The following is a 72089-nucleotide window of genomic DNA, read 5'->3' on the forward strand; positions in this document are numbered from 1 at the left end:
GTTATATTTTAGATTAGGGTTACTCTTATAACTGTAAAGGCTATTTATGGTATAATCTTATTAGGTTTAGCAATTTTAGGTTTATCAACCACATGCTCCACAAACACTTCAACTGTCTCTCCATTATTTACCCCTTCAGTCCAATCTAAGGTATCTCTATCAATATTTAAATTCCTAAAATCCTCTTCATTGTTATACTTTATATGAAATCTTACCGTTGTAGTATAATCCAACTCTCTTGTAAGACCTAAAAATTAAGATAAACTAAATCTATCTATATCATAATTGAGGTCAGTGTTAACAAGTCCATCACTCTAAGTCCAATTATTCATGAAACTACCTCTCGTGATTCCATATAATATTTACAAGTTTGTCCATTCTATCAATAATGCCAATAACAAAACATGTAGCATAATACAAAGCATTATTATACATTTTTACTGCAAATATTATCTTAATCAAAATTTCTATTTCTTTAATAAATACTTCAAACAGTAAAGCTATTAACTAAAATGTCAATAAAAAAGTTTATTTAAAAAGATAACAATTGCAACTAATACAAATAGATAAAGAAAAGCTCTAAATAAAACACAACTATTGCAAGTAAAGAAAACAATTGAAACTAAAACTAAAGACAACCACTAATATATACCTTTCTTTGAAACCTCGCTTTCGGTTTTTGCAAGACTAAATGTGTGAACACGAACATAAACAAATGTGCAAACACAAATAGTAACAAATATTGGAACAAGAACAATTTGCTTAGCTTTTTAGAGATTTATGCTTAATCGATTTAGAAAATTAAAGATTTAGGGATTTAAGCATTGAAAATTGATTAGAAATTCAGTAGAAGCGTTTTATTTTCTCAAATGATGCATTTTGATAACTTATTCCTTCGAGTATAAGTTGTCTAATATGTGTCTAATTTTTTTCCATATCAACATGCTTATGTAACACACGCTGTACATGTAAGCAAAACATGATTTAAGTGGTTAAAAAAAGAGTTCATGCGACAATTGAGACAAAAAAAAAGTTCAAACAGCCAAATAACTAATTATAAAAAGTTCAAAGGCCAAAAATGCATTAAGCCATATTTTCTTTAGATGATTACTATTTATCTCCTCATTTTTATTATATTATATTGATAAAATTTTATTTCTTAGAATTATACGAAGTTATCCGTCTATATTTTATTGTGTTAATATTCCATTTAGATGAAATTGCATAAAAAATAAAAAAAATGTGGGACTATTTAGGCAAGCCAATATCAAATTTAGTTATATTTTTATAGTTGTTAAGTACATTTTAATGACTTATTTTAAGCTTATTGTAATAACATTCTGGCTTTTTATTTTTCCTTTTAGGAGATATGATATTAGTTTATATAAATAAAAAGAATAAAAGTGATATTTATTTTTTGCTCAGAAGGTCTAAATCTCAAGTTTTTTTTAAAAGAATTTGGATGCTACTTGAAGAATTAATAATCATCTTGTATTCTGATAATGTAAAATAGTATATTAGCATATAAGAAGTAAGAACAAAATTTTGTGTAATTCTTTTGATTAAAAGGATTATATTATTTGTTAAAAACTATGTTATACTACATATATTTTAATTTAGATTATATTTTATTAGCAAGTATTTTAATGAATATAATTTTAATTTTTATAAATATTTTTTATAATCGAAAAGAAAAAATAAAAAAGAAAACACTTATTTCCATTTAGTTAAGAAAAAAACTCATTTTGACCCTTACTATTGGAGTCGAGAAACAACTATCCCCTTACAAAAATAAGGAAAAACTATCTCATCTACCATGATTTGTTGTTATTTTCATAAATATACCCTCACCTTCAAATTTTAGCATTTTGGTCTATTATTTTTGTATTCTTTTACTAAATTTACCAAAACTCATTTAGGCATGTGCCTTATTTTATACCAATATAAAATTCAGCCCTGACAATAATTATTTCATTTATTCTGATCTTTGACCATTGTTTACAAATTTAGCATCGTCAAGCTAAAACACATTATTTTCTAATTAAATATATAAAAGAAAAGAAGAAAGATAGAAATGCCACCATTCTATCTTTTCTTTTTTTGTTCTTTATCAAAATTTTCTAGATCAAGCGGTGGGTTTATAGAGAAATAGATTTTAGAGAGAGAAAGCAATAGGGATTTGTATTTATAAGGAAATAAAATTACAGAGTAAAATACAAATTCAATAAAAATATCTATATGATCATAGAAAATTAACAAGAAATAAATACCTTAAATTAATCTATATCACAAAAAAAAAAACAACAATAAACCTCACATTATTATAAATCATACCAATCAAACAATTAAAGAAAATCCAAGAAAAAATAATTACTATAAGATTAGTAGAATCCAAGAAAAACAATCAAAGGAAAATAAATTCCCAAACAACATTAAAGAAATCGATGAAAAATTAAAATATCAAGACATTAAAAGTACATGATTGTTTATTATATTTCTAAATTGTTGACGAGAAATAACAACTTTTTAATGCCATTTGATATTCATGGTTTTCTTATCCTTATTCTTATATTTTAGTAAATAGTATTGAGAAAAACTCTTGGAGAAGACCGCTTTATGTCTTTTCTTCTTCTGTATTTATAGTAGTCGCCATCCTCTTCCTTTCCCCTTTTCTCTTTATAAACACAACTATCCCTTTGATTTTTCTCTCTAAAATCTCTCTATCAAAAGAAGAACGATATCATTTCCACCTTTTTTTTATGAGGATATAGTTACAAAAATGGCCAAAGATTAGGATAGATGGGATAGTCTTGGTTAGGGTTGGATTCCAAATTGGCAAAAAATAATACACGTATGTATGTTACAACCATCAAATGCATACACCTAAATGAGCTTGGGTGGATTTGGTAAAAAACGTAAATGTATTGGACCAAAATGCTAAAATTTAAAAATGAGGTTTGTCTGCAAATATGGTCAAAGTTCAAAATAGATGAGATGGTTTTGCCAAAAAATAAAAAGATATTTAATTGTCAAATTCATATTTATCTATAATGTTGCTCCCTTACTAAATGTAGCTAAATTTTGGATTAAAAAGTAATTACCAAAATGATGATGTGGCATAATTTTTATGACAACTGCCCCTACTTAATGACATCATAATGGATATACTTGAGTTAGACATAAACTTTACATCCAAAATTTTTAAAATTTGTATCATCCTTTTACCTGTAGTGACAACTCTAATAGAATAGAAAAGAGAATAAAATTCCAAATAGATTTCAATCTTTCTAATCCTAATTTGAGATAAAGTTACAATTGAAACCACTTATGGAGATTGATATTTGTGCTAAATCGGATGCTATTTGTGATATTGAACTGAAAAAGGCATAACAAATGAGTAGTTTCGACAATGAAAGAGTTTTTCTGTCACTCTTGGGTTTGCTATATTAAACAATTGTTTTCTTATTACCATTTAAAGTAACCACAACTATTTACTTGAAATTATGACCAAATTGATTGAGATTATAAAATTTAGTGGCCAATTTCAAATATGCATTTAACCTAAAACACAACTTACTTCGTAATTAGAGCATGCATAAAATCTAAATCTAGGATTTTTGACAGTCCAAGAAGTCTATCTTGTAGCCTTTACCTTCACCTTCATCAAATGACATTTTCAATACTTAGTAGGTCATTCATGGTTAAATTCCACGTTGTTTCTTTTGACCGAGCTAGTTGTTGAAATTGATGCCATGTCGAAATAGTAGTAGGAGATGATAGTATATTCTTAATTTTAGAGATCTTGTCTTTTCCTTACAAATTTCTAATTTCAATTTTTAAAATAGTTAACTACATATTATAAAGAGGGAAAGATAGAGAAGAAAGAAAACAATATATTTAATTTCTTATTGTTAGAAAGGACCTACTATATTTTAAGCCAGCTAACTCTATCGGAGAAATGTATTGATATTTAACCTCCGCTCAGTGAGGGGCAGTATTGTTAGAAAACATGAATTTGATAGGTAAAATGTCCTTCATTTTTCTTTAGGGATATACTTGTTCCTTGACTCTAACATTAGGGGCCAAAATGAGCCTTTAATTAATTTTTAACGTCTTCCAATACGGTTTAAGAGCCGGGTTACCCATTTTAATAAAAGGAAGGAGGACAAGTTCGGATCCTGTAATAAGAGGCGGGGGAGTGAAGAAGGAAAAGAAAAAAAGAATTGAAAGGAGAATGAGTATAGTTCCGAAGGAAACAATAGAGGTAATAGCACAAAGCATCGGTATCACCAATTTAAGCGAAGATGCAGCTCTCTCTCTCGCTCCCGACGTTGAATATCGAATGCGTGAAATCATGCAAGAAGCAATTAAATGTATGCGCCATTCTAAAAGGACTACCTTAACTTGTTATGATGTTGATGGTGCTCTTAACCTAAGAAACATCGAGGTAAATCTCAAATTTACAATTTTTTCTTAAATTATTTTTTCATGCTTGTTCTTCCATTTTAAGGTAATGAATTGCCTAATTACTGTTTTGTTTTGTTTTGTTTTTGTTTTTGTTGAATTTGCAGCCAGTGTACGGCGTCGCATCAGGAGGTGCATTGCAGTTTAAAAGAGCTATTGGTCATAGGGATTTATTTTACATTGATGACAAGGATATTGATTTTAAGGATGTAATATTTCTAAGTTTTTTAATTTTTTTTATTATTAAAAGAATTGGAATCATGCTAAAGATTATACAAGAATTTTGATGGTTATATATGTATACAGGTGATTGAAGCTCCTCTACCAAAAGCACCGCTTGATACTTCTATTGTTTGTCATTGGCTGGCTATTGAAGGTGTACAACCTGCTATCCCTGAAAATGCTCCTTTGGAAGGTCAATCAATCTTTATCCTTTAGTTCTTATTTATCAGCTTCCCTTTCTTTTTCTTCTTTCTTTTTTCTGCATTATAGTCTTAAACTTGTGTAGTCATATCATGAATTGTGGCTATTCTTCTTCTACAAAATGCTCTCTTTGTTCATTTCGTTGGCTTTAATACTGGGAATGGACTGCAATTCTTGGAATTGGGATTTCAATTGTTTTGTTTAGTTGACAAAGAATCCACAAAATAGTTTATATTTTATTCGTACGTTTTAGGAATATAATCAATTTTATTTAGTTATTCCAAAAATATTTTAAGTTCCACTTTCAAGGCTTACTGATTTTGGCCTTGGGATTATGAGGCAGTTGATGAATATTATTTTCAGTTTTCCTCTCAATCTTAGCTGGAATATTTGGAGCTAACAATGGATTGATCATGTTTTGTCTATAGTTATTGCACCTCCTCCTGATGGCAAAAACAATGAACTAAAGGATGGACTACCAGTTGATATCAAACTGCCAGTTAGGCATGTATTATCTAGGGAGCTACAGGTATATGATATGTTATCAGTAGTTTAGTATTATTATTATTATTATTATTTTTAATGAGGCTTGTATAATTTCCTGTCTCCCTTTTGGTTTTCTTCTGGCCTTCGCAGCTGTACTTTGATAAAATCACAGAGCTTACAATGAGGAGATCAGATTTACCCCTTTTCAAAGAAGCATTAGTTAGTTTGGCTACTGACCCAGGACTTCATCCATTGGTTCCTTATTTCACATGCTTCATTGCTGATGAGGTTATAATGTACTGACAATGTTCTAGATTTATGGGAAGTTAGATGGTATTTTTGGTTTATTCTAAATTCTGCTTTTCCAATCATGCAGGTTTCTCGTAGTTTAAGTGATTTTCAACTTCTCTTTGCTTTGATGCGTGTTGTTCGGAGTCTTCTACAGAATCCTCACATACATATTGAACCTTATGTAAGTTTTCCAACCATGTACAAACTTGTTACCGCCAAATAATTTCCAGCTCGAGTTTTAGTAACTGAACAGTTGAACCTTCCATGTTGCACCTATAATACATGTCCTGAATATGCCAGTACTGAGGCCTTTTAAATGGTTGGTGTCAATCCATTTGGTAGAGATTAGCTGCTAGCCAGTTGACCCATTATTCAAAGCCTAATGAAAATTGTTGTTTAAAAAACTTTTCATTGCTGGCAAAAGTTGGATTATAAGTTCATTTGAAAGATCTTTGTTCTAAAAGAAACATGCTGCTATGAAAAATTAATTTCCCAGGAAAAAAATGGAAAATGTATAAGGATGAGTTGAAAAAGGAACAAGGTTCTAAATAATGATATTGCAAACCATTTCTATGTCAAATTTTTATAACAGTATTGGACTGTCAGACTGTATCTTTAGCCACTATCATGAATTTTGGAAAACGATTAATAAAAGGATCCAATTTAACAAGAGAATCATGATTAGTATAACATTTTAAACCTAATGTTCCTTATCATTAATTCATTCCACATCTTAACTTATTTAAATTACCTCTAATGAAATTACTTATAGAGATTATATTAGTTGAATCACTGTATTAAAAAATTTAAATTTTCTCAAGGACGTTAAATCAAAAACCTTGAATAAATGACTTAAATTTAACAAGATGGTCAAGACACATCAGGCTATCACTAATTTTAGAAAAATAACTTCTAAATGTAATTAATTGTTTTCTTTATATTGTATGAGTTTAACAAAGTCATTGTTGGCTCCTTAGCTCCATCTTGTGCTATCTGATATAATACAAAGCAGACAATTATGCCTTCCGTACTGTGCCTGTTTACATCTTGTTTGGACTTTGTCTTCCCCTTTGCTTACTTTTGTTCTAAACATCACTAACTGAAGCGTTCAAGCAAATGTGTTGCATGTCAAAACAATATTTAATGTCCTTTATTGTAACTATCGAACTAATGGATATACTCTATAGTTTGTATGAAGAATATGCTATCTTTGAATTTGAGAGATATTTGGATTTCTTCTCAGCTACATCAGCTGATGCCATCTGTGGTCACCTGCCTTGTTGCAAAAAGGTTGGGGAATAGATTTGCAGATAACCACTGGGAGCTCAGAGACTTCACAGCTAACTTGGTTGCCTCAATATGCAAAAGGTAAGAGTAAGACTTACTTGATTTGGCTTCCATTCTGCATGCAACTGAAATAATTTGTTAGTATTTAGCAACATCCTGCATATTTACTGATCTCCTATGTATGTTAATTAATCTCAACCGAGGCTCAAGCATCCAGCTAATCATCTATTTGACCCCTTCATATTTATCTATAGTTATCAGGTGGAATTATTTTTCCTTTCCATTTCCTTCTTTTTGTTTGTCCTCGCAAGTAACAAATGTGGCCCATTATTATCAATTCAATGTGATTACTTGCAAAAGAAAATAAAAATTGAAAGTATTAAATGCTGGATTAAATCTAAATGTTTATTCCACATTCTAAATAATGTTTGGAAACTGAGATATCTATTTCACAGTTCAAGTGTTTTGCCTACCTAATTGATCTTACTAGAAATGTCCATATAAAATAGTAGTCTACTTGGTATCTCATGTTTGGAATTCAAGTTTCAAAATCTGTTGCAGATTTGGTCATGTTTACAGCAGTCTTCAGACGCGTTTGACAAAAACTTTGCTTAATGCACTTTTTGACCCAAAACGGTCACTTACTCAACACTATGGTGCAATTCAAGGGTTGGCAGCCCTAGGACCCAATGTGGTATTATTTCTTCTCTCGCATTTCTTGTAGTTGAAATGTTTATGTGTTTGTTAAATGGTTATTGGAGATTTAAGCTCTTATATCGCTAATTGCATGTAACCTATAAAAAAATATCAATGCATATTATAAAGGTTTGATATATAGATATGGTGGAAGCTATAAAGCACAGAGACTCATAGGAGGTTGCCGTATACATGTCAGACATTCCAAGGATACGGACATGCTAGGGACACGTATGGGACATGCTCGAAAATGTGCTTTTTCTTTTACAGGTGCGGGGACTTGCTTGGGACATGGGAAGTGATAAAGTTTGCAAAATTTTGGGGGCAAATTTGAAAGACATGGGGTGCTTTCTAAAATAACTTAAAAGTTAATTGATCTAATTATAAAAGCATAAAACATAAATCTTTCAAGAAAACCCTAGCCACACTTAATCTCTTTACTCTTCATATTATTTAATGGACAGAAACCTTGCTTTCTACTTCTATCTCTTCGATTTGTTCCTAACTTTTCGTCCTCAAAATTTTTTCTACAACTTGTTTTTTCTCAAATACTGTTGTTTGTAGATGAAGTGGGTGAAAATTAAGAGATTGAAAAAAAATTAGACTTCTAGTTCAAGTTTAATGAATGTTATTTATGTAATTTTGTATTATATATATATATATATATATAGAAAAAGGAATGATCCATCAGGTTTAGGACCGATCTCTAATAATAGGGTAAATCACTAATATTAATCCATTTTATCCCATCTGTTTCAAGACAAGGATTCAATAATCACATAAACAAAATCAAGGAACTATTAGTACATTGTTGAATAGAAATAAGGAATGTCAATCTTTGATCATTTTGTCATCATTTAATTGTTTTTGAATGGATCCTTTCAACAATGTAATAAAAGAATCAATTAAAAGAGATCCTATATTTCCAATTAGAAATTCGTTGGGCCCTTTAGGAAAAATCCTTCAAATTGCAAAATTTTATGTATTTTAACATTTAAATTTAAATATTAACAACTCATAATCGGATCTCAGTAACTAAATATTTGAAAATTGATAATTTAAAACAAACTTTTTGAATACTTAAATATTATTTAATGGATGAAATCGGGAGAGTTGTTAATCCCGATCCATGTAGTAACAGTGTTTTGAATCCATTCAATTTGAATTAGTATTTTCTCCTATATTTATCATCATAATTATTTTGAAGAAAGCTTCACAATAATTAGTCTACGACAATTTATTTGCAAACAAATGGGATCTTATCAACTTGTTCCGACCTAGAATGATAAGCTTATGAGCTTGGTCTTACTTCACCGTTGAGAAAGAAGACTTTCATTGACAAGTTTAACTCATATGTAGCTCCATTTTTTTGGAGTGTGAAGTAGTGTCAAATCAAAATACTCAACAAGCATTACCTCTCCCTAAAAAGGAGGTGATTTAGCCGCACCTTCTAGTACGGCTACCTTGTTATGACTTTACTCCAGTCACTAGCTCTGCCTTCGGCATCCCCCTCCTTATGATTAAGGTAATGAATTTAGGTGGGGCTAGCTCCCACAGTGTGACGGGCGGTTTATACAAGGCTCGGGAACGAATTCACCGCCATATGGCTTAACAACGATTATTAGCAATTTTGGCTTCATGTAGGCAAGTTGCAGCCTGCGATTGGAACCGAGGACGGGTTTCTGGAGTTACCTCACCCTTTCAGGATCGCAGCCCTTTGTCCCAACCATTAAAGCACGTGTGTCACCCAGGGCATAAGAGGCATGATGACTTGACGTCATCTTTACCTTGCTTCGGCTTATCATCGACAGTCTGCTTAAGGTTCCAAACTCAATAGTGGCAACTAAACATGAGGGTTGCGCTTGTTGCGGGACTTAACCCAACACCTTATGGAACGAGTCAACGACAGCCATGCACCACCTGTGTCTGAGTTCCCGAAGGCACCTTTCTCTTTCAAGAGGATTCGCACCCCTTTTCCTAAAGTAACAGGCTATTTTGCCTATTTCCTTAGAGAGAGTTGTCTTCCACCCCTAGGTATTCTCTACCTACTTACCTGTTTCATTTTCGGGTGAAGGTACCTTTTTGTTAAAGGTCGTTCGAGCTTTTCCTACAGCATGTCAAGCCCTGGTAAGGTTCTTTGCTTTGCATTGAATTAAACCACATGCTCCACCGCTTGTGCAGGCCTCTGTCAATTCCTTTGAGTTTCATTCTTGCGAACGTACTCCCCAGGCGGGATACTTAAGGTGGGATGCTTAATGCGTTAACTACAACACTACATCGGTCGATATGCACAACACCTAGTATCTATCGTTTACGGCTAAGGCTACTAGGGTATCTAATCCCATTCGCTCCCTTAGCTTTTGTTTCTCAGTGTTAGTGTTGGCCCAGTGGAGTGCTTTCGCTGTTGGTATTCTTTCCGATCTCTATGCATTTCATGGCTCCATCAAAAATTCCCTCTGCTCCTACTATATCCCAGCTTGGCAGTTTCCACCGCCTGTCTGGGTTTGAGCTTTGAGAATTCAAGACGGACTTAAAAAGCCACCGATAGACGCTTTACGGCCAATCATTTCAGATAACGCTCGCATCTTCTGTATTACACCGCAGATGCTGCTACAGAGTTAGCCGATGTATATACATATATATTAAATTATTTGTGCCCTCACCATATCCGTGCCTCACTTTCTTAGAAATTATTGTCCCGTACCCATATTCATATCTGTGTCTGTATCCATGCTTCATAGGGTGAAAGGATAGAAGAAACAATGAAGAGAGCATGGGAAGGTATGATTTGGTTTTCAAGTTGATGTATGGTGTTTAATGGTCAGCCTCTTTTTGCTTTTGGTAAAGGTGCAAAGGCTACCTACCTTCTATCCAATGATACGGACAATGGCTTTGAGAGGACTTATTGTGGGTTATTGGCATGAGCACAAAAAATCATATTGAAGTAGATATTTATGGTTGTTGAAGTTATTTGATAACTTCACCTTGACTGAGTAATGGTGGAAGGTGTGGTTATTTGGACAGAAGAAGTTAGAATGTGAGAGAGAAACAAAGAGACGAGCAAGAGAGAGAAGAAATAAGAATATATTCATTATTCACAACCGATTGTTTGCTACAGATACAAGAATGCATGTGTACCATCAGTTCAGTATTGCTGATCTGTTACAACTAGTAACAATTCTGTTACAGATCTCATTTAGCTAGCTAATTCATAAACTTCCTTTCCTCATCGGTCCATTTGTCATTTGCAACAACTGTTATTTCTTGATAAATTGAGACTTAATCTTATGCTGCAATTCTTCTTAACATCTCTTGAGCTTAGAACTACTTCACTGCTTGATTTACCCCCTTTGATCATTATTAATGTAACATTTGCCAAAGGAATGATGTGGAGAAGGAAAACATAAAGAAAAACAAAGAATCAAGAGATTTAGAATTTTGGTATAAAATTGACAATCTCAATACCTAAAATGTATTTTTGTAATTTCTAGCTTTGCTGAAACAATAGTTAAAATGTTATTTTAAGTCTGATTTAGGAGCTTTAGTTGGTTTAATATTTCCTAGTTAGTATTAGTTTGTAATTTTCCTAGTTTAGGATTCCTAATCCAGGTAGTGTTAGGATTAGGTTAGTTTATAAATATCTAGGCTTATAATAATTGTTATTCAGTTTTCAAATTCAATCAACAAAGATTTCCTATGAATTGCTGCTCTAGAATTGTTTGTGTCCATTCTCTTTAGGTGACTCCTAAACCTTCCAAGTGTTGACTCTTAAAAGTTTTCTTATCTTTTCTTTCCTATTCCTCTATTTTAGATCTGAAAATCTCTGTCAAATCTGACTTTTAATTTTAAAACCTTTATTTTCCACGAAAACAAACATAGAACAGAAATCTGTCCTACATCAAGGAGTGAATCTGCATGTTAAAGAAATAGCCAAGCAGCAGATTTTAAGTCTTTTCTTAGTTTATCTGGTGCACAATGATCTCAAACACAATTATTTAATACAAAATGAAAATTCCTGTATGATTCTATTATATGTTACATCCAGTTAGAGGTTATAGGACCTAATTTCTCATGCTTCAAAGAATGAAGAAGAGGTTTCTGTTTTGAGATGTGCTCTTCAGATAATTGATGGCTGAAATGAAGCTTAATAAATGAAATTTTAGGCTGCTTTTACTGCTCCTGTTCAGTCTCGATTGCTTTTATCTGAATTTGTTGGGTCATACTTTTCAAAGATCTTTGCCGGATTCTTAGTCTCTTCTTTTATCATGCAACCAAAGCACAGAGTGTAGGAAGTAGCATACTGCAACACCAAGAAAAGGTGGTTTAATGGCTGGCATCAAGCAATTATTTCTACTAAACCATTTATGCGCGGTTGTTTGCGGATGTGATCTGTTCTCTTAACTAATTGAGTTTTTCCTCCAGAGTTTTGGGATGCAATTCTGTATCACATATGCACGATTAACTCTGCTATTTGAGTTTGTTATGTAAGTTTTCCTGGTTCAGGAAGTTAATACTCATTAATTTTCTACCAAACATTTTCACTATTATTCTAACTCTCCTTTTCTTGTTTAGCAAATGGGATTTGGAAATTGACCTGTAATCTCTGCTTTTAATTAAAAAAACTTCGTATTGTGTTTCCTTTAGACTCCGGTATTCAACTAGTCATTGAACTAGTTAAGGATGTCATCATGAGTTCTGCATTTACTTTAACCCTTCATCAAGGAACTTGAATCATTAATGGTTATCACTTTGCAAGTAGGTTCGTTTTCTTGTGCTTCCAAACCTCAAGCCTTATCTCCAAGTTCTTGAACCAGAGATGCTGCTTGAAAAGCAAAAGAACGAGATGAAGAGGCATGAAGCTTGGCTCGTTTATGGAGCACTGTTGGTAAGTAGTTCTTACTTCTTATATGGAGATATAATGTTCGTCCAGTGAGACTTAAGAGATGTCTTATGATTGCTCTATAAAGGTGTAACTTACACAACAAGGTATTTTTCAGAATGCAGCAGGTCAGTGCTTATATGACCGCCTCAAGCTTTTCCCACTTTTCCCATCACCTCCAGCACATGCTGTGTGGAGGACCAATGGAAAAATCATTACTGCACAATTAAGTAAGTTTAATGGACTTTGCTTTCCAATTGAAACTATATACCATATGAACTTTTGCATCTTTTTCCATAGATCCTTAACTCATACTCATGTTCCGGCAGTGATCAGTGATCACAATGTTTCAAAATAAATGGACCGTTCTTTGTCTTTTCTATGTTTTTCTTTTGTACGATCCCCCTTCCATGGTGGGGGAGAAAGGAATTTGCTTTTTTTTTTTTTTTTTTTTTCTTTTGTTTCTTTTCCAGTAATCTCTCAGCATAAAATGGGATGAGCATCTGGTGTCAATTCATCTTGTCTAATATCAAATGAATTGGGGATGCCCATTCAAGAAAGAAGATGGATCATAGAAATAATTATACCTAAACAACGAACTTCCCATCATGTATTTCTAAAATTTTTTGTTACTTGGAGCAAAGTCTAGGATTTGTTTGTTGTCAATAAATGTTATCAGGAAATTGCTTATTGAGAAGTGACACTTTTGGTTCACATGCTGTTCTCATAAAGGGCACTAGTTTTATATCTTAAAATCTAATGATATCCCTACTTTCTCGATTGTTATTCTAGAGAACTATTTGAATAACATATTAGGTACCTTTGTCTCACTACCATTTGAGAAAAACTGACCAACCCAACTAATAAATAAGTTAGTGCTTTAGGATCAAGGAGGTTGAGAAGTCAAAACAAATGCCCAACTTAACTTTGACTTGGTAGATCTTTACCAACTTGTCACAATTCTTTTGTCTGTTTTTTGTAAAAATTTTACTTTTTTAGCCTACATCCCTTGAAATAAACAGACTCTAATTTCCTTTTTATAATTATTTTTTTCCTTCAAAAATCATCAAAGATAAACGGAAGGCAAGCATGCAGCCTGCAGAACAACCACTCCCGAAGAGGATAGCAACTGATGATCCAGTCAATGCATTGTCCACTGACTCATCACCTTCTCGTATGCAATGGGAAGCAACCACACCAGTTCCTTCAAGTGATACTAATGCGAGTGCATCCACATCTTCTGAACAGATGCCAACCAATCATGAATCAGACTGCAAAACTGAAAGAGTCAAGGGAGATGGTGGAGTTATGAAGACATCAGCTATTCTCAATCAAGTATGGAAGGATGACTTGAAATCTGGTCAGTTGCTGGCATCACTGTTTGAGCTATTTGGGGAAGGTATTCTGTCCTTCATTCCATCTCCTGAGATGTCATTATTCTTATGACCAATTGTAAAGATTTGTTACAGATTAGATATAAATCTAGATGTAATGATGTATATCCAAAGGAGGAAATTATGGCTCAATCCTTATAAACGATTTTAGTTATGTAGAGTTTCTCTAGCTTCTTGTGATTGTTACCTCTTTGCTCTTCATCTAAAACTCATGAGTTGTTTCCTCTCTTCGATGATCCTATTATACCTATTTCAGACTTAACATGATCTCCATTTCTCAGTATAGGTTGAATGCTCTCCTGTCTACTTTTGGACATGGCAACTAGAATCAGGTGTCTGGTTTTACTTTTAACCAAAATTTTAGCTATTAATTGATGAGCAGTGAGATTAGCTTGTGTGCTGCAATTTACATTATGGTTCTCAAAGTTATAACTGAGTTGACATCTTCAGCCTTCAATTAGTAATAACAAATAGAAAACTCATTTATTTTCATTGTTAATGATCCAATTTGGCATACACTGGGGAAGTTCAGAAAACGAGAAAGAACTGGAAAGCATAGAAAAAAGAGGAAAAAGAAAATTAAGGTTTGTTGTAATAGATGCATAGCAGAATGTATACGAAATTGGCCAATTAAATTACGCAGCTACAAAAGTTGCAGACTCCTTCTCCACAGCTTTCTTTAGGAGGCTATCTTCTTCCAGGACCATCTGAATCGGCAAGAGACCTATTCCGTTAGCCATAGCAAGCAGCATCTTCTTGGTCTCTGTCATGTACTCTTCCAGGTCTACTGTCCCATTCAAGTCATGATCAAACTGCAAGAAAAGAGAATCATAAACTCGAGCAAGCTCCATTGGGTCCGTCTTCACATCTATACCAAAGTGAGTCTCGAAAACCCTCAAACTCTGAAGCTCCTTCAGCATTTCTGCAAAGGAAAGAAGACCATCTTGGTCCGTATCAAGACAGGAAAAATGATGTCGTATTGAGACACTGAATGCTTCTTCGTCTTCCACAAAGTTGATGATGGTACCACTGTCCAAAACTTCAACACTCATTTTGGTCTTACTGCTTTACTAACAACTAGCACTAGCAAGGTTATGGCTATTGAATGATCTTTTTTGGTTTTGATTTTTGATGAACAAGATGTTGGTTTTGTGCTTTGTATTTATAGTTGTAGCTGCTACAGGCATAAACACGTTGAATCATTATGCCTTGTGGAAAATGTGTACCCAGGCGTGTACTCAGTTTCCAACGCACAACTTTGCTTTTGGGCGTGTTGTTTCTCTCTTACTACTACCTACCTGCGAACCCACCAAATATGATCCACTACCCACCACAATAATAAAGTATGACGAAGTTTTCTTTCACATGTCTACTATATAAAGTGATTTTTCCTTTTTACTAATAACAATGAATAAAAGAAACTCCAAATTTATAGATATTTCTGCCATTGTTAACCCATTTAGATCCCGACACCTATTTATATTTTTGCATTTCAAGTCATTAATTCAGCTAGATTTATATTTTATTACCGTCCCTAAAAAGATTGAAATTTTTTTATCTAGATTTAGTATATACACCACAACTAATAAGAGAGTGACATCTATGTATGAGTATATTACATTTTAGTATTAGATGATTGACATATACTTTATCATTTAAAACTAACAAATATGTATCAATTATATATCAATTTGGCGTATAGGTGGGGACAATATACTAAGCTTAGACAAAATTTTTAAAAAAATATCATGTCTTTCGTTACAAACTCTTACACATACTTCTAATATTACTCTATTAGCAACGGCACTGTGTGCATTTATATTATACAATTATCTCATAAATAAATTTCAGTTAAAGTAGATATACAAAACATGAATGCGCCTTGAATGAGAAACAATTTTTAAGCGTTTTCCAAATTAATATTCAAATTTATTTCATAGCTAAAGTAACTGGCTTGAACCAGGGCATAAATGATCGGTCATGATCTAATGGCGAGCATCTATATTTAAAGCAATTAAATGGACTTTTAGAGTCAGTGGGTCTAACTTTCAATGGGCTAATGGTGCTTTTCAAATTAAAAAGGAAAAAGTCAAAGACTTCAATAAGAGTTAAAAGCAAGCAGTAACGGTATCAACTGCTACTTGCTTTCAAAAACAACAAGACCCACAGAGATGTGAATTCTTCGTCGGGAGACCAATTCTTTTTCTTTTTTCCTTATGGGACTTACAGTCAAAATCAGGCAAATTTATATTTTTGGTCGAAAGAAAAAAGGAATTAAACTGCTCAATAAGTGTAACTAGCAAAGAGCATATACCCCCTCAAAACATAATTCTGAAAACAGATATAAAAAAAGTTCTTTACAAAAAGATCCCTTTTCTTTAAAAAAATTACATTTTTTACTTTAAGAAAAAAATTTATAAAAATATTCTTTTATGGAAAACATAAGTCAAATATCATAAAAAATCAACTAAACATCAATCATATCGAAATTCTTTTTTTCTTTTAAGAAAAGCACACATCAATTAAAATCAACAAAATCATCCTGTTACAAAAGAATATTAATAAATAAAAGACAAGTATAAACCAATAAATTAAATTAAATTTAAACAAATATGCATTAAACAAAAAATAAAAAGTCAATCAAACATTAACAAAATATAACTTTATTCCTCTTACATCAACCAAACGTCAACTAAACGTCAACAAGAAAACATCCAAAGTAGCTATGCAGTATCTAAATTTTTTCAACTTACTATATTTGATAGGGCTTGATTCTCGAAATAAATAAATAATAATTCAAGGTAGAATAACTTAGTAATGGAACCATTTTCAATTACATAACTTCTCATATATAATGATTAAACAATAAAAATTTATTAGTATTTTAAGTCTATTAAATCGAGTGTTATAAAACTCATGCTTGGCTCGTTAAACTCTTCACTTAATTAAAATCAAGTTAATCTTAACTATTTTCTTAAATCATTTCTTACTAGGTTGTAATACTCTGAATTTTTTAGAATATATTTCTTCATTATTATTAATGAGTCTAGAATAGTGTTAATTAGTTTTAATTGTAATTTTTTTATTTTTCTAAAAAAGAAATGAAAAAAATGAAAAAAATATTAAAAACTGGATTTATTATAGCATTAATTTCCATTTAGGGACCTAAAACGATTTTTCCATTACGGCAAATTTCCAGGTACCTTCCTCTATCTCTCTCTCCCCGCACATATCAGCGTAACATCACCGTTCACCGCCGATCTTGCCACCGCTATTACAGAAAATATTATATGGACCAGTAGGATCAATCGCAGCCTTGAGCTTGTCAGTCTCTAGATATGGCCTAAGCTTTTCCAGGTTTTCCCCTGAAACTGTCAAAGCTGAATAAACACCAATGGATTTGAGGGCGACCAGGTTATGTCGATAATTGGCGCATCATCCTTGGCTACCACAAAGGAATTCTTGGAGTCACCTGAAGATTTAATCATGAATTAAAACAGAGAGTTTAAGAAAAGAGCAGAAAAAGAAATGCTTAGCAGCATAAAATGAGGAGACATAAAGCAAGAACTGCTGGTTAACGTTTCTCAATATTAACTAGGTGAAGTAGAATCAGTACGAATTGTATAAACAAAATCATATTTCTCCTCAATATCATTGTATCCCGTATTTGTCAGCTCCCAAACTTTGGAAGAATTCCACCTTGGGTGTCCTAGTTGTTGCAACAACATATGAAGCTCCATAGAAATGCTTGGCAAGCTGAACAACTAGATTGCCAACACCACCTGCTCCACCAACTACAAAAATATTTTGCCCCTTCTTAAAATCGGCATTCATAAAACCTTCCTGTGCAGTTTGAACACCTAAAGACAAGCTGGCAGCTTCTTCAAATGAGAGGTTTTTTTTGGCTTCTCTGCGACCAATCTTTCCTCCGCAACTGTGAACTCTGCCAGTGTCCCAAGCTGTACTTCCATTTGTTCAAATTTTTGTATTAATTTTCTTGATTTACCTTCAAGGCTTTATACCTGCACAAATGGTAAACCTATGGAAGATTTATGTCAAGCTTTCCGCCGTTCTTATGGATTCTCATGGACTCATGAAATGGTCTTTAGCTTTTCTTAATAATTCTACACAAATCATGTTTAAATCCACCAAGGTAGTGCAGGTTCTGCTAGTAATGGTAATGGGTGCTTTTATTCCATGAATGAGAAGGAGATACCCAGCTCTTCGGCAAAGATTCTACAATGGCTACAATCTCTTTCGCTGCCGTAAACGAATTTCCAGCACAAAAAGAGACAAAGAAAAGCCACAAAATTTTGTGATGGTATTGCTAAGGTAGATCTGAAATGAAGGGAAAGAGCAAAAAAATAAAAAAATAAAAAGAGTTTCTCGGTTAGAAAGAAAGAGAAATAGAGTAAGAAGCAAAGTTATGAATTTTATTCCCTTGTAATTTCGGACTATTTCGGACTATTCCGATATATATATATATATATATATATATATACTGGCAAAATATAACACTATAAAATTAATACCCACAATGTAATTAGATAAAATTAGCAAGCAACAAGCTGATAATAATACAATCTTCATTATTATAGAATTACAATAGTAAAATATCTTTCTATAACACAGCTGAACAAAATATAAAATAGTATCTTATAAATGTCAAAGCTGTGAATCAAATTATATAAGTCTTAAATTGTTATTAGTAAACAATATATATTAAAACATAAAAGAATTCAAAAATTAAGTAAAAAGAATACCTAAGTAAACTATAGTATACAAATAAAATAATAAATAAAGATAAAAAGATGATTTTACGGGATTTTTGGATTTTTAGTTTTGAGGTTTTGAATTTTAATTCGTTTTATTGATAGAAAAAAAAAAGAATTTTATTGAGTTAGAATTAATTATTACTGAGCTATTTAACTCATTTCAATGATAAAATAATATATTTTTTATAAAACTATCTCATATTGATCTATCTCGTTAATCTCGGACGGAATGACCATTTCAGTCTAATTTTATTTTTTTTCAGTTCAAGATGGCTGAGATTTTGACTGATATAAAACAAAAAGTATTTCGTTCTGTTTATCTTAATAAAATAAGATATTTCGATCATTCCGAGCAGAACAAAATGCAATCAATAATCTTGCTAAGAAATTTCTCTATAAAAAAATAGGAAAAAAAATATAAAAAAGAAAAAAAAATTGGTAAAAAAGTAAGCATATAAAAACTGATATATTTTTATAATTACTTCTAAAAAAAGTGTATAAGATGTAACTTTTTCTATAAAAAATTACCCTTTGTACAAACAGGCTTAAAGTCCCGAAGAAACATGGTCCAATGGCCTACAAATCTAATTACTAAAAAGCCCCTGAAGTAAGCAAATTTAGCAATAGAGCCCTCTTCTAAATCTCAACTCATTACCAGTTTTCCAACAGCATAACTAGGAGTGAGCAAAACTGAACCGAAATTAAAAAATCAAATCAAACCAACTAGTTTACTTCGGTATGGTTATTTTCAAAATTTAATTCGGTTCGAATTAATAACAGATAAATCAAATAATATTTAGTTTGGTTTAATTTTTACTTAAAAAATTTAATTATAACCAAATCGACTAAAATTTCTAATATATTATTTATTTTAAATATTTCTTAATCATTATTGAGGTTCAACAAATATCATATATATTAATAGTTTAAATTACAAAAAGAACAAAGAAATTTTAAAAAACTCAAACCGATCAATTGAATTGAATCAAATTTTTGTGATTCGCTTCGGTTGAATTATATTTAATATTTCAATTAATTTGATTAATAAAATCAGAAAATTTCGTTTTTTTTTTTGGTCAAAATCAAACCTGAACGATCGTTGGTCACCTCTAAGCCTAGCTACTTTAATTTGGAGCAAAATAACTAGACCAGTCTAGAAACCCTAGAACAATGATGTCATCCTCTTTCACCTGAACTCAAGGTATACCAAATTGAAGATCGATTAAGAAGAGGTATTTGCATATTTGCCGTAACGAGTACATTGCTTTCACTAGCTGAATAAATCCCAATCCCCATAAGTGAAGAAAACCCAGGTGATGAAGCAAAATAAGCATCGACTCTAATAAAAAACCCAGTTGTCTCTGCTCATCCCTTCCTACCGCTATCCAAGAACAGCCTTCTACATGAGAAACGCAGAGAGGTCCTATGGAGAAAACCAGCACAGACGAAGACCAACCACTAGTAGTCATCGAACCAACCTGCAAAGGCACATAAAAAACCAGCAAAGCAAGATCTAAAAGAACGCAACTAAGATTTAGAAAATCCTATAAACTAGCAAAAAACACAAGAATGGCAAGTTTCCGGTGTCAAAAGCCACCAAAAACTGCCTCTGACGGAAATTCCCCACTGTGTACTAACTAGTGAGAGAGAGAGATTTTTATTTTTATAAATCAGGGGAATTTAAGGTCACCATTTTCTTCTTGCACTTCATTCAGCAAGGCAGGAATCGTACAAAATTGTTTATCGTAATATTTGTTTTTACGTAATTAAATTTGTATAAAATTAATTATAACTAAATTAAATTTTAACAAAATAGATAGAATTTTTAAATAAATTTGAATAAGTAAATACATTCTATAACACTAAAATATATTTTTCAGTTTTATTATTTTTATTTTATTTTTTTATATTTTTTTTAAAATAAAATAAATTTTTTTATAGGTTTCAAGCAAACAAAGCATTAGAGTTTTTTTCCTTTTCCAAAGTGGGTCCTGTTATTCACCTCATTTGGAACAATTGATGCTAAATCGATAGCCAAATAAGTCATAAGAGTTGAGAAGGATGAAACTTATAATGAACAAAATATAGCCCTAAATATAGTCAAAATTATCACGATTATTATTAAGATGGATGAAAAAATCATATAATTATTCTAAAATAATTAAAAAGTTTATCAATTCATAAAAATATAAAAAAAAATAAAATAACTAATAGAATCAAATTGCTATAAGTTTCTTTATTCATTAAAATGCTAACAAACCATGAATTACACAACAAGGGGTAATAATCTCTTTTAACTCACCATAAAAGTGAAAATTCATTTAGTGTAAAGGAGAGAATTCGAACTCGAAACTTCTCACTTCCAAGAGCAAACGTTCATGTCATTTTAATTAGATTTTAAGTATAAATTAAGTATAATATAGCTCTTTAAATTCATCTAAAATAATAGATTAACTGAAACACATAAAAAAAATTTTCTTTAAATAAAAAAACACACGGATACATTGAGCAAAACCAAATCCAGTATGAGGAATGTGAGGAATGATATGTCTTATTCATATCCAATTTAAAAACCAAATTTTCTCTTCAATCCTTATTCTTATTCTTTTTCTTTATGTGATGAAACACTCATAGGCCACTAGAATATAATTAGAAATTAATCTTTTATGAATAAAAGCACTTTGGTTTTGTGAGTCAACAATTTCGATACAATCTCGTAAAGCACATTATACAAACTAATCGGTCTAAAGTCTTTCATGAAATTCGGTTGATTACTTTTGGCATGAAGACAATGTGTGTGATTTAGAAAACTAGGAAAAGGGGCCCTTTTAAGATATTAAGTACAGCATTAGATACATTAGAATTAACAATATGGTAAAACTTTTGATAAAACAAAAGGGACATACCATCAGAATCATCAACTTTATTTGGATAAGGGCTTTATGAACTTCCTCCATAGTGTAAGGTCTCTATAAATTTCATCATTGATCTTGAGACAAAAATGTTCCAACACCCTCTAAAACTTTAAAAATTTAATATGAATTCGACCAAATAAAACAATATTTTAAAATAATCTATTGCAATACCTCACGCTCCGCCTCTAAACACCGTTCTCACCACAAATACCGTTAACAATAAATAATGATTATAATTAATATACAAATTTTATGAAAATTCAAAAATATGTGTAGTATTTAAGCAAATATATAAAAGAAGGAAAAAGAACTTTTTACATTGAATAGATTTTTTTCTTAAAGATGTTTAATAATCAATTTATGTGCCATTACCATATATTACGTAGTTTATCATATTTATTTATGGTTATTGTAGAGAAAAATATTTCTTTTATCAATATTATTTTAAAATACTTCGTTAAGAATTTAAAAGACTGTTGCAATGACAAAACATTAAAATAATCAATGAATTTATAGTCTTTTTAGTAAATAAAATACATTATTTTTTATAAAAGTATATAGTGAATAATAGAAATTTATTTTGAATTCCCTTTTACTCAACAAGGATCTAAGTTCATAGCCATTAGTGGAAAAAAAGTATAATTTCATATTTTATTTTACTATTATTGGATAAGAATTTCATGTTTATTAAATTAATAAATAATAAGTGGTGTTCATAAATATTTAAAATAATGATAATAAATATTTTTATTTAATCATTTCTTATATCTTACTATATTTAAAAAATTACTAGATTTCAAAGCAAAATAAAATTTTAAACACTTAATTTGTATGTAGCAGTTGCAAAAGCGTATCAAATTAAAAAAATTAGTCGTGCACTCATACATTACGCGATTATTATTATTATTTCGATTATAAAATTAAGTTAATAGATACAATTTAATAATTTTTAATATTTAATATTAATCTATAATATCTTAAAAAGATAATAGCAAACTAACTATATTTAAATATCTCCTTTTAAAAGAAAAATTATTAGTAAAATAATATAAAAATTATGTTAAAATATCTATTAATTAATTTTAATATTATATAAATTAATATTATCAATATAATTGATATTATTATTTTTTAAAAATAAAAATTTATTATAAAATTAAAAAATTAATTTATTATTAATATAATACTAAGGATATTCTTTTATAGAATTAAAATTATTATTTAATTAGAAAACTAATGTATTAATTAATATAATATTAAAATATAATTAATATATTATTTTTTAGAATAGAATTAGTATCATTATCTTATTAGTAAATAATTTATTAATTAATATAATATTAAAATATAATTAATATTTTATTTCTTAGAATTAGAATTAGTGTTTAATTAGGAATGTAACTTATTAATAATAAATTAATAGAAACAATTATAAGATTATACATAAGTTTGAATTCCATTTGTCAAAATAGTATACATGCCAAAACAAAAGTCATATGTATCAAAAATTAAGCACACGTGTCAAAAAAATTTATAATTATATAGATTATATATAGAATAAAAAGTTATAATTAAATTATAAGAATCGCTAAAATTTGTACTTTTTTTATAATTTAGCAAATGGGTGGCATCTATATGGATTAGCTTTGCCGATATTTCTCACATCAATAAAAGTATACTTACTTTTTAGTGTATAATTATAAAAAAAGTTCAGTGTATTAAATTATAAAAATAAAAAAATTCACGCCTGATATTACTAAAATTAAAAAGTCTTGATTAAATAATGAAAAGTAATAAATTTTATAATTTCTTTTCAATCTAGCAAAATTACTATAAAAAAGACGGTATTGTGTCATTGCTAAGTTAAGGACTACATAGATAAAACTATCTACTAATGGACTAGCCACAAACAATCGTCGTCGTTAACCTGCTTGTTGTAATAGTTCTAACAATTAGTATAGTATTAAATGTATTTCATTTCAAATTCTTGTTTGTTCCTCTCACTGACTTTTACTCACCCCTATTTTTTTCTAGTGGTGTTATGCATAATGTTTAAGAGTCGGTTCAAGATTGAAGCAATAGCAGTTAGAGCTTCGAGTTGCTAGAGTCCATAGTCCGTAAAAATGAAAAATACAAAACTGGATTTTTAGGCCCAGTTCCAGCTAAGGCGTTACATAAACAATCTGTCGAAAACCAATAGAGATGAGACTTTTACTTCATATCAAACTTGAACATCATAGCCCGCTTTTTTCTGCACCTGGCAACCATCAATTACCAGCTTGGAATGCTCATGAAGAAAAAATAGAATAGTGACATTCAAAGAACAATAACCTAAAAAAAAAAAAAAGAAGAAAAGAATATAAAGAAATGATTTACCTTTTCAAGTAGCTCTCTTCTTTAGTCATTTCCTAACCTTTTGTCATATTAGCGTAAGTGATACTGAGTATGAATATTCTACAAAGAATATGCTTTCTGAACCTAAGGCTGGTCGAGAAATAAAAAGGGGAGGTTGGGATCCATTTGTGTTGATTAGGATTAGGCAATGATCCGAGTATACCCTCTGTAGGTGTCTCACATATGCTTTTATTTACAAGTGATGCTATTAAGCATTAACGAAGGCTCTATCTAATCGCACTTTCATATATGGCTTTCCACCAACTTCCTTCCACCTTGTGGATTTTGGGCCTATTAATCCATATCCAAGCAGAATTCTTCATCAAATCAGACTTCTAAATCATATCAAACCTAAACATCACAATACTTGTGGAACAGGTCAGACTTGCACGCTAGATCAAACTTGAACTTCAGATATAACCTATACATTAGAGATCATACTTCAAACAAAATCATACCTTTACATTTGGATCAGACTCTATTAAGACTCTAGCATAATCGGACTATACTTTGTCACTATGTTATGTTTCAAAATCCGCAAGCGCACAGATCGTAAATGTAGTATAAAGAGTTATTCTTCCCTTAAGAATTGTATATTGAGTACTAATATTTCTACTTATAATCTTAGCTAGCAAATCAAATAAAGGCAATTAAGCAAATAAAATCTAAATCTAAATAATTAAACCTATAAGAAAATTAAATAATTAAAGTTTAGAGCTTAGGGTCAGTTTTACTATTCGAATATATTCATGAACACCTAGATTATTAAACACTATGATTTCAATTAAGGGTAATTGTTTTAAAATACCTAAAGACTCTCTCGAGCTTAATTAAGCATGTTAAGATTAAAGTTTAATATACTCTCGTGATTAAAAATTTAATCAAAACTCATTAAGCTCTTTAACAATTATTTTCTCGCGAAGAGCTAATCTTAGTCCTATGAATCTTAAGCTAGTAAGTTTCCTTAACTTTCGTTGGTTAATTTATCCGTAAACATGCAGTCAAGCTGGCCAAGTATAAAATCATAAATTAAGCACGACTCATAGAATTAACTGAATATCAAATTAATAAAAGAAACATGTTTAATCACATCATGGAATAACTACTCCTATCATAAACTCTAAAAGAAATTTAGCCACTTCTAATTGTGGTAATATAAACAAATATAATTAAATAATTAAATATGAAAAAAATAAAACTCTTGGATCTTGTGCGGTCTCTCCTTCAATCTCAGTTTAATACTTATTTTCTCATCAAGCTCGCATCCTTAGAATGATTATTTAAATCCCCTTATACACGAAAGATTTGAATAAACCTATTTCTTTTTGAATTCCAAAATCTATTTTGAATAGAAAATCTTTTATTGTTCCAAACGGCTATGTCATGCCTGTGTCGTTAACTTCTTTTCCAGTATGGCTTTAGCATGGCCATGTTTCTGAAATCTCTTCTTCCAACGGATGGCACGGGCACCGGCATGCCCATGTCACGGCCATGTCACTCTAATCCATTAAACAAAAATAACTACAATAAGGAAAACACTAATTAGCACTTGAATAGAACTCCTAGTTAAACTAAAATTGAACTAGAAACAATAAAATCCTAATTAAAACTCTAAACTAAAACATTCTTAATTAAACTAAAATTCTACACAACTAATAATAAAAGTCAACTCAAATATATGTAATAATTAGATACATCACACTATCATTAAATAGATTTCACGTAAACATATTTGATGCTGGGGCATCTGTGGATACCTGAATTTCACGTCCCTAAAAATCACTTTGAAAGATGAATAGTTTTTGAAGATACAATAATCTCAAATGGACTCAAGTATAGTGATATTGGAAGAGCTCTTAGAAATGTACTTATAGGCTCCATAATTCCTCTAGGATCAAAAATTATGGTCGAAAGAAGTTGAGTAGGTGGACTCACAATGCTAAACGGCAAAAATGGTTTGGGGTGCTACAAGCTGATTAGCGGCAGCCTCATGGTGCCACAAGCACTTTTCAGCAACCCTACAACAGTCGTGCAACAGGACTGTGGCAAGCGTGCAACAGACATGGCAAGGTCGCAGCATGCTTCAATCTTTGCACTTTTTTCAATATTGCTTTGTTGTGAAGAGTTGCACACTTCTCTAAGGTATAAAAGGTAATGCTTGGGAGGTACCAAAACTAAAGAAAGTCCACCAAAGTAGGCAACTAGACGATTTTTAACAACAAATTTATCAATATTTTTAATATAAATTTTTTTTCTTATGCAAGTCTAAGAGGCTTATATTCTAAAAATTTTAAAAGATAATGTCCTGCACTTGCCAATAATTTTGGATATTGTGCATCAGAAAATCTAATTTCTCCAAGTATAACTTTAAAAGACTATCTCATTTTCTTTCTTTCTTATAGAATTAGCAATAATGGAAACTAGGTCGGGCGAGTTTTTCACTTTGTTTTGCAAAAAGGTATCCATTGACGTAAATCATTTCTTTAATTTTTATAATCTTTTTCTTTAAATAAATAAAGTATGACACTCATATTTTCTTTAAGTTTGTTATTTAGTTTACGTAATTTTTCTTTTAATTTCATGTTATTTTTTTTCTTAATTTCATATTTATTTTGAAATTCTTTAATTTTTATGTTTATATTGAATTATTTTTATCTCTTTTATAATTTCATATCATGTCAATTTTGTTAATCTAATATGCAACTCAATATAATTTAGTTAGTTTATTTAATTTTATGCTATGTTTGTTATTATCAAAATATTTCTATATGATAAATTTATTTCATTTCTTTTTTAAATTATTTTCGTGTCACGTTAATTAGACTAAATATACAGTTTCCATGTTTATGTCGTTTTTATTTAGATATTTTGTACATTAATCCTGTCAATTTTAAATATGTGAGTTAATAGTTTTTTGTTGAATTGAATTATGCTTTTTTATTCTATTTTAGACATTTTTCTTTTTTTGAAATATGTGTTAAATTATTATAGATTTCATTTAATTTAGAAAATACAATTTTACTATTTACGGGGCAAGTACCACAGTAGAACCTTTCGTCTCTCTTATTCCAATAAGATTGGCGCCCAAAGAGCAAAACTCGACTAAGGTCATTAAATCAAATCTGGTCACTTAATTACCAATACAGCCTTCATCTAGAGAGCAATGCTCGACCAGGGACCTTTAATTCGATAATTCAAAATTTTCATAAACCCAGAGAGCTATGCTCGACCAGGGCACACCACATAAATATTTTTCTATTATCTGTCTTTGATTCATACCGGTGTACATGCGGTCCTGATGCAACTTGTCAGGGGGCGTGTTCTACAGCTGCCTCATATCGAAGTTACAACCATAACATCAATAATATTTAAAAATGGCATAAATCACAAGCAAACATAATATATTCAATAACATATTAAGCATTAAAATTAAATAGCCACGAGTATAGCAGATATGAAACTATATTAATAATAACAATTATAAGTATGATGGCGATAATAATAATAATAATGATATCGATATTAATGAAAATTAATATAATATTTAATTAGTTTGATTAAATAGAAAATTAGATAAATGATTTATATAAAGGGTAAATTATTTTTTTGTAAATGTCAGACTCAAATTTTCTCTTAATATGAATATATGAATTAAATATTATATTTGGAAGCTATAAAAATATTCTTATAAAAGAAACTATTTGGAAAATGACAAATATTAATTAGCAAATGGTATTGGATTTAATTGAAAAATAGTCAACAAATTAATTAATTAAGTTAATTTAGTGTTAGAATTAAATTAAAATTATATTTGAAAAAGAGGTTAAAAGTATAGTTGAATTTAAATGAAAAATATATTGGTTGATATTTTTATAAATAATGGTGTCGTAGGGGCATAAGGATACTTCTTAATTTAATATTGAGGTCAAAATAATAATCTTGTATTTTTCTCGAATTTATAATTTAACTCAAAATTAAAGGATTAGGGATTAAATTGAAAGGATAATATCAAGTTTGAGGGTTTAGTTGATATTTCCAGGGGGTAGTGGTTGATAAGTAAAAATTGAAGGATTTAATGTTGTTATTGTAAGAAAAAGAAGGAAAAGAAAGAAGAGAGAGGAAGGAGACGAAGGAGAGAGAGGAAGAGCTTGGAGCAGCCTATAATGGCAGTTCAGGGAGGAGTCTCGTCTCAGGTGCGATTGATGTGGACAGCGATGGAGCAGACACCGGTGAGTGCAGCAGCTGCTCCGGCGACGTCAGGTAGCAGAGAGTGACAAGAATAGGCAGCATCACTTCTTGACACCTTTCATGGTGTTCTCGATGACCATTGATGGTGTTCTTGGGCTCAAAATGCTCAGCAGGTCCTAGGCTTTTATTTACACCCATCATCCCCCCTTAAGGCTGCCGGATTATCGAGATTCGACGAGAAGAGATCATGTAAGGTAGTTCAGTTTTTCTCATTTTTCAGCTAATGTCGTCCTTCTGGTGATCGGAGGATATATTAGGAGCGTATTCATCAGAAGCTTTTCAATGGCACCAATTTTGCTTCGATCAGACTAAGTTGGAAAATCAACGGTTAGAAACTGTTCGTGATGTTTCAAAATGATTGGGGGCTGGATCAAAAAAATCAGATGTTGGATTCTTTCTTTGCATATTATTTTGAGTACATAGATGCGTTCGGATGGTCAATCGGACTCCGGTGGCCGGAGGCGAGTCGACTGACTTATCAAGCGTCTAGATAAATTCTTTAACATGTTAATGTTCGAAATTGTTAATTAAACACTATATTGGTATTAATTGGAGAAAAATGAATTAATGCAAGTATTTTTAGAGAAATTTAAGTGTGTTATTATAATTAAGTAAAAAATCGAGCAATATGTTAAATTTTAAAAAAGTTTTATTATTAGTTGTTTTATAATATTAGAAATGTGAAGCTAATTAATTAAAATAAATAAATTAGTGGATCCTAAAGCGATAGTCAAAAATTCCAATAATTAATTAAATATATGAAATTAAAGTTTTAATTAAGTAATCAGTCTATAATTAAATTTGATTGTATTATTAGTAAATAAATGATAAATGATAGAATAATATTATATTTTGGATAGAATGAATAAATAGAGTAAAAAGTTTATATATAAATGATTAGAGAAAATAAGTAAGATTAATATTAGCTATATGATAAATAATGTTGATTGGTGTAAGTAATTAGTTTAGGTATGATGTATAATTTGTGAGGTAGATTGGTTATAAATTTTAATTATTCAAGGTTAATTATAATGACCAGTAAATAAATATTTATATTGGAAAATAAATTAATAGAAATAATTATTATTATAAATCTATTGATCAGTATAGAGGGAAATAATTATAATGAAAATTTATATGATAGACAATACTTAGACAGGATAAAAATAATTATCAACGGTTATCATGATAAATTTCTTTGAGTATAGAGAGATTTAATTTAATAAAATTAATTTATGGAGATCTGGGATGGAAATTTTTGTAGATTGTGTCGTGTAAATTTTCTTGCAAGACTTGGACCCATTTTAACGATGGGGATTAGTCCGTTTTATAGGGAAAGTGCTGTCGAATTTTCGGTAGAATTAATTAATTGAAGTAGATAGATAATGTCATATGATCTGATCTGTGGACCCGTGACCAGCACTAGGAATTGGTAGGCTTAAGGCCACCAAATCCCGTAGTAAGCATGACTATTCACTAACTCAATCAAATTGAAATCCGAACTCAATCTAAAACACTTTTTCCACAATTAATCTTAAATCAACGGGTACTATAAATTAAATTTGGTTCGCCAGTATAATTAGACGAAACTTGAATTCATATAAAATTATAAACTGGTAAGTCTAAAATTTCTATTACGGAAAATCTAAAATTTTATAAGTCAAACATACCAAAATCAATTACATCAATCCGATGATGAAGGAATCTGGCTACTAGATAAAAACTGCGGGAAGACTAAAAATCACCTGAAAAACAGTGAAATTGAGATTGTCATATATCCCAAAAATGAATATAAACACTACAATAAAATATTTGCTTAATTTAAAATAAAAATACATGTCATGCTATGGTTCTGCAAAATAAAATAAAATAAATCTTTATTTCATACCACGAGATGGAGTACCTCAGTAGAACCCTAATCCCAACACTAACATCTCAACTCTCTCATTCCAACAGAACTGGCGCCCAGAGAGTGAAGCTCGACCGGAGTCCTTAACTCCAGTCCGGTCACTTAATTATCACTATTAGTCTTAGCCTTTTGGCTCTCTTACTCCAATAAGACTGGTGCCTAGTGAGCGAAGCTCGACTAGGGTCCCTTAAGTCCAGTCTGGTCACTTAGGTTTCTAAATAAGCTAGCGCCCATAGAGCAATGCTCGACTAGGGACCTTTACTCCGGCAAACTCATTTTACACAGCCCAGAGAGCAATGCTCGACCAGTGCAAGTCCTAAATTTACCTTTTTAAATTTACCCTTTTTACTATCTGTCTCAGATTCTTACCGGTACGCAGCGGTTCTGATGCAACCCATCAAGTGATATGTTCTACTACCGCCCCATCCCGAGTCAATTCGTAATCAATAAAATCAGAAAATGAAACATATATAAATAGTGATTAAATAAATAATTAAAATATTAAATCATGTAATCAGAATTATTTCATAAAATTCCAGCATTGACACATGTATACAGATATATGACTTTAACTCACAGCTTTGACGACCTCCTAGCTCTGCTCCGATGCCTCGCGTGGAGCGAGTCGAACTGACAGATTTATCTAATCATAGGAACAATTAAATCAGAAAAAGTAAAACATTTGATAATTAACCCTGGGCCTAGATTCCTAGGAGTGACTGTCTAAAAGATTTTGACTCGGGTAAATTCTACCGAAAATCCGATAGAACCTCCCCTAAATACGGACGTCTACCCCCCATATTACTGGTCCAAGATCTACCAAAAAAACACTTCAATTATTCCAACAATTTATTTAACGGGAATCGGGCCACTATACTACATTATTTTTCTCGACTCCGCCACACAACACAAATCACGATTATTAGTAGACGGTCAGATAAACTATTTATTTTAACTAATAAACCTAACATAATTTTTACAATATTCAACAAAATAATTAAATACATAACTTTTTATCAATGAACTCTAAAATCTACAGGCTAGAAATTTACCGAGACGCTTGATCACTCGGTCGACTCGCCTCTACCCGTCAGAGTCCGATCGACGATCCGAGCGCACCTACAGACTCGAGATGACACGCTGATGATGATCCCAGCTTCTGATCTTCCGATCCAATCCCCGATCATTCGAAGAAATTTACGAACGATCTAAGTCGTTGATTTTCAAATGGAGTTTGATCGTCACAAAACTGGTGCCATTGGAAAGCTTGAGCTGAGGGGAGTCCGGATATGTCCTCTGATCAGCCAAAGCTAGTCGGAGCTCGCCGAAAAAGCCTGAATACTCGGCTGCCATCACCTTGCCAGAACTTCTTCCTCCGGCCACCAAAGCCGACGCCGCTACTCCTAAAAGGAAGCCCTCAACTCACCGGCCTTTTGAGACCAAAATCGCCATCGTTGGCCGCCAGGAACGCCCGAAATGCCGCCAGAAAGTCGTTGCCTTCCTTCTCGTGATTTCCACCATCGCCGCCTGTTGGAGCCGCTATCGTCGCACTCGCCGGCCTCCACGATGCTTTCAGCCAGCTTTGCGCGCCTCGACGGTCAGCCACCACCGACTGGACGATGCAGCCGACGCCACCTCTCCTTCCTCTCCCTCTTCCCCGACGCTCTTCTCTTTTTCTTTTTCTCCACATCGATTTTTAGTCCGTGAACGTTTTTTGTTTACCATTTAGTCCCTCAACTTTTTTAATTACTAACAAATTCGCCCTGTAAATTTTCTGATTAACCCTTAAAATTTTCTTTAGCTTCAATTAAGCTCCTAACTATTTAATTTTGGCCAAGTTACAATTATTGAAAATAGAGAATTACTTATTTACCCTTGCTTTTAAATATAAAATTACCAAAATACCCTTACCGACACACTTAATTATAAAAATACTAACCATACAAATTTTCATTAAAACCCCAAATTAATAAAATTATATTCTTAATCCTTATTCCAAAATTAATTATCAATTTAACCCTAACACTTAATTAATTAAATTAATTAATTTGCTAAATATTTTTCAATTAAAATCAATACCATTTGCTAATTAAAACTTATCATTCCCCAATAAATTCTTTATAAAAATATTATTTACTATTCTTTTCATGACTTTCAAATATAGAAATTAATTCATATATTCATATTGGGAAAAATTAAATGACCAAAAAATATAATTTATTTTCTAAAGAATTTACACAATTAATTTCTTAAAAATCAAATTAATTAGATATAGAAAATAACTCCCTTATTTTGTCTAGCATTAAAATTCTATTTAGTTCATCCCAATTAAACTAATTAAAAAATAAAATAATATTAATTTAAATAAAAACTTATTTTTTAGTTATTACTAATATTATTATTATTAAAATAAAAATTACGGGTATTACAGATAATATATAGAATTATGCTAAAATAAGATTATAGCTTATACTGTCTATGGGACAATGGTTAGCATACACATAATCTTTGGGGCATATGCTAGGTGGTGCCTTTTGGGAGCATATTATCTACGCGCATATGACTAGTTATTTGTACTTTAGGCTGCCAAGTGAGACGTCTTTGCGCCCAAAGTTGCCAGAGATCAATAGGGTGCATTTATGAGCATATATTATTTTTGACGAAATTATTTATTTTATTGTTACCGTTTTTTCTTGGTATGATGTCGGAATTTAAATTAGTAGCGGAAATTTGTCCAGATGAAATCAAGATTATACAGTTAATTGATTTTAGACTAAAAGAGTATTTGCAGTTTCAGATATATATAGAAGTGATTATTATTTATATAGTTTTATAAAAATTTAATGTCTAGTTAGAATTATTTTATCAAATATTTATATTCAAAATTTTAGCAATATTTTTCTTCAGCAGAAAAATATTCAAGAACAGTATAGTATTGTATGTATTTTAATATAAATCCTTGTTTGTTCCTTTTTATTATTTATTTAATTTCTCACTGAGTTTTACTCATTTTTATTTTTTTTCCACTAATGTTATGTAGGATGTTAAGGGTCAGATCATATTAGAAGTCACGCAGTTAGAGTTTTGAATTGCTAGACTCCACGGTCCGGAAAAATGAAGATAGAAAATTAGATAATTAGGCCCAGTTTGAGTATGACCGTTTCAAATTAGACTTGAATTTCAATTTTAAAACCTTTATTTTTCAAAAAAATCAACATAAAACAGGTTATCTAAATTTATCCTACACCAAGGAGTCAATTTGAATGTTAACTCTGCTAAATGTGTTTTTCCTCCAAGTTTTGGGATACAGTTCTGTATTGCTATATGAGGAAATTGTAATTGAAGGTTTTATTAATCTGTGATGTTTTACAAGTTGAAATTCTGAGATTATATGCATATGAATGTTCTATTATATACAAGATGGAGTATAACGGTCTTCTTGCTATCAGTAGCTTCCCTATGCTCTATGTCAACGTCTCTTTCTAGGTTGGGAAAGGTGGAAGCGACCTTTCTTCCTTAGGGAAGGAAGAAAGGTTGCTCCTTTTCTCTATTTTTAGGCCTATGATGATCTGTCATGAGGCCTTGACCTTCAGTCCTTAACTGTTTGTCCGTGTTGTCTTATTTCTGTTTTTGTTCTTCAACACTCCCCCTCAAGATGGGTTCGAACAATTGATAGAACCCATTTTGCTAAGAAGGTTTTGATTATTTGTTTTGTCTAGGGCCTTCGTAAAGATATCCACCAATTGTTCATGGCTCCTGATGAATGGGGTTTCAATTTTCCCAGATTGGACTTTTCCCTTATGAAATGGCAGTCCACTTTAATGTGTTTGGTTCGTTTGTGAAAAACAGGGTTTGATGCAATGTGCCTGGCTGCTTGATTATCGCAGTACATTTTCATCGGGCCTTTGCATCCTATTTTCATGTCAGTGAGCACTTGTTTGATCCAAATGAGCTCGCTGGCTGTTGACACCATTGCTCGATATTCTGCTTTTGCACTTGATCTTGCGGTTACAGTTTATTTTTTGCTTTTCCATGTTACTAAGTTTCCTCCCACGAAGATGTAGAATCTAGAAGTCAATTTTCTGTCACAGCTTCCAGCCCAATCTGCATCAGAAAAACCAACTATAGTATTAGCATTGTTATTATTTTTCATCCAAATACCTTGACCTGGGGTGCCCTTGAGATATCTAAGGATTCTATCGATAACGTCCAGATGACTGGTACGGGGAGCATGCATAAATCGGCTTACCATACTTACAACGTAGGCAATATCAGGTCTAATGACGGTTAGATATATTAATTTTCCTACTAGGCGCTGATAATTACCTATGTTATCTAAAGGTTCGCCATCTTCCAAATTAAGTTTGGTTTTAGTCTCCATTGGGGTATTTATTGGTTTTACTCCTATTTTTCATGTTTCCTTTAATAGGTCAAGAACATACTTTATTTGAGACAGAAATAGGCCTTTATGTGATTTGGCTATTTTTATCCCAAGGAAGTATGAAAGTTAACCTAAATCTTTGATATCAAATTCTCCTTTTAGTTCTAGCTTAACCTTTTCAATTTCCTCATTATTGTTACCAGTTATAATAATGTCATCGACATAAATGAGAATAATAATAGTGCATGTGTGAGTGTGTTTTACAAACATAGAAGAATCAGAAACACATTTATTAAAATTGATGTTCACTAAAAAATGGCTTAGTTTGGCATACCATGCTCTTGGAGATTGCTTTAATCTATAGATAGCCTTTTTGAGTTTACATACCAATGAGTGATCTGATGAGGACTTGTGACTTGGAGGAAGAGTCATATAGACTTCTTCGTCTAGTGATCCTTGAAGGAATGCATTTTTCACGTCTATTTGAAATAGGCTCAAACCTGAATTAGTGGCAATAAATAATAATATGCGAACGGTACGCATTTTGGCAACAGGGGCAAAAGTTTCCTAGTAGTCTACCCCATAGGTCTGAGTGAATCCTTTTGCTACTAAACTAGTCTTATATCGTTCAATGGTACCATCACATTTGTACTTTATTTTATATACCCATTTGCACCCTACGGGTTTTTTATTTGAAGGCAGAGCGATAACATCCTATATGTCATTCTTCTCTAAGGCTTGAAGCTCTTCCTTCATGGCTTTACACCAATTGGGATTAGAGTTAGCTTCATAGAAAGATGTGGGCTCGGTGTGAGTTGTGAGACTGCCTAGATATGCCTTATATGAATATGATACAAAATTATAATGAATAAAGCATTGAATGGGATACGACACCTTGTGGGACATATAGTCCCTTAGCCTGGCAGGTGATCTGGTTGGTCGAGACGATCTTCGCAAGGCAATTTCTTCCTCTTGTGGCTTATTTTCTCCCCCTAAAGAAGTTGCCTCGGGAGTGACGTATTCTCCCCCTGAAGAGGTGGTCGCGGAAGTGGTCTCTGAAAGTGGCTCCCTCTTTGATGGAGTACCATGTATTGGACTGTTAAAAGAAGAGTTATATAGAAATAATAAAGTAGGAGGCCCATAATTTTGAGTTGGGTCATGTATGAAGTAAGGTGTACTTTCATCAAATGTCACATCCTGAGAAATATAGATCTTGTGAGTGGAAGGATCATAGCATTTATAACCCTTTTTTTCATAGGAATATCCTAGGAACATAGTTTTGACTGAACTCTTATCGAATTTGTGGTGACGTCTAATGTGGACAAAGGTAGTGCAACCAAAAACTCGAATGTGTCATAATTCTATCTTTCTCCCTTTGAGAATTTCTAGAGGACTAAGATTTTTGAGTTTGGTGTTGGGTAGTCTGTTGATGAGATATGCAGCGGTTAGGAGGGCATCTGACCAAAAAACATGTGGGACATGATTTTGAAAGAGAAGGGATCGTGTGACTTCAAGGAGATGCCTGTTTTTTCTTTCAGAAATCTTGTTTTGTTCGAGAGTATGAATGCAGGTGGTTTGATGCAAAATTCCCCTTTTTGAAAAAAAATTAGAAAAATTTTTATTTATGTTTTCAGTGCCATTATCCGGGAGAAAAAATTTAATTTTAGCATTATACTGATTTTGTATAAACTTAAAAAAGTTTTAAAAACGGGTAAAGACCTCGGTTTTTCATTTTAACAAATAAATCCAAGTAGTGCGGGAGTAGTCACCAATGAATATAACAAAATATCTGTAGTGATTGTATGAAGTGACGGGGGCAGGTCCCCAAACATCTGAGTGAATTAAGTCAAACATATTGTCAGATATAGTAGAGGATACAGGAAAAGGTAATCTAGTCTGCTTAGCAAATTTGCAATTGTCACAACAACTAGAATTTAATTTGAAACAAAAAGCTGGTTTAAGATTTATTGGACAGTTGCCCAAACTGCCGATGCATCAACATTCATTGATTGGCTGGGCTAGTCGAGATAAGACATTTGTTGGTGGGGTTTGTGAGATAATACAGGCCATTTTCAAAACGACCCTCACCAATCGTCTTCCTTGTGATTCGATTCTGAAACAACACCGTAGTAGGTGAGAATATAACATTACAATTTAAAGTTCTAGTTATCTTACCGACATATAGTAAATTAGATTTAAAATCTGGTAAGAAGAGAATATCATGTATATTATTATGCAATAAGTTTAAGGAGCCAAAACTAGAGATTTTAGCTTGATCTCCGTTGGCAATGATCACATGTTGGGAATCAGTGGGTACAAAATTTTATAATTTTGTGGCATCCCATGTCATATGATCAGTTGCACCGGAGTCGATGATCCAATTTTGAGAAGCTTTTAAGGAATTTGTGTAATTTTTAGATACCAAACCTGACCCACATGGGTTGCTGGAGCTGAGTAATATACTGGAGTTGAGTAAGTAATTGGGAAAGTTGGGAATTGTCTATTGGGTCGGATCCGGGTCGGGTCTGCTGAACAAAACGGGTCGAATCCGGGTCAACCCACTTGATGGAGTCGGGTCAGGTCGGGTCGCTGGAGCCGGTCAGTAGTATGTGTTGGAGTCGGGCCGGATTGAATTAAAAGAATCCGACCCGCTACTCATCTCTCGACCCGATCCAGGCGCCTCATCATAACCCTTAGGGTTAGATGAGTGAGCGACGCCTAAGCCGCCAAATGTCCTCCTTTCTTCTTTCTCTAGTCTCCTCATGCTTCTTCCTCTCTCAACCCTACTGGGACTCGCCCGCAAATGAGGATGGAGATGCCAACAGCGGTCCTGAGAGTGCCCCTACTTCTTACAATGGTCACACCTCTCGACGCTGATAGGTGCTCCTCTTACTCGAGCCGTCTCGCGAGGATTTAAGAGGTGGGAGATGTAGGCCTTATTTTCTGTGTCGAAGTTGTTGACTGTACTCATAGTCGCGCGTCTAGTCTCTTCCTGCTAAATGATGGCTATGACGGCGTCGATTGTGAGGAGGTTACTTGACAGTAGAATCTGCGATCTCAAAGCTTCATATCTCGAATCTAACCCCCTAGGTAAGTATACACCAAATCTTGCTATGCTCTTCTTCTTGCCTCTTATGAGTCGGTTGTCGGTGGGAGATAACTTTATAGTTCTTCCCATCTGGTCAGTATCTCAGTTGAGTAACTTGTGCTTGTCCGAGTCCCTTATTTGATCTATGCCAGTTCTTGCTTTAAATTAAAGATGTGAGCATAATTTTGCTCATGGCCATATAGGCCTTTCATCTTGTTCCATATAGCCTGTGAGGATTCCAGTAGCATGCAAAATCTGGCTATCTGAGGCTCCATAGTATTTGTAAGTAGTGACATGACCATATGGTCTATCGTCTGCCACTCCTCTATTGCTTCCATTTCTTCTTTGGTTGGTTGATTCAGATTGATTGGTTGTGGCTTGCTTCGGGTTCCTGTGATGAACCTTAATTTTTTCTTGCCACTTAGGCTGATGTAAACTAATCTCAACCATTCAAAATAATTTTGATTGCCTTTTAACACAGTGTTGGTTAATTTTGTGATATCACTATGAGACATAGCGAGAAATTTTTTTTTGTGTTTGTGGTTAGTTTGGATTGGTAGGGAATGATAGGATCAAGCTTACTCTAATACCATGAAAAAATTGTAATTGAAGGTTTTATTAATCTGTGATGATTTACAAGTTGAAATTCTGAGATTATATGCATATGAATGTTCTGTTATATACAAGATGGAGTATAACGGTATTCTTACTATCAGTAGCTTCCCTATGCTCTATGTCAACGTCCCTTTCTAGGTTGGGAAAGGTGAAAGCGACCTTTCTTCCTTAGGAAAGAAAGATAGCTCATTTTCTCTATTTTTAGGCCTGTGATGATCTGTCTTAAGGTCTTGACCTTCACTCCTTAACTGGTAGTCCTTATTGGCTTATTTATGTTTTTGTTCTTCAACACCATCACAAAATGGTATATGAGTTTGTTACGTAAGTTTTGCTGGTTCAGGAAGTTAATACTCATTAATTTTCTACTCAACATTTTCACTTTTATTAGAACTCTCCTTTTCTTGATTTGCAAATGGGATTTGGAATTGTCCTCTAATCTCTGCTTTTAATTAAAAAATATTTGTTGTCTCCCCCCTCTCCCTCTCCCCCTCTACGCCCCGGGAGAAAGGAATTTGCTTCTTTTTTTTAATCTTTTTTAGCTTAATTACTAAATAAATCGTAAACTTTATACTATTAATAATTTTATTCAGTTATTTTAAAATAAATATTTATATTTTAAATTTATTTTTAAAAATATTTTTCAATAACAAATTTCAAAATTTTATAATAAGAAAAATTATGTGATAAATCAATTAAACTTACTAATATAAAAATTAGAAAATCAATAAAAAATACTGAGTTAATAAAAATACATATAAAATATATAAAGAATTCACACAAATTAAACTTTTAATGGACATATTGTTAAGTTTAGGATAATTATTTTTCTTTGTCGTACCTATTTCAAACTTAACGCTCTCCTATCTATTTCTTGACATGGCAATTACAATCAGGTGTCTGGTTTTACTTTTAACCAAAATTTTAGCTATTAATTGATGAGCAGTGAGATTAGCTTGTGTGCTACAATTTACATTATGGTTCTCAAAGTTATAACTGATTTGACATCTTCAGCCTTCAATTACTAATAACAAATAGAAAACTCATTTATTTTCATTGTAAATGATCCAATCTTGGCATACACTAGGGGAAGTTCAGAAACGAGAAAGAACTGGAAAGCATAGAAAAAAGAGGAAAAGAAAATTAAGGTTTGCTGTAACAAATGCATAGCAGAATGAATGTATAAGAAGTTGGCCAATTAAATTACGCAGCTACAAAAGTTGCAGACTCCTTCTCCACAGCTTTCTTCAGGAGGCTATCTTTTTCCAGGACCATCTGAATCGGCAAGAGACCTATTCCATTAGCCATAGCAAGCAGCATCCTCTTAGTCTCCGTCATGAACTCTTGCAGATCCACTGTCCCATTCAAGTCATGATCAAACTGCAAGAACAGAGAATCATAAACCCGAGCAAGCTCCTCCGGCTCCGTCTTCGCATCTATACCAAAGTGAGTCTCGAAAACCCTCAAACTCTGCAGCTCCTTCAGCATTTCTGCGTAGGAAAGAAGACCATCTTGGTCCGTATCAAGGCAGGAAAAATGATGTCGTATTGAGACACTGAATGCTTCTTCGTCTTCGACAAAGTTGATGATGGTGCCACTGTCCAAAACTTCAACACTCATTTTGGTCTTACTGCTTTACTAGCACTAGCAAGGTTATGGCTGTTGAATGATCTTTTTTGGTTTTGATTTTTGATGAACAAGATGTTGGTTTTGTGCTGTGTATTTATAGCTGTAGCTGCTACAGGCATAAACATGTTTGAATCACTATGCATTGTGGAAAATGTGTACCCAGGCGTATACTCAGTTTCCAACACACACAGCTTTTGCTTTTGGGCATGCTGTTTCTCTCTTACTACTACCTACCTACGAACCGACCAAATATGATGCTCCCAAGATCCACTACCCACCACAATAATAAAGGTTTTCTTTTACATGTCTACTATAAAAACTGATTATTCCTTTTCACTAATTACTATGATTAAAATAATCTCAAATTCAGAGATATTTCTGCTGTTGCTAATTGCCATTTAGCTCTGGACACCTATTTATATTTTTGCATTTCAAGTCATCAATTCACGACTACATCTGCTAGGTTTACAGATAATTTTATTGCTTAAGCTACTTTATTAGTTACTACACTCTATATATTTATATTACAAAACTATCTCTTAAAATTACAGTATAAAATATGAATACGCTTTGAATGAGAAACAATTTTTAAGCGTTTTGCAAATTAATATTCAAATTTATTTCATAGCTAAAGTCACTGGCTTGAAGCAGGGCATAAATGATTGGTCATGATCTAATGGCGAGCATCTATATTTAAAGCAATTAAATGGACTTTTAGAGTCAGGGTCTAACTTTCAATGGGCTAATGGTGCCTTGCAAGTTAAAAAGGAAAAAGTCAAAAGACTTCAATAAGAGTTAAAAGCAAGCAGTAACGGTATCAACTGCTACTTGCTTTCAAAAACAACAAGACCCACAGAAATGTGAATTCTTCATCAGGAGACCAATTTATTTTTTCTTTTGGAATTTCAAAATCAGACGAATTTAACAAAAGTTATCGTTTTTGTTGTGTAAATTTCTTTTTCAAAAATATTGTTTTTTTAATTTTTTCTTTCTTAAAAAATAAAGTGTCTGTTTTTCAATTATTCTTTTGTTGTTTTAGAAAAACTAAAAAGTAATCAAAACCGTATTTTTGAGAAAACAAAGTTAAAAAATATTATATTTTTGATATTTTAATACAATAAAAAAAATAACAATGTAAATTTGATAAAAAATAAAATATATGGATATTTTTTTTATTTTTCCTTTATATTTTTTTGTCAAAAGAAAAAAATCCGAATTAAACTGGCCAAATGACCTCAAAAGGTGTGGAGAATAACAAGTACAAATTACAATAATTCTACAGAATTGGCCAAATTAAATTGTTGGTAAAAACTAAGAACGTGGATGGTAACATGGACACCATTTAAGAGATGAGAATTTAAGATTAAGCAAGATATATAAATAATGTGGCATTAGAATCCATTGATTTGGATTTCTTATTTCCTAATTGGCGTCCATGTCAATGTTCATATTTTTTAATTTTGACAAACAACTCAATTGGACCAGAAAGCCCCTGAAGTCAATAAACTTTAGCAATAGAGCCCTCTTTTAAAGCTGTCATCCCCATTACCAGTTTTCCAATAGCCTAGCTAGGGGTGAACAAAACCGAGCCTAAATCAAAAAACCAAATCAAACCGAATAGTTTAGTTCTATTATTTTTAAAATTTGATTTGGTTGAGTTTAATAATGGGCAAAATAAATAATATTTTGGTTTGATTTGATTTTTATTCAAAGAAATTCCTGATGGCAAAAACCACTAGAAACTGCTTCCGACTGAAATCCCCCACTGTAGATAGTAACTGTTGACAGAGGAATTTTTTAAAGAGAGTATTCTAGAGCAAGAGATTTATTATTTTTTTTATTTTTATTCTTATAAATTAGGCAAATTTAAGATTACAATCTTCTTCTTGCACTTCATGTGAAAATGATTTCTCATGTTTCACCAAGGCATGTATAATACAAAATTGTTTAGAATGTTTGTTTTCCTTTTTCCCAAGTGAGTCATGTTATTCACCTCATTTGGGAAAATTGATGCTAAAATCAATAACCAAATAAATCATAAGTGTTGAGAATGAGGAACTAATGATGAACAAAATCTAGTCCTAAATCTAGTCAAAATAATTATGATGATTATTATTAAGACCAAAGACAAAATTATATAAATCACAAATATATATAAAAGTGTGAAGAGGAGAAGGATATTTATTTACTAAAATGACTTGATTGATTGTTTAGTTAATTAAGGTAATTAATAATTTATTAATTAGTTTTATTAATAATAAAAATACTAATAGTTTATTAAGTACAAGTCTAACTCTAAAAATTCAACTCTATTAAAAAATTTAACACTAATTATAAAATAGAATTATTAAATTATATTACTACTATTATTATTATCCATATCCTTTAAAATAATTACTTTTAATATATTTACTATAGATAAAGAGTTTAGGTGAATATTACTATTTCTATAGAGTTTGAGATTAAATTATATTACTAATACTATTTGTTTATCATAATTATCGTTATTTTTATAGTATTTATATCATTATAAGATTTAAAAATCATTTAGTAATCTATCCTATAAATTGGATTCTCTCACTTCCTTCCCTCTCAAGTTCTATTCTTTTTTCTTTAAATATACTTTTTAACAGAGAGAAAGGGATAATTACTTTTTATCTCCTAATTTTTATTTTATTATACAAATTGGCCCACAGTGTCGATCTTATCATACTAAAACTCTCTAATATTTTTATAAATCTAACTAGTAACCTCATGCATCAAAGTTAATATAGTTAAATGACTAAATTAAAAAGTAAAATTATAATTTGATCTTTAAACTATTTGTCAAATATTAAAATTGTTCAAGATTAATTTTTTAATCAAATTCAAGTAATTTTTTTTATTTTTAGCATAGTTTAATTCTAATGTCTATCAAAATAATAATATAATAAGTATTTCTAACTATAAAAATGTATTCTATTTTAATAATTCATATTAAAATATATATTAATTTGATAATGTTGCTCTAAATATAAGTTGTCACGACCCGATATATGTGGGCCCTTGACCGACACTAAGAAATGGGTAGGTGTAAGACCACCAAATCCCGTAGTAAGCCTGACTATTCACTAACTCAAACAAAATGCAATTCGGACTCTGTCCATTGGCATTTTTCCACAATTACCATTTAGCCATCAGATACTACATTTAAAATTTCGTCTCCCAGCATAAATAGTCAAGATCTAAATTAACAAGCCATTATAAAATGATAAAGCTGAAATTTCTACTGTGGAGATTCTAGAATTTTAAAAAAATTAAACATACCAATAAAATCAGTTATTTTAAATCCGAAGATGAAAGAATCAAGCTGCTAGATGAAAACAACTGCAGAAAAACTAACAACACCTAAAAAATAAAATTAAATTGAAACTGTCAGTCTCGAGAGTAAGTTAAAATTATATATCCAAAAACGAATACAATTATTTCAGTAAAGAATTTGCTTAATTAAAATAAAATACTAAGTCATGCAAACCTCGTGTCATGCCATGCTTCTATAAAATAATTTTCACATATTACGGGACTGAGTACCTCAGTAGAATCCTGATCTCCATTACTAAACAGTCTTAGCCTTTCGGCTCTCTCGTTCCAATAGAACTGGCGCCTAGAGAGCAAAGCTCGACCAGGAACCTTAAAATCCAGTCTGGTCACTTAAATTTTCAACTAAACTGGCGCCTAGAGAGCGAAGCTTGACCAGGGACCTTAACTACAGCAAACTCACGCTACTAGCCCAGAGAGTTAAACTCGACCAAGGCAAGCCCCAAATTTATCTTTTACTACCTGTCTTAAATTCACACCGGTGCGCACACGGTCCTGATGCAACCCATCTACTGCCGTCTCATCTCAAGTCAACATGTATTCATAATAGCATTAATGCAAAAAATGATACATACATGAATAGTAATTAAGTAAATAATTAAAATATTAAATCATTTAATCATAACTATTATCTAAAATCTTAGCATGACACATATAAACAGATATATGACTTTAACTCACTGTTCTAACGACCTCATAGCTCTACTCCGATGCCTCGGATGGAGTGAGCCGAACTGACGAATTTATCTAATCATGGGGAACAATTCAATTAGAAAAAGTAAAATATTTGATAAATAATCCTAGGCCTAGACTTCTAGAATTAACTGTTTAAGAATTTTGACTCCGGTAAATTCTACCGAAAATTCGGTAGAACCTCTCCTAAATATGGATGTCTACCTCCCATAAAACGGGTCCAGAACCAGCTAAAAACACTTCAATTTTTCAACAATTTATTTAACGGGAGTCGGGTCACCAAGACTTTATTATTTTTTCTGATTCCGCCACACATCACAAATCACGATTATTGGTAGACGGTCCGAAAATTTATTATTTTAATTAACACTCCTCACAATATTTTTCTAATGCTCAATACAATAATTAATCACATAATTTTTCTCAACAAACTCTAAAATCCACGAGCTAGAGAATTACCAAAACGCTTACTCGCCTCCAATCACCGGATTCCAATCTGATCCCCGATCATTCGGAAAAATTTATAGACGATCTCGGCCGTCTATTTTCAAACAGAGTCCGATCGCCGCGAAACTAGTGCCATTGGAAAGCTTGACCTAAGGGGAATCCGAATATGCCCTCCGATAGTTGGAAGCTAAACAACAATAGTCAAAAAAGTAAAAAATCTGATATGCCCCTATACTTTTCACCTCGTCGAATTTTGCGATTCCGGCAACCTCAAGGGGTGGCAATGAAAGGAAAAAGAAGCCCAGAAGTTGCTAATCATTTTGAGCCCAGAACCATCGACAATGGTTGCCGAAAACGCCATGAATGACAACAAGGAAGTTGCGGCTGCCTTTCTCAATTCCACGCCTGTCGTCGCCATTCACTATCGCCGCCGCCATTGGCGTGCTCGCCGACGCCAGCTGCACCTCCCTACATCGTCACCACCCTCGGCCTAGACTCCTCCAGCACTCCACCATTGAAGCCGACGGAGCTTCCTCCCTCTTCTTCTTCTTCTTCTTCCGCTTCGTTCTCTTTCTTTTCTTTCTTTTCTCTATCGCAAGTTGGTCCTCCAATTTTTCTTCTTCACCATTTAGCCCCTCAACTATTTTAATTACTAACAATTTCTCCCTATAAAATTCATGTTTAACCCTTCAAATTTTCTTTAACTTTTCAATTTAGCCCCTAACTATTTAATTTGAGCCAAATTACAATTATTAAAAATATAGAATTACTTATTTACTCTTGCTTTTAAATGTGAAATTATCAAAATACCCTTACCGACATATTTAATTACAAACATACCAACCATACAAATTTTTATTAAAACCCCGTATTGATAAAATTATATTTTTAATCTTTATTCCAAAATTAATTTTTAATTTAATCCTAACACTTAATTAACTTAATTAATTAATTTACTAACTATTTTTCAATTAAAGTCAACACCATTTGCTAATTAAAATTTATCATTTCTAAATAAATTATTTTATAAAATATTATTTACTAATTCTTTAATAACTCTCAAATATAGAATTTAATTCATATACTTATATGGGGAGAAAATTTAGTGACCAAAAACATGATTTATTACCTAGAAAATTTACTTAATTAATTTCTTGAAAATCAAACTAATTAGATATAGAAAAATAACTCTCTTATTTTTATCTAGCAATGAATTCTATTTTAAATCATCACAATTAAATTAATTAAAATAAAATAATATTAATTTTAAATAAAAACTCGTTATTAATTATTACTAATATTATTATTATTAAAAGAAAATTTCGGGTATTACATTCTTCCCCCCCTTAATAAAAATTCGTCCTCGAATTTTAAAAGAAAGAGGCCCGCATAAAAACCGAAACTAATGAGAGTAAGAACCTCTCATCTCTAGCTCGGCTTCTCGGGTACTTTCTTTGATAGAATAATTCAACCTCAAAGTCCTTGACTATCAGTAAAACTCAAGACCAAAGCTGGCAAATCTGAGAATCCATGATTATGACTGATTGTCCTTCGTAAGCCGATCTTCACTTACTTCCATATACCGAGGTTGTAACATGAGCAAAGGATCGAAACTATACTTTCTCTAGACGGATATACGAAATACTGGATAGATCTGCGATAAAATTTGGTGGGAAGTCCAACTTGTATGCCACCTCACTAATCCTACTAATAATTCCAAGGGTTCCACACAATAAGGGCTAACTCGCCTTTCTTACCAAACTGCATCACTTGTTGCATATGAGACGCCTTAGGAATACATACTCTATAATACAAATCTCCACATGCTCCCACTTCGGGTTCGCATAACTACTCTGCTTTTTGAAAGCTGTCTTCAGCCGCTCGCGAGTAAAAGGAATCTTCTCTGAAATGAATGATCCGAACCAACTCTGATCCTACCAAAATTCAATTAGCTAAATTCTTTCTTAATAACGTGTCCCTTGCATGTACAAGATATCTTTAACATCCACATCACATCATTCATCTTGTTGCGATAACCGATACAAAACCATACCATCCTGATACAAAATTCCTCCTCGACTGAAATCTAGAAAGTCTCCTTTGTTCCTCTATAGTCCAACATGGAGCCTACTGTGCCACAGATTTGTTTTCACAGCAACTAAGCTTGTCATCCAAATAACCTCAAGCTAACACAATTTACTTGGAAAGATTCACTTATTTATTTACTTTATAATCATCACTAATAAAAATTATTATTATCTTGAAAAATACCTTTATAAAATCGTAAGATCTCTAGTTATTTTCTTTATATAAAATTTTACAATATTGCGCATCAGGGTGATGATACCCCCTATCACTAAGGATTGCAATGCATGAGGTATGATGCATGTCCTAAAAATATTTATGGAATTGTGCATGCCTAACAATGAAATGCCACAATGAGTTATTACAGGACTGAGCGTAATATTGCATTTTAAAACACTTTATTCTAGATAGAAAAATAAATAGTGTTCGCTTAAGCTTCTCTGAATTCCGAGCGTCCGAAAAATACATCAACCACCTTCTTATGCTTCTTACAACCATAAAACTCAACCATATATACTCTGACCTCTCCTCGATGTTCCACGTAGTAACTTCAGTTCTACTCATTAAGGCGATACCTGATGCGATGATGAAACAGTTCATGACATAACTGCAACTACACTCTACACCAATCCTAAATTGCGGTGCCCATCTTCGAAACAACGATTGAAGCATCCAAGGCCAGTCTGCACTACTCACTTGGATAAATGCAATGAGTCTACCGCGCTCTTGATCTTACTATCCCTATTATGCTCATTCTCAATACAGCATCAAATACAAGCTCATAAGAAAGAGAAAAGATAGACTTCTAATAGTGAAAGCTAAGACACTAGAGTCAATGAAAACAATCAAGGACAGACTTAATCCTAGCTCCGCCGCAGTACTAAGAATCTTAACCTAGGTCTAAGGAAATCTAAACCTAAGTTCTAATACCAACTTTGTCACGACCCGATCTGCGGGCCCGTGACCGACACTAGAGAATAGATAGGCGTAAGGCCACCAAATCCTGCAGTAAGCCTGATTATTCACTAACTCAGATAAAATGCAATCTGGACTCTGTCCACTGGGTACTTTTTCACAATTAACCTTTAGCCATCAAATACTATATTTAATAAATAGGCAAGACCTGAATTTACAAGCCATTACAAAATGATAAATATGAAATTTCTACTATGGACATTCTAGAATTTAAAAAAAATTAAACATACCAAGAAAATCAGTTACTTTAAACCCGAAGATGAAGGAATCGAGCTGCTAGATGAAAAGAACAATAGAAAAAGTAATAACACCTGAAAAAAAAAATTGAACTGAGACTGTCAGTCTCGAGAGTGAGTTAAAATCATATATCCAAAAATGAATCCAATTATTTCAGTAAAGTATTTGTTTAATTAAAATAAAATACTAAGTCATGCAAAACTTGTGTCATGCCATGCATCTATAAAATAATTTTCACATACTACGGGACAGAGTACCTCAGTAGAACTCCTAATCCCCATTACTAAACAGTCTTAGCTTTTCGGCTCTCTCATTCTAATAGAACTGGCGCCCAGAGAGCCAAGCTCGACTAAGGACCTTAAATCCAGTCTGATCACTTAAATTTCTAACTAAGCTGACGCCTAGAGAGTGAAGCTCAACTAGGGACTTTAACTCCTGCAAACTCACTCTACTTAGCCCAGAGAGTTAAACTCGACCAGGGCAAGTCCCAAATTTACCTTTTACTACATGTTTCAAAATCACATCGGTGCGCACGCGGTTCTGATGTAACCCATCAGGTGGCATGTTCTACTGCAGTACATCTGCATTCATAATAGCATTGATGCAGAAAACAAAACATAAATAAATAATTAAAAATAAAGTAATATTAATTTAAATAAAATTTATTATTAATTATTACTAATATTATTATTATTATTAAAAAAATTTCAGGTATTACATAAATATTTTTAAAATATTTAAATTTTTAGGATTAAATTGTGCTCAAAATTGGAGTAAGTAAAACTAACTATTACTCCTACTAAAACTAATAATTTCACTCTAACATGATAAAAAAATTAATTTTCAATGAATTTTATATTTGATAAAAGTTCAAGGACTAAATCATAATTTTATTTTTCAATTTATTACTTTGATTATATTGATTTTGAATGCATTGGTTAATAGTTAGTTTTAAACAAACATAAAGAAGATATAATATAATAATATCGACGTAGAGGGCAACTCATATATTAAAGTGAAAATCAAAAGATAAATAGTAATTACTCCTTATAATTTAGTACCTTCCTAAATCTTTCAAGTCAAAAGAGGCAATTCTTTGAAAAAGTAGACGATACGCACTTGACTGAATAACCCAATGAAGTCTTCCTTTCTAGATGGTCGTGGCCCCAGTGTTTGGAATGTGTTTGTTAAAGTTCCTGGTAATTTATCTACCATTTCTTATAATAGAAATAATTTTATTATTTAATCTGTGACAATGCTTAGTTTAGCATGTAATAATAACAATAATGTACGCAAAGCAAAACAAACTATTCTTAACTAATGTAGCCAATACAGTGCAAAAATTAATTTAATAATTGTCCAAATATATTATTCGAAAATAATAATAATAATAAACCCTTTACAAAACTGATCTAGAATGTTCTAAAATAATGATATTAAAGTTTATTAATCATATACATAATGGACCCAGTTGTAATAGTTCTTTTTTTCGCTTTCTATAGAATTTTTTTAATTTTTTTTATTGACAATGCTTAAACATTCTATCTCAACATGTGTTATATGTCATATGAATATGCATTAGGTGAAAGAGTTCATTCCAGTAACATTAATTGCAGTAAAGTAGCACCAAATGCTTTGAGTATAAGCTATCTAATGAAAATAAAATGAAAAAAAAGCATGACAAAATTTATACATTCTCAATCCCAAAATAAAATTTTAATATATATATAATATTAAAGAAAAGGTAGTTGTTTGATCATTTCCACCTGAGATCCATATACAAAGTAAGTTGGGATTGTAATGATTTTTTTTTTTTTTCTAAACTTACTGTGGTTAAATAATATTTATATTTTTTAACCCAAGTTGGAGTTCAACCTAAGTGGGTATATTATTGATATAAAAGAATATTGTTCTCTTTGATACTTCCATGAGTAAATGAACAATCCATATACAGCAATTATGTATATTTCAAAAAATATGTGCTATACTAAATTAAAAGTATAAAAATTTTGGCATGATGATTAATTTCTTTAGAGTTTTTACCACATTCTTGAACTTAACGCCATAGTAGAATTTTTTTTGTTAAAACTATGTCTCTCTTTTCTCAATATAATATTTTTCTCTTTTCTTAACATACATACTTAATTGATTTCAAAAAAGAAATTCATACTTATCTCTATATTTCTTGCAACATAATTAAATCGAAATAAAAAATTTAGTGATTATACCTTTATTGAGTTTTAATCTTTTTTTATAATAAAATTAATTTAATTTCACAAATATAAATATTATAACATATATAAAAGTGTAAAAAATAAAATGACAGTCAAATTTATTAAAATGATCTTATTGATTATTTAGTTAATTAAGTTAATAAATATTACTACTATTATTATTACTACTTTCTTTGGAGTTTGAAATTAAATTATATTACTACTATTATATTATTTATAAAATTAATAATAATAATTCTTTTGTTTGCCTTCTTACGTTTAATTTTTCTTTAAGGTTGTTGATATAAACATACAAAAATAATTGAATTGCATTTGGATTATGATTTGTTAATAATTATTGAGTTGAATTGTATTTGGACTAGGATTTTAGATAAGATTCTTTATAATGCATAATTTATATGAAAGCTTATTGATATTCACAATTCATTAAAATGAAAAAAAATAAATATATCGAGATAATACTATAGAGTTAATATACAAATCAATAATGCAAGAATTCGTTAAAGAAGCTAAAAATATTACTAATTAAAGCCAGATAATAATATATCACCATAGTTTTATCATGACAACAATAATAATAATTATAATAATAATAATAATAATTATTATTATTATTATAATGATAATTATAGAATTATATTAACATGGTTGTTGCTTAATTTATCTGATTCTAATTGAAATACAATTTTAGAATTATATAGAATTATTGACTTTATATAAATACTGTAAGGATAACTGTAGATTCATAATAAATAAAAATGAGTACAATATTATATTTTATATTTGTATTTTATATATTAAAAGTATTATTATAAATTAAAGGAAACAAAAGAAAGAAAAGGTAGCAGTGCTGTGTAAAGAATACTAATATAAAGTATTAAATTATTATGTTAATATTATATAAATAATTCATCTCTTCTTTAAAAAGTATGTATATTATAAATTTTTTTTATATTAATATACTTTTATCAATATATAGCATAAGTTAGACGTAGCATATACAATTTTCAACTTAATAATTTCAAAATATTTGATATGATTAAGCATAAAAGTATTATAAAATTTAAATAATAATCTGAATAATGTTTTTCTATACTTTAAAAATTCTTCAAAAGTAAATTATCAAATTCTCATTTAATTATATTTATCTCAAATAAGAATAATAATTTAAATGAGTTTTAGATATCTAAACCTCAATAGAATTAAAATTAAAATATTTGATTTTATAATTTCTTAAAGTAAAAAAAATGTTCATAGTAGAATGTGCTTGGTACAATTTATCTTATTGAATTATTAGTGTCAGTTCTTTTATTAAATATATATATATATATATATATATATATATATATATATATAATATATAAAAATTTTAATTTTTAATAATATATTAAATTTATTTATTGCTAGCTCAAAAATAATTTTATAAATTTTATAAATATTGTCTGAATTCCCAAAGAAATTTTAAATTTTGCACTTGTTATCAATCTAGTAGGTAGTTTTTAAACTTATAATTTTAGCATTAAACTTTTACATTGATTTCAATTTTAATCTCCGACCAAATTATCAATTTAATAATATTGCATGAATTCCGACAATAATATAAAAAAGTTGAGTCAACATTAGAGTTATTGACTTATTCTATTACTAAGATTTAATCATTTAAGCATATTAATTTTTTTTTTTTAACTTTGGAGTTTATTAATTTTATGTGCTTAAAAGATAATATTTTAGTAGTGAGAGTGCTGATTTAATCCTATTTGTTTATATTGTCGATGGAGTTCACGCCATGTTAACAAATTTGGTTGATAATTTGACCAAAGGCTAAAATCAAAATTAATATTAAAATATGATGCTAAAATCAAAAATTTAAAATTTACGTACTAGATTTGATAGCAGGTGCAAAGTATAATTTTCTTTTAGTAGTTAAGCCAATAGGTCCATTTGTAAATGAATTTATTAATGATAAAAGGATTTTATAATTATAGTAATAATAGAAATATTTATGATGCTAAATTTAAAAATATAAATATTATTTTATTTTTTAAATAATAAAAAGTTAAATAATTAATATTTACATACAAATTAAAAAAACAAACAAAGAAAATATTGCATTGTTCATTTACTCATGAAAGTATCAATTATAGTATCAATTATATTGATAGTATTAATTTATGTAATACTAAGATCAATTAATAAATCTTTTTAAGATAATTTTTATATTATTGCAGTAATAAGATTTTAGCATTTTAAAAAATTTAAAAAGAACTTTTGAAATAGTTACTTTGCTATTATTTTTTAAAATATTATAAATTAATATTAAATGTTAAAATTTTATTAAATTATATTTATTAATTTGATTTATAATTGAAATAATAATAACATTCGTACAATGTACAGGTAAGTAACTAGTATGTTATAAGTTGTTATGCGCTTTTATTGATAAAAATTAAAAAGGAAAGAAAAAAATTTAAACCATTAATAAAATGTACACCATTAATGCTTATAAAAAAGTACAATATAGAGTAAAATAGGAAAAAGGTATAAATATATGGCTGAAATTTTGTCAAAGCGCAATTAAACTCTTAAAGTTTAAAGTAGTTCAATTACACTTATAAATTTGAAAAATAAAACAATTATATTTTTAAAGCTAACTCCGTATAAAGCTTAATTCGTTTTGGATGTTAAAAGAATTACATTAACTCTTCCCAACTCTTTTTTTTTCTTTTCTTTTTTTGTATAGGAAGAAGTATTAGCTCTGCAGTTAATGGGTAAAAATCATAAACAATATTTTTTTTTCTTACTTTGACAAAGAAAAATCAATATTATCATTATTAGTTTGAAAATGACTTAACTCCAATGATATAATTATTTTAGGTTTTTTCAAGTTTTAGGAAAGTAATGAAGCTACTTTAAGATTTAGGAGTTGAAATGCATTTTGACCAAAAGTTTAGAGGATTTATCAATATCTTTTGCAAAGTAAGATATAAGGAGCCTACTGGAGTTAATAAATTTTTCTTTTTTACTTATTCTATTAGAATATTTTTTAAGATGTTTTTTATTATAGAAATGATGAAATAAAAAATGTCATTGGGATGCTCTTATATATATAACTAACAAATCAATATACAATAGAAAATTTTTAATCCGTTAATCGATTAACAGAATCACATTTTTTAAAAGAAATTTTTTTGGTTAACCAAAAAACTAACAGTCGACCAATCGATTTCTAAAATATCATAAATCTTATACACTAATTATAATTAAAGTAAAGTATTTATATTGATTAATTAATTTTTGAAGCTAAAGAAAATTCTCAAGAACCAAAAGATTATTCAATTTCTGTTCTAATTTCGATTTCATAATTCCAATAAAGTGACACTAAGTCTCTATTAGTATATTAAATTGAGAAAATTAGAAACCTCATAATAAAATATTAAAAGCGTTGATAATCATAGATTCTTTTGCAATTAGTTAAAATGGAAAACTTTGAGGTGGCGTCCTACGCCCATGCGGACCGCCTCACTTAATTATGTGTGTCATATTAGCAATTTATTCCAACAATTTTAAGCGGTCTATTCAATTGTAAAAATCAAAAAATTACATTTAATAATAATTTAAATAAAAAAATTATGATTAAACGACAAAAGAGTACCAAAATTATGTAATTTTTAGCAGTTAAACCTAAAGGTTATAACAATTTTATGGGTGTACTTATAATATGGAAATAATAGATAACTAGCAACTTTTCTTTTCCTTTTCTTTTTATATATTAGAACCACAAAAAGGAAGTACAGAGGAAGTGTGAAAGCTGCAAGGACTATTGTCTTCTATTGTTCCTCATCTTGTTATACACATATATTTACATTATACTACATACACATAATGCATCTACTCCACAGATGCGTTTCATCTGATTTTAGGGCCTGGCTTCACTTTTCTTTTCTTTTAACTTTCTACCACCATGCTTGTTTATCTCCACCTTTCGCCATATATATATATATATATTATTATATACAAAAATATCAAAATATTTTAAGTATTCAATTTAAAATATTAAAAATATATAACAGATTGCTAAAATAATAATTGAAACTAGTAAGATAGGATTAAATCACTAACCATCTTCATAGATATGTTTATTTTGCAATAGGGCATCTTCTTGTGCGGCCACATAACACCGTGAACAAACCGTACCTTGTCGTTGCCATTCGCAACAACCATAATGGCAAGGATCTTCACCACCAGCATCATGCAATTTTCAGGTTAGATCAAAGATGGGAAAAATAATTAATTATATGACGGAGCAGTCTAATTAAAGTAGAGAATTTAAGAAATTAATAGAGAAAATGTAAGGAATAGATATGCAAACTAACAATTGTGATTACCTTTGCATGCCTTTACTTTCTTTTTTTTTTTTTTGCAAGGAAAGGGGGGGCAGATCCCCAACAACTAAAAATAATCACAAGCAAGGAGAATCTCCTCTGCACAAATTTTAAGCTAAATAAACCAACAACTCCTCTTGAGGATAGAAAGAGACAATAAAATCTCGATCACCATCTAATGCAACTCTAGCCATGACATGAGCATGGTCATTGTCCTTTTGACCGATATGCAAACAACAGAGCATCCAGTCTCTTGCAAGTAAAATATGTATTCGATGAATATATTTTCTGTAAAATATGAACTTTCCTTCTACTGTAAATATAATCTACAGCCAATGAGAAATTCAACTCCAGAACAACTTTGTTATAACTATAACACTACGCTATATTAAGACCCAATATAGCTCTCATAGCTCGGAGGGGAACAACTACCAATGTAGTTTTTAAAATCCATCAACCAGCTCTTTCTACAATCGCGGAGCACACAGCTGCAACTGCCCTTCTCCCCTTATCCACACAAGCCCCATCTGTATTCAGTTTAATCTCGTTCTTATTTGGTGGAATCCATCTATATATCTTATTAATATTACTTATGTTGCTAGTTAAACATTTCTCATATTCTTGAGCATCCATAATATCATTGCAATACTTCATAATGACTTGCCTAGGAACATGACAATGATCGCCGAACATGAAATACGTACAAATTTTTTTATAAGTCCTTCAAAATTTCATTCAAAACAAATCTAAAGATGGTGTAATAATTTATTGAATAAAATTTATTAATTTTTAATAATTGGTTAACCATTAATAATGATCTCGTGATTGATTCAAATTCTAAAATTCCTATAAAGTATTACTTCTAACATTTTATGCTAATTGATATTTTTAAATAAATTTTTTAATTATTTATTATTTTTACATATTCAATATAATATTAATTTTTTTATTTTATTCTTGTATTAACATTATTAACTATTAGTTTTCCAAAATTCTATAAATTTATATATAAAAATGTAATAAATTTTAAAAAATATCAATGAAAGTATAATTTGCTCATATTTAACTATTTTTTTATAATTAAATTTACTAAATACTTTCTTAATTTAAAATAAAATATTAAGAAATTTAAATAAATATGGAATGAAGAGTACTCCATGTTATTGTCGAGACAATATGTATTTAGGACATCTACATATCTTGGTAGAATATTTTTATTTAAATTCAAAAGAAATTAATTTTTAGTTTACACGTATAATCCTGATCCTGATCAGATTTTGGACTCAGTTAGGTTCTATCTATCCAGTGTAGCCTGTTCTATATATACTCATCACTTTTTAAGTATTAACTCTCAAGTATTGTTTAATGAAATTATGTCAATTTAGTTAAAACTAATCGCTTATCCGTGAATTGCACTTTATTATTATTATTATTTTAATTATAAAATTAAATTAATATTATATAATTTAACAAAATTTTAATATTTAATATTAATTTATAATATTAAACTAACAATATTTTAGATGTCTTTCTTAATTTTTTAAAATTGAATATTTTAAAATAATAATTTATATTTATTACATTAATAAAATTTAAAATATTAATTATTAATTAATAATCAAAAAGCATTGATAAATTTTATCTATAAATTTATTTTATATTATTATTTATAATTAAAATAATAAGTACAACAGACAGATATATGACTAAATCGTATTAATTCTAAAATAAAAACAGCAAAAAAAAAAACACATAATATATTCTATTTTATAAAGTATGAAAATTTAAATAGGAGGGGAAAGAAACGATAAAAGGGAAAAATTGTATGTTAAATAGAGTATTATTTTAAAATCTAAAATTTCTAAATGCCTAAAAGAAATTAGAAAAACATGTAACTAAGAGCTAAAAGAATCAAAATTGAGATATGATCAGAACATTAACCATATTGAAAGAGGGCATCTTCTTCAGCGACCCCGCAGCAGCGTGCCATTCGCAACAACCAAATTGGCAATAATCTACAGCACAATCACCCTTCATTTTTTATTTTTTTTTTCTTTCTTTTTATGATAATATTTTTTTATATTGCTTTCCGATGATACAAGGCATGTTTTAGTTAATTACTCGCATAATTGTTTAATTTGAAATTGAATGTAAATCTGAAATAATAACATCACATAAATCTAAAATAAATAATATAGTAATTTTTTTATAATTAACTTTAAAATAGAAATTTCAATACTTGATGGTTCTACTAGCTATTAAGTCAAGTTTGAATTTATAAAAATATTTAATATAACACCGTCTCGAGCAAAATACTCTAATTAAGTCAAAATTTTAAACTTTTTTTCTTTTTTTCAAATTAAATTAAAAATAAAAAAAATAATTAATTATATGATGCAGTTAAATTGAAATAGAAAATTTAAGCACTTTTAGACTTAAATTAGTGATAGATATACATTTTAATTTAAGTAAGATCTTTTTCTTTGTCGACTGAAAAATTAAATATTATATAAATATTATACTGAAATATAAAACATTTGAGTATCCAAAAAAAAAGAATATGAAAACATAAGAAAAATTAAAATTACTAAAAAATAATTGAGCCTAGTCAATATTGAGAGATGCGTTGAATTTGCAGAAGGGCAGCTTCTTGAGCGATCCCGCAGCAGCGTGCCCAATCGGCAAGTTAGCTTTATTTCTTCTGCACAATCACTGTTCAATTTCTTTTCATATTAATTATTTTTTCTATTGCTTCAACTGTTTTTACATCTGATAATCATAAGCATGTAATTTTAGCTACTTGCAATAATATTTAATTTTTTAAAAGCTATACTCTCGTTTATTCTATTAATTCATTTTTGTTAACTTAATAATTTACAAATTAAACTAGTATTGTATTTTTTAGTAAAAAAATAAAATAAATTTAAAACTTATTTTATTTTTAAAGTTTTTATATAAATTATTAATTTTATACAAATAGTTATAAAAAAGTAAAATCATTAAAAGATGTATTTTCTTCCACTTAATAAAATAATCTCAAAATTAAAATAAAAAAGTAAATTCTAAATTATAATATATTATGTGCATAAAAGGGATTCACTCTTTTATTAGAAAATAAATTTATTGAAACTATATAATTAATTTAATTTATTAAATAAATTATTAGACCGAGAAAATTGGATAAAAAAATAAATAGAAAAGTAATTATCCAAAAGAGTGTTAAAAAAATAAAAAGTATTCCTAGCATTTCTCTTAATTTAAGTAAATATTTACTTGAAAACTTAAATTAATAACGGGCAGACATGCAAACTTGAAATAATAATAATGTAGCAGTTCCTTTCATTATAATCTTTAAAATAAAAATTTAAATATTTGATATTGCTGTTTATTAGTCATATTCAATTTATAAAATTATATATAAAATAAAATTAAAATTTTCTAGAACGCAATTAGTTATATGATGTAGAAAATGTAAAAAGATAATAAAGAAAATTATATATACTAACAATTGTGGCAATCGCTGCACGTCTCTACTTCTGCATAATTCACTCGGATAGCAGAAGCGGAGAGAAAGAAGACAGCAAAGAGAAGAGATGGAATTCATTATTTCTTTGTTATTAAAATAAATTTGTGATTTCCAGGTAATATTTTGATGTTTTGGAGTCAATTTTATAGGGATGCAAGAGATGATAAATAAAGAGTAGAGATGTTGAAAAAGAGGACAGATGTAGAACAACTCCACACACGAGTTGCACTTCCCTAAGCTATTATCTTATAGAGCAAAACTCCCAAATGCTTAACATGTAACATATTATTTCCACAAAGAATGAAAATTGAAACAAAAACAAAAATAAATAAGGACAAAACTATGTCATCTGAGTTACAAACCGGCCACATTGGGAATTGAGATTTTATTTTCCCAGCTATATATGTTGCATTATGGTGGAGTTTTGACTCTTAAATTTAAATTTGGGCAACTTTAATCTTTAAATTTATTGTCACCATCTGATCTATCGATCCATGAGCCGCATTAGAAAATAGATAAATTTAAAGTTATTATAATAAATCTTATTAATTGATATTTTAATAAAGTATATATAAAAATATAATATTAATCCGGTCTGACATATTATACACAACTGGTCATTGATAACATTTCATATTTTGTAATAGACCAAATTAAACATAACATATCAAAAATATTATTCTGTAAAGTTTAGAATTTTAAATATTTAAAATACAATAGTTGAATTCATTACAATAGGTCCGATGGAGAATAAAGTCGCACTATCAAAATGCAGGACGATAAAAGACTCTAACTGTCACCTGGAAAATAATTAAAATAAAACTGTCAGTCTCGAGAGTGAGTTAAAATCATTTAACCCTATAACTATTGTAGTCTCTTCAATATAATATTTATTGAATCAAATATAACATGTCGTTTTGTATTAAAGTACCTGTAGTGCCATACTTTAGAAAGAAAATATATTTTAAGACTTATCAAACGAGTGGCTCAACAGAACCGTAATCTCAAATGTTGGTAGCATTTCGACTCTTTTATTCTAATAATTTTGCCACCTAGAGAGCGAAGCTCAACTAAGGTCCTTACATCCAGCCTGGACACTTGATTCCTAATTAAGCCGGCACCTAGAGAGCATTGCTCGACCAAAGACCTTTCTCCGGTAGTCAAGCTTTCACAGCCATGAGAGTTAAATTCGACCAGGGCAAAATCTAAAAATAATCTTTGTTACCTGCCTCTGATTATTATTAGTGCGCACACGGTCCTGATATAACCCATAAGGTGACATATTCTACTGTCGCCACATCCCAATGTCACAATCACAACATTTATAATAATCATAAATAGAATAATCATAGGCCAACATAAATTATTCAATAATATACTGAGAAATAAAAATTTAGAAATCTCAGAAATAGCAAACATACAAATTATGAATAGTAATAATAATACTAGTACTAAAATAATATTATTTAAAATATTAGAAATAATGAAACAAATTTATTAATAATAATACTATTCGTAAAAATTATCAATTAAATGAAATTACTTATAATAACGATATGATAATCATATTAAATATTAATCATTTAGATATGCCAATGGTACAGTGATTATATGACTTTAACTCATAATTCTGTCGCGTTCCGCAGTTCGCTATTACGCCTCGGGTGGAGCTGGCTAGATGGACGGATTATCTATTTACGAAAACACTCAGTTAATAAATATTCTTAAATTTCCTTAGGCATAGACCCCTAGATTAGACTGCTTAAAAATATTTCAGACTCGAGAATTCTGTTGAATCTCGGAGAACCTTCTCTAATTTATGGATATTTACCCTCCGTCCAACAGGTCAAAAACTTGTTAGAAACACTTCAAATATTCTAAAATCAACCAATAGGAGTCAGGCCACTAGAACTACATTATTTTTTCCGACTCTGCAACACGCTATAGATCATAATTAATTCAAGGAACTAATCTAGTTGACAGAAAATGAATCTACAACTCCAACAATTGGCTTTATTCCGGCTTTCAAAGAAAGAGGTTTGTTATCTCGCTTGCACTAGAATCTCCTATTCCTGCTTGCTACTATTGAGAAGACCACTAAAACAAATTAAATCCAATTAAATTTAAATTACCTATAATTGATAATTAATGGCAATAATATTTCTCTAAAATTATAAAATAACTTTTGAGAACCAGATAAAATTATACCGAGCCGAAATTTAAAATTTCGCGCGTTTGAAAAACACCGAGGTCTGAAAGCCGGTCCTGCCAACAATGTCGGAATTCGAATCCATAAGTGCCTATGCGAAGAGAGTTGTGGTTAGTCCGAAAACACTAGAATCCAGTTGGAAACTCGCCGAAGGGCACCGGCTCGGGATCAGAAAGTCTCGGCTCCGACGAGGACGAACAAGCTATCGATGGGGAAAATTGCAACTAGGAAGGTCGACTCAGAGGTTTCAAAGTGGCGGGGAGCTCGATTCCAGCGTCGGATGAGCTGTTGGAGGATGGCAGTAGTTGTTTCGGTGGGGAGGGAGGCGTTTTCCCCCTCGATCGATGACGGTAGCGGGAAAAAGAGAAAGGGAAGGTGGCATGACGACGAGGAGGGGAAGAAGAGAAGCTAGGCATCGGTGACCTATTCGATGCGCATGTGGGAAGGGGGGGGAAGCAATTGACGTGGAGGAGAAAAATGGGGAGGGAAAGAGGAGAAGAGGGAAGGAAAGGAGGGGAAAGGGAAAAAGAGAGAGAGAAAAATAATATTATTTTTATTATTATTATTTATTTTATTTTATTTTATTCCGAGTATTACAGTCTACCCCCTTTAGAAAAAAATTCGACCTCAAATATTAGAAGAAACACGGCTTACCTCAGGACTGGAATAAATGAGGGTAAACACTCCTCATTTCCTGTTCGGTCTCCCACGTACACTCTTCTCACGAATGGTTCCGCCACAGCACTTTAACCATCGGTATAACCTTAAACCGTAGTTGGTGAACTTGCGTATCCATAATCCTAATCGGTTGCTCCTTATAAGTCAAATCTTCACTTACTTCCACATATTGAGGTTGCAATACGTGTAAAGAGTCTGAAATATACTTCCTTAATATTGATTTATGAAATACTAGATACACATGCGAGAAATTTGGCGGCAAGTCCAGTTTGTATGCCACCTCTCCAATCTTGTTTATAATCTCAAAGGGTCTCATATATCGAGGGGCCAATTTGCCTCTCTTGCCAAAACGCATCACACCACGCATAGGGGACACCTTCAAAAATACATATACTCCAACACTGAACTCCACGTGCTTCTACTTTGGGTCCGTATAACTTTTTTGCCTACTGAAAGCTGTTTTTAGCCGCTTGCAGATAATATGAATCTTTTCTGAAGTGATCTGAACTAACTCTAGTCCTGCTAACTTCCGTTCGCTAACCTGTTCCTAACACACAGGAGACCTGCACTTTCGGTCAGTATATCGATTTCTATTTGCAATGTTTATCTGTAAATACAAAATATAATTTATTTTTATATTATTGAAAACCACAAATCTCGATTCATAATAATATCTTAATTGATGATTTTATTTTAGTTTTCAGTATATTTTTTCATAAATTTTATAATATAATTTGTCACGATTCGATCTGTGAATGGGTAGGCGTAAATCCACTAAATCCCATAATAAGTCTGACCATTCACTAACTCAAATAAAATACAATCGGACTCTGATCATTGGTATATTTTCACAATTAATATTTAGCCATTAAATACTACATTTAAAATTTGATTTGCCAGCATGAATAGGCAATACCTGAATTTACAAGCCATTACAAAATGATAAATCTGAAATTTTTACTATGGAGATTCTAGAAATTTTAAAAGTCAATATACCAATAAAATCAGTTACATTTAACCCGAAGATAAAGGAATCATGCTGCTAAATAAAAAGAATTGCAGAAAAGCTAACAACACCTGAAAAATAGTAAAATTGAGACTGTGAGTCTCGAGAGTGAGTTAAAATTATATATCCCAAAAATAAATATAAACACTTCAATAAAATATTAATTTAATTTAAAATAAAATATTAAGTCATGTGAAAACAAGTGTCACGTCATGTTTCTTATAAAATGAATTTTACATACTGCAGGATGGAGTACCTCAGTATAACCTTAATCCCCGTTACTAACAGCCTTAGTCTTTCGGCTCTCTTGTTCCAACAGAACCGGCGCCCAGAGAGCGAAGCTCGACCAAGGTCCTTAAATCTAGTATGGTCACTTAAATTTCTAATAAAGTCAGCGCCCATAGAGCAATGCTCGACCAGGGACCTTCACTCCGGCAGACTCACTCTACTCAGCTCAGAGAGTTAAACTCGACAAAGGTAAGTCCTAAATTTAGTTTTAAAAATCTATATTTTACTATCTGCCTCAGATTTATACCGGTGCGCATGAGGTTCTGATGCGACCCATCAGGTGGCATGTTCTACTGCCATCTTATCCTGAGTCAACATGCATTCATAATAGCATTGATGCAAAAAAAGATACATATATGAATAGTAATTAAATGAATAATTAAAATATTAAACCATTTAATAAGAACTATTACATAAAATTTTAGCATGACACATGTAAACAGATATATGACTTTAACTCATAGTTCTGACGACCTCCTAGCTCTCCTCCGATGCCTTGGGTGGAGCGAGCCGAACTAACGGATTTATCTAATCACAGGAACAATTCAATTAGAAAAAGTAAAACATTTGATAAATAACCCTAGGTATAAACTCCTAGAATTAATAAACTAAGAATTTTACCGAGATGCTTGATAAATCGGTTGACTCGCCTCCGGCCATTGGAGTCCGATCGATAATCCGAAAGTGTCTTACGAACTCGAAATGATGCATAGATGATGATTTTAGCATCTGACTCTCCTATCGAGCCCTCGATCATCCCAATACATCGCGAATAGTTTCAACCGTCGATTTTTCAATGGTGATCAATTGCTACAAAACAGGTGTCATCTGAAAACTTGTGACTAGTGAAGTTCATTCATGAACTTTGATCAGCCATACCTTGCTGGAAATCAAAAAACGTCCAAATTGTCCTCATGAGCTTATCTCGCCGGATCTCGATATTTCGGCAGCCTTAAGAGATGATGATGACAAGAAATGAAAGCCTACAAGTTGTTGGTCATTTTGAGACTAGAAGCACCACAAATGGACACCGGAATCGCCCTGCATGGCAGCGAGAAGTTGTTGTCGTCTTCCTTATTTTTCGCCGCCACCTCAGACTTCTTCTTCCTTTATCTGCCATGGAAAATAGTCGAGCTTCTTCTTCTCCTTCCTTCTTTTTCTTTCTTTCTTTCTTTTCTTTCTTTTTCATCCTATATCTACACTTTGTCCTCCTAATTATTTAGTTATCATCTTTGGCCCTGGTTTATTTCTGTTAGGCCCTCCTTAAGTTGTTAATCCTTTTTAAATTTACCCCTGATTGTATATCTGGACTAAATTAGAAATATTAAAATATGAAATTACTTATTTAGCCTCGCTTTTAATGGTAATATTACTAAAATATCCGTACGGATATATTTAATTATAAAAATACTAACCATGAAAATTTTTATTTAAACCCCATATTAATTCAGCTCTATTTTTAGCCCCTATCACATAATTAATTATCAAATTAATCCTAACACTTAATTAACTTAAATAATCAATTTGTTAACTATTTCTCACTTAAATCCAATGCTATTTGCTAATTAAAATTTTCCATTCCCTAAATAAATTCTTCAAGAAAAATATTTCTATAGCCTCCAATAATAATATTAAATTTGTATATTCGTATTTAGAAAAAATTTGAGTGTGACATTTACAAAAAGTAATTTCACTCTTTATAAAAATCACCAAATTAATTATTTTTCATCAAACTAATTAAATATAGCTCAATAGATTTTTTTTTTTGCACTTAAAAATCCTTTTGATAATAAGATTCTCAATAATAGTCTCTTATAAATCATTCATTTAAAATAAAAGTTTTACTCTAATCACATATATTAAATTTTAAAGCTTCTATTTTTATTTTTATCACCATCACAATTCTTATTCTTATTATTATTATTATTATTATTATTATTATTATTATTTCTTCAATACGGGTGTTCCATACTCCAAGTGGATACCATCCATTTTGCCTAATTATAAAAAGATTACAAACTTTTTCACTTTTTATAATTTAAATATGACTTTTTTATTTCTTCAATTTGATATATTTTTGCAATTAATAGATATAGATTAAGTATTTAAAATTTTATTTTGCTTAGAAATTGAGTTATTTTTTAAATATAAACTACTTATTATTTATTATTAGAAAAAATTTAAAATATTATTTTATAATTTAATATTTTTACATTTAAAGGACATAAATATATTATATAATAAAAAATAGTACGTGTTTAATTTTTTTAACACAATTTCCAAGTTGGCTTCTAATCTAATTCTAGAGTTCCAAACAAACCACTTTTAAGTCTCTTTTGGCGTATTAAATTGAGATATTAAAAAAATTATATACCATTTTTTAAAATTAAATTTTTTAGTATATTACAAAAAACATCAAAATTCATAATTTTTTTACCATCAGACAAAATAGAAAATTTTGAGGTGGCATCCATGTAGATCAGCTTAGTCAACTTTGATTATGACATAAGCAAGAGCGTGCAAATTTCTTAGTTGAAAAAATTTAAAAATTTGTATATGACATTACCAAAATTAATTAAATTAATCACATAAGTTAAAAATCTCGGATGCAATGCGGTTAAGTATGGATGCGATTGTAATTTTTTTCTTTTTAATATATGTTAGCACACTATACAAATTACATGTCATGAACTATTACTATCATCTTTTTTTTATTATGCCTCCTTTTTTATAGGTGAACCTCGAATTTAATCATATCTATTTTTTAATAGAATATTTAGTTAAAATTTATTAAAAAATTTATTAAAATTACATAAGAAAAAGTAAAATAAAAATGATAAAATTGAAGAAAATATTTTGGATACATTAAGAAACTAATATGAAATTTATTTGAAAATTCTATCTATCTTGTTATAATTCGTCAATTCTAGAGAAATTTGAATATATAATATGATAAATCAACTTTTATTTTATTCAAAACATATATGCTTTGAATTTTATAATAAATACCATAAATTTTATAAATTTTAACCAAACACAATATAAAAAATAGTTTTAATTTGATTTTTAAAATTTATAAATTTAAGAAGCACAAATTTATACTCGAGACACAAACACCACGATACGACCATTTTAAAAATAATTAGAATATAATATAGGTGTTGTATCAGTATCGATGTCGTGTTGGATACGTGTTGCATCTACTCCACAATCACCATTCAACTTTTTTTTCTTTTATTAGTATTAATCATTTTGATATTTTATCTTACTTTCAACCATTTCTACAATGGATTATAATATGCATGTATACTTAATTTCTCGTAATAATGTTTAATTTAGAATTACACCCACAAACCTAAAATAATAATGTACTAATTCTTTTTATAATGAGCTTTAAAGTACACATTGAAATATTTACCGGGCTTTAATTTGACGGATAGATATTTAGTGTTTGAAGTTGAGGTTTTTCGAGTTTGAGACATTCCTTGTTCAAAATATGATAGTTTATTTCTTCCTTTGTATAAAAAAAGTCCCTCATTCTCTCTAACTTAACACCCTAACAAGAAATTTTTAGGCAATAACTAGATTAAATTAATTGTATGATAAATATATCTATTGTTAAAAAAAAATGCACATTGAAATTATGAAAACATATATTTGATATCATCCGAGATGAAAACTTCTAAGTTCTAACTCTTTCTTTAAAGGTATAATTAGAGTTGATGAATACGGAGATAAAAAAAACTGTGTAGTCTAATTAATGTAAAAAATACAAGAAACTAATAATAAAGATAGTATATATATAACAAAGAGAAGAGCTGATAGTTTATAAAGAGTATAGTTAAATTTATGAATATAAAGTAGAACCACATCATAGTTATATTTTATATAAAAATAATTTCTGTATAATTATAACAAAATAGTCTTAAATCGGGCTAATTATAAAAAAAAATTCCATATTTTTAATAAATTATAATTTCTCTAGATTTTGTATTAGTAAAATTTGTCTTCATGTACAGTAATTATGTATATTTCAAAAAATATGTGCTATACTACATTAAAAGTATAAATAGAATAAAATATTTATGTAAAATAGTTTGGCATAATGATTAATTTCTTTAGAGTTTTTACCACATTCTTGAACTTGCTGATAGTAAAAAATTATTTTGTTGAAACTAAAATATTTTTAAAATTATGTCTCTTTTCTCAATGTAATATTTTTCTCTTTTCTTAACATACATACTTAATTGATTTCAAAAAAGAAATTCACACTTATCTCTATATTTCTTGTAACATAATTAAATCGAAATAAAAAAATTAGTGATTATACCTTTATTGAGTTTTAATCTTTTTTTATAATAAAATTAATTTAATTTCATAAATATAAATATTATAACATATATATAAGTGTAAAAAAAATAACAATCAAATTTATTAAAATGATCTTATTGATTATTTAGTTAATTAAGTTAATAAATATTACTACTATTATTATTTATTATAATTATCCATATCTTTAAAAGTAATTAGTTTTAATAGACTTAACATAGATAAAGAGATTTAGAGGAATATTATTACTTTCTTTAGAGTTTGAGATTAAATTATATTACTACCATTATATTATTTATAAAATTAATAATAATAATTGTTTTGTTTGCTTTCTTACGTTTACTTTTTTTTTTTTAAGGTTGTTGGTATAAACATACAAAAATAATTGAATTGCATTTGGATTATGATTTGTTAATAATTATTGAGTTGAATTGTATTTGGATTAGGATTTTAGATAAGATTAATGTGTCACGACTCGATCTGTGGACCCGTGACCGACACTATGGAATGGGTAGATGTAAAGTCACCGAATCCCATAATAAGCCTGACACTTATTAACTTAATTAGATCTCATCTGATATTATTGATGTCACAATATATTTTAACCATTAAATTCTATATATTTAATTAGGTCTGCCTAAAGAATTAGGCAAGACTCGAAACTACAATAATTTACAACTGACAAGTCTATTATTTCTACTGCGGAGAATCTAAGATTTTACAAGTTAACATACCAAACCAAATTCATCACCCAATGATGAAGGAGTCGGGTTGCTAGATAAGAGCCGCGGGAAGACTAACAATCACAGATCTGAAAAACAGTAAAATTGAGACTGTAAGTCTCGAGAGTGAGTTAAAATCATATATCCAAGAAAAAATAGTTACAAACACTTCAATAACACATTTATTTAATTTGAAATAAATACTAAGTCATGCAAAATAAACATGTCATAACATGCTTAAATAAAATAACTTTCACATATTACAGAACGGAGTACCTCAGCAGAACCCTAATCTCAACACTTAACATCTCGACTCCTTCTCATTCTAACAGAACTGGCACCCAGAGAGCGAGGCTCGACCAGGATCCTTAAATCCAGTTCAGACACTTAATTATTACTAACACTCTTAGCCTTTCGGCTCTCTTACTCCAATAAGACTGGCGCTCAGAGAGCGAAGCTTGATCAGGGTACTCAACTCTAGTTTGGTCACTTAAGTTTCCAAATAAGCTGGCGCCCAGAGAACAATGCTCGACCAGGGATCTTTACTCCGGCAAACACACTCTACTAAGCCCAGAGAGTGATGCTCGACCAGGGCAAGTCCTAAACTTTCCTTTTTAAATTTACCATTTTATCCTTTTTCTATTAATCTCACATTTATACTGGTGCACTCATCAAAATAGTATGTTCTACTGCCGTCCCATCCCGAGTCATCAGGAAATAATAAATTCAATAATGAAGAACATGATATATATGAATAGTAATCAAAGAGCATGATATATATGAATAGTAATTAAAAGAATAATTTAAACTTGGAATCAATTAATTACAATAGCTATTTAAAATTTGCGCATGACACGTGCATAACAGATATATGACTTTAACTCATAGCTTTGACGATCTCTTAGCTCTGCTCCGATGCCTCGGTTGGAGCGAACCGAACTAACGGATTTATCTAATCACGAAAAATAATTTATCAACAACACTGAAATAGTTGACAATTAACTCTAGGTCTAGATTCCTAAGACTAACTGTCTAAAAGCCTTGACTCGGGTAAATTCTACCGAAAATTCGGCAGAACCTCCCTTACAATACAGACATTTACCCTCGTAAAATGGGTCTAGGACCTGCCAGAAAACACTTCAAATATTCAACAATTCATTTTAACGGGAGTCGGGTCACTAGGATTTCACTATTTTTTTCCTACTTCGCCATACATCACAAAACACGACCTAAGGCAGGCAGTCCGATAAACAATTATTTTAACACACAATATCTCTAATGCTCAACACAATTCAATAAACATATAATTTACCAAAGAATTCTAAAGTCAACGGGTTCAGAAAAAATTACCGAGACGCTTGATCGCTCAGTCGACTCGCCTCGAGCTGCCAGAGTCCGATCGACGATCCGAACGTACCAACGGACTCGAAACGATGCGCTGATGACGATCCCTGCTTCCGATCTTACTCCCGATCATCTGGACAGATTTACGGATGATCTCGGCCATCGATTTGCAAACGGAGTCCGATCGCCATGAAACCGGTGCCATTGCCAAGCTTAAGCTGAGGAGAATCCGAATATGTCCTCCAATCATCCATCCCTCGTTGAAGCTCGCCAGAAAAGCCAGAAAACGCAACTGCCACCCACTCTCTCTCTCCACTGTGAACTTCCAATCCCAGCCACCATTGGTGTCGCCGCTGCCGCCAAAATAAAGCCTAAGCCGAGAGTCGATCGCCACCCGACTCGGCCGCCAACGTCGCCGAAACACCATTAACGGCACCGACAACCGGCTCTTCTTCCTTACATTTTTCGTCGCTCCTCACCGTCCGCATTGCTCGCCACGCCAGCCCTGGGACCCGACACCACTGGCTGGACGACACTCCTTTCTCCTCCTTCTTCTTCCCTGATCCCCTCCTTTCTTCTTTTCTTTTCATTCTTCTCTACATCGACAAAGGGTCCCTGAACTTTTCTTTCTTACCATTTAGTCCCTCAACTTTTTTAATTACAACAATTTCACCCAGCAGAAATTCCAATTAACCCTTAAACTTTCTTTTAACTTTTCAATTAAGCCTCTAACTATTTAATTTGAGCCAAATTAGAATTATTGAAAATACACAATTATATATTTTCTCTTGTTTTTAAATATAAAATTATCAAAAAGCCCTTGCCAACATATTTAATTACAAAAATATCAAACATATAAATTTTCATTTAAACCCCATATTAATAAATTTATACCTTTAATCCTTATTCCAAATTAATTTTCCAATTTAATCCTAACACACAATTAATTTAATTAATCAATTTGCTAAATATTTTTCAATTAAAATTTAATACCATTAACTAATTAAGATGCTATTTTCCCCAAAAATCATTTTATAAAATATCCTTTACAATTTCTTCCATAACTCTCAAATATAGAATTTAATTTTTATATATTCATTTGGGGGAAAAACTTGGATAACCAAAAATATGATTTATTTCTCAAAGAATTCACTTAATTAATTTCTTAAAAATTAAACTAATTGGATATAGAAAATAACTCATTTATTTGTCTAGTATTAAAATTTCCATTTAAATCATTCTATTTAAATCATTCGAATTTAAACCAAATAAATTTTAATAAAAACTCATTTATTAATTATTATTATTAATATTATCATTATTAAAGAAAAATTTCAGGTATTACATAATGCATAATTTATATGAAAGCTTATAGATATTCACAATTCATTAAAACGAAAAAAATAAATAAATCGAGATAATACTATAGAGTTAATACACAAATCAATAATGCAATAATTCATTAAAGAAGCTAAAAATATTACTAATTAAAGCCAAATAATAATATATCACCATAGCTTTATCATGACAATAATAATAATAATAATAATAGAATTATATTAGCATGGTTGTTGCTTAATTTATCTGATTCTAATTGAAATACAATTTTATAATTATATAGAATTATCGACTTTATATAAATACTGTAAGGATAACTGTAGATTGATAATGCAATAAAAATGAGTACAATATTATATTTTATGTTTGTATTTTATATACTAAAAGTATTATTATAAATTAAAGGAAACAAAAGAAACAAAAGGTAGTAGTGCTATGTAAAGAATACTAATATAAAGTATTAAATTATTATGTTAATATTACATAAATAATAATATTATATAAATTATTCATCTCTTCTTAAAAAAGTATGTATATTATAAGATTTTTTATATTAATATACTTTTATCAATATATAGCATAAGTCAGACATAGCATATACAATTTTCAACTTAATAATTTCAAAATAATTGATAGGATTTAAGCATAAAAGTATTATAAAATTTAAATAATAATTTGAAAATTTTTTTTCTATATTTTAAAAATTCTTCAAAAGTAAATTATCAAATTTTTATTTAATTATATTTATCTCAAATAATAATAATAATTTAAATGTGTTTTAGATATCTAAACCTCAATAGAATTAAAATTAAAATATTTGATTTTATAATTTCTTAAAGTAAAAAAAAAAAGTTCATAGTAGAATGTGCTTGCTACAATTTATCTTATTAAATTATTAATGTCAGCTCTTTTTATTATATATATATATATATATATATATATATATATATATATATATATATATAAAATATGATATATATAAATTTAATTTCTTAATAATATATTAAGTTTATTTATTGCTAGCTACAAAAATAATTTTATAAATTTTATAAATATTAGGCTGAATTGCCAAAAAAATTCTAAATTTTGCACTTGTTATCAATCTAGTAGCTAGTTTTTAAACTTACAATTTTAGCATTAAACTTTTACATTGATTTCAATTTTAGTCTCCGATCAAATTATCAATTTAATAATATTGCGTGAATTCCAGCGATAATATAAAAATTTGAGTCAACATTAGAGCTATTGACTTTTTCTATTATTAAAATATAATCATTTAAGCATATTAATTATTTCTTTTCTTTTACTTTAGGGTTTTATTAATTTTATGTGCTTAAATGATAATATTTTAGTAGTGAGAGTGTTGACTTAATCCTATTTATTTATATTGTCGCTGAAGTTCACGCCACATTAATAAATTTGGCTGATGATTTGACCAGAGGCTAAAATCATCATTGATGTTAAAATTTGTTGTAAAGTATAAAATTTTTTTAGCGATTAAGCCAATATGTTCATTTGTAAATGAATTTATTAATGATAAAAGGATTTTGTAATTATAGTAACAATAGAAATATGTATGATGCTAAATTTAAAAGTTTAAATATTATTATATTTTTTAAATAATAAAAAAATTAAATAATTAATATTTACATGCAAATTTAAAAAACAAACAAAGAAAATATTGCATTCTTCATTTAGTCATGGAAGTATCAAAGACAACAATATTCTTTTATATCATAATATACCCACTTAGGTTGAACTCCGACTTGGGTTAAAAAATATAATATTATTTAACCACAATAAATTTAAAAAAAATCATTATAATCCCAACTTACTTTGTATATGGATCTCAGTTGGAAATGATCAAACTACTACCTTTTCTTTAATATATATATATATATATATATATATATATATATATATATATATATATATATATATATATATCGGGATGTCGGGGTTTTCGCGTACTGCACCTAAAAACTAAAAAACAGAAAAATGCTATTATCTTATTCCTAGGAGGCAAAGGTGTTCCAAGGGGTTTCTCTCCATAGACAGAAATAGGTTTTTTTCTCGAAGGAGAAGCAAGAGGCGATCGGCAGTGAGGGTGGACGAAGTGAAGAAGAGCAGCCTAGCATCAAGGTCTGTCAAGCCATCACTCTAAATTAAATTAAAAAAAAAAATTCAGTTTGAAACTACCGATTTTCCAGGTGTTCAATTTACTAGCATAAAGAAAAAGCCTTATAAACGAGCAAGAGGATGCCTTAACTGAAATATGTGTCATCCCGAAGCTTAGTACGGGCGAAAATATATATATATATATATATATATTATTCAGGTATGTACTTCAAAAAAAACTTGTCTAAAA

At 30.2% G+C, this 72089-nt stretch overlaps 3 protein-coding genes, 1 long non-coding RNA gene and 1 pseudogene across 5 annotated transcripts; 1 reads left to right on the forward strand and 4 right to left on the reverse strand.

Moving 5' to 3' along the window:
- The first annotated feature begins 4128 nt into the window (after positions 1 to 4128).
- LOC8265573 (transcription initiation factor TFIID subunit 6) lies at positions 4129 to 14187 on the forward strand. The gene is made up of 11 exons (XM_002528898.3): positions 4129 to 4447; positions 4572 to 4673; positions 4771 to 4879; positions 5316 to 5416; positions 5524 to 5661; positions 5750 to 5845; positions 6908 to 7032; positions 7513 to 7645; positions 12407 to 12532; positions 12645 to 12756; positions 13599 to 14187. Exons 1-11 carry the CDS (start codon positions 4235 to 4237, stop codon positions 13970 to 13972), a joined length of 1629 nt encoding a protein of 542 aa, XP_002528944.2. The 5' UTR covers positions 4129 to 4234; the 3' UTR covers positions 13973 to 14187.
- A 190-nt stretch (positions 14188 to 14377) lies between these two features.
- On the reverse strand, positions 14378 to 15107 carry LOC8265572. The gene has a single exon (XM_002528897.4). The coding sequence runs from the start codon at positions 14970 to 14972 to the stop codon at positions 14556 to 14558; it is 417 nt and encodes a 138-aa protein (XP_002528943.1). The 5' UTR covers positions 14973 to 15107; the 3' UTR covers positions 14378 to 14555.
- Positions 15108 to 17040: 1933 nt separating this feature from the next.
- LOC112536385 lies at positions 17041 to 18340 on the reverse strand (annotated as a pseudogene).
- A 20923-nt stretch (positions 18341 to 39263) lies between these two features.
- Positions 39264 to 40101, reverse strand: LOC125370674. The gene has a single exon (XM_048377109.1). The coding sequence runs from the start codon at positions 39860 to 39862 to the stop codon at positions 39446 to 39448; it is 417 nt and encodes a 138-aa protein (XP_048233066.1). The 5' UTR covers positions 39863 to 40101; the 3' UTR covers positions 39264 to 39445.
- A 13530-nt stretch (positions 40102 to 53631) lies between these two features.
- On the reverse strand, positions 53632 to 57997 carry LOC125370548. 2 transcript variants are annotated; one of them, XR_007216594.1, is made up of 4 exons: positions 57788 to 57997; positions 56223 to 56993; positions 54019 to 54132; positions 53632 to 53878 (listed from the first exon to the last, which is right to left on the reverse strand). It is a non-coding gene; the product is annotated as an uncharacterized LOC125370548 (long non-coding RNA). The 2 variants fall into 2 exon arrangements; XR_007216593.1 differs by having other exon boundaries at positions 56223 to 56296; positions 57788 to 57945.
- Between the last annotated feature and the right edge of the window lie 14092 nt (positions 57998 to 72089).

Source organism: Ricinus communis, chromosome 7 (assembly GCF_019578655.1).
Source record: "Ricinus communis isolate WT05 ecotype wild-type chromosome 7, ASM1957865v1, whole genome shotgun sequence".
NCBI lineage: Eukaryota > Viridiplantae > Streptophyta > Magnoliopsida > Malpighiales > Euphorbiaceae > Ricinus > Ricinus communis.

Excerpts from the sequence above, each read along its gene's own strand:
- LOC8265573 (XM_002528898.3), top strand. The coding sequence starts at position 4,235 with ATGAGTATAGTTCCGAAGGAAACAATAGAGGTAATAGCACAAAGCATC. Across the intron at positions 5,417-5,523 it reads TATTATCTAGGGAGCTACAG|CTGTACTTTGATAAAATCAC; the intron begins GTATATGATATG and ends TGGCCTTCGCAG. Across the intron at positions 5,846-6,907 it reads ACATACATATTGAACCTTAT|CTACATCAGCTGATGCCATC; the intron begins GTAAGTTTTCCA and ends ATTTCTTCTCAG.
- LOC8265572 (XM_002528897.4), bottom strand. The coding sequence starts at position 14,972 with ATGAGTGTTGAAGTTTTGGACAGTGGTACCATCATCAACTTTGTGGAA.
- LOC125370674 (XM_048377109.1), bottom strand. The coding sequence starts at position 39,862 with ATGAGTGTTGAAGTTTTGGACAGTGGCACCATCATCAACTTTGTCGAA.